Below are 55,164 nucleotides of genomic sequence, written 5' to 3'. Positions count from 1 at the left end.
CTTTTTTTTGTATTTACTAAGAATTGCTTTTCAGTGTAAGATATGGCCTATTTTAGAGAAGAAGACAAGTGCTGCTGGAAAAAAAGTATATTTACTCGTTAATGGATGAAATATTCTATATATTTCTATTAAGTATAAATTATTGATTGTATAATTGTATGGTTTCTTTTCAAAAAATATTTATTTTTACTTCTTAGAACTTTATTTTATTTATTTTATTTTATATGCTGTGCTGAGAATTGATCCCAGTGCCTCATACATGCTAGGCAAGTGCTCTACCATGGAGCCACAACCCAAGCCCCTCTATAGTTTTTTCATTTAGTTTTTCTTTAGAATGATTGTCTAGTAGTGAGAGAGGTGTGTTAAAGTCACCCAGTATTATTGTGTTATGGTCTATTTTACTATTGAAATTGAGAAGGATTTGTTTGATACATGCAGACGTCCATTGTTTGGGACACAAATGTTTATAATTGTTTTGTCCTCCTCATACATACTTCCCTTAAGAAGTATGAAATATCCTTCTTGGTCTCTTCCAATTAAACTTGGCTTAAAGTCTACTTTATCTGAGATGAGCATGGAAACCCCAGCTTGTTTACACAATTAATGTGACGTTCTTTCCCATCCTTTCACCCTCAGCCTGTGGATGTCTTTCCCCATGAAATGAATCTGCCAGTCTGCATATTCTGATTGATGAGTTCAGGCTGTTAATATTCAAGTTTATTATTGAGATATGATCTGGGTTCCCATTCATTTTGACTTATATCTGCTTATTAATGTGACTTAGTTTCTAGTTTGGTTGACAGTGTATTTAGTGTAGATCCTCCCTTTCCTGTTTTGTTTTTAATTCATCCTCATGAAATATTTTGTTGAGAATGTTGTGTGGTGTGGGCATTCTAGTTGTAAATTATTTAGTTTTTGTTTATCATGGGGAACATATATGTGGCAGGGCTCTGAATGACACTCGTTGATGTACATCTCCCAGCAAGGTGCCTTATGGCCCTCAGGACCCTCGAAGTGGAAGCTGCTGTCTGTGTTCACACACATGCCTGCGTGCTCACAAGGATTGCTGTTGGCATCAAGACACAAGCACCTGTGACCAGGACCCACGCACCAGCCAGAATTTCCACACATGCAGACAGCAGAGGAGCATCTGCTACTTACACCAGCCCCAGATCTTTGGTAAGCTTGCTTTCTGCTTTTTAATTTGTTCAAATATATTCTTCATTTGTTCTGATCAGTTACACGTGACAGTGGAATGCGCTTTGACACATCCCAAATCAGTGAAGTGTAATTTCTCCTTCATCTGGTTGTCCATGAAGCAGATTTACAGAACTCATGTAATCATGTGGGCCCATGCATTAGTAATGGCCAAATCATTCTACCATTGTTTCTTTTTCTTTTTTTGTAAATATTTATTTTTTTGGTTATAGTTGGACACAATATCTTTATTTATTTATTTATGTGTGGTGCTGAGCATCGAACCCAGGGCTTCGCACATGTGAGGCGAGTGCTCTACCACTGTGCCCCAACCCCAGCCCCTCTACCATCATTTCTAACCCCATAGTGTCTTTTATTCAATTTTTTTAAAGCTGTGTTTTTCTTTCTTTGTGTTCAGGTATTGAACTTTTAATTAATCATTCACATATACTGTTGTAAGTTCAAAGTTCTTTGTATTACAAAAAAGAGCAGAGGGCACCTGCAACTGGGTTTTCTTTTTATTTTAGGTACTCATTTTTAAAGTTAAATTGTTTTTAATATGCCTTTGAGAAATAATTCTATGGACAATAACCTTATTCAGATCTAGAATGGATCCCCTTAGCAAATCCCTATATCTTTATCATAACTAGTTTTGGATGTGTGGTGAGAAAGCTGTTAATTTGTTTTTAGTAACAGAAAATTCTACATTTGAAAATTAAAACTGACAGAAGCACTGATTACAAACCCTAGAGTGCAATGTGGATTATAGGTGGGAAACAAACTGTTCTCAAGACAGTTTTCTTTACTTCACATCTGCAGAGTTATGTGCAGGACTCTGTATGTGGCACTTGTGGACTCATTGAAGTGGACACTAACTAGAAGGCTTTAGATGACACTGTAAAGGGACTTCATTGTAATAACTGTGGTATGCAACCACTTTTATGCATTCATTGAGTGTAACCTGCCTCAGTGCTTGGGCCTCACTGGAAACTGAACACAGAGATGGGTCGAACATAATCTTAGCTTATACAGAACTATCAGTCTTGTAAATAGCAAGTGAAAGAATTGATAGTGGACTCATTGGTGAGTGTAGCCAGTGCTTTATCAAAAAAATGTTGGTAGTCAGGTTGATCCCCCTACTAGTTGTTTCCAACAGGTCCCAGCATAATGATGGATGACTTCTCAGACCAACACCTGCTCTCCAGTTTGGCTCATAGAAATCCATATTCTCAAGATCTGAAGATGATTTTGATGACATCAATAGATACTGAGTATGTTCTGGCCAGCTGGAGAAAGAGGCAGGGTAAGTAAGACACATAAGTTCTTCCTTGCGAAGATTATTGTGATGTTTTCTCTAGACCTCAGCATTTTCTGTTCACTTCAAAAGAAACTAATATTGTCATTCCTCAAAGTTCAACTCTTGTTTTTACTCAAACTTCATTTCAAATGCAGGTAAATAATTGAAGTAATTTTCAGGTTTGCAGTCCAAAGGGAGGAAGGTAGGGCTAAAAGCCTGGCTTTCTGACATTCAAGTGGATGAGAGTCGATGACTCTTGTGTTCATAGAAGCAGAATAACCTAACTCCCCTGCTTTGCTCCTCAGTTTACCCTGTGATGTGTATAAAATGTAAAATCTCCATGTATGTAGAGAACTTACATTATAAGTGAGTTAGAGCAAATGAATGCATTTGCTGAGCTTGGACAGGTAAAGCACTGGGCTCATTTCCCTGCAGCATGCTAGGAAGGGTATCCAATCCTTACTGAAAAGAGCTTAATGTATCTGCTTCAGATTCAGCCATGGTTCTCAGTAGGTGAGAACATTGATTGCAGACACCAGTAGCCTGACCTAGTGAAGGGAAGATTGCCATGAAGAGCAGAGTCAGCACTGGACATTATCTGCTTTGGACTTAGTAAGAGGGATCTGGAAAATTTCTTCCAAAGAGCGTCCCACAGTTGAGGGTTCACAAAGACTTAGCATGGCTCCCCTCCATGTTTCTATTCTCCTTTCCATGTTCCTATTGCCTGAGCCAATTGGAACTTTTGTAATAAGTAAGGAATTCCTTCAGAGTCCTGTACACCAACAGATGTCCCAGTGAGAGAAAAGAAGCCACAATAAAAATGGAGTATAACAAAATAATATTGAGAGAGTGCAGAAAACAATTTCAAACACTCATGGTTTACTCTTTGTTCTGTATTTTTAGTGGATTTTGAAATAATGGCATATTCAGAGAAGAACATTATGGCTCTGTTACATTGACAGTTTTGCACTGTTCCCTTGAGGAAAAACCTTATGATCCACTTTATTATTAAGGAAATAATGAGGTGACCACTGGGTAGTCCTGTAGATAATTTTAACTTGTTGGGAAACCATTTTTACTTCAAGGATTCTCAACATATACCTATAGGAGTAATGTGAAATATGGTGTTTGGAGAAGGGAACAAAGAAAAGTTGGTAACATTGGCATGAGGGTACACAAGTACTGAGACTGCTCAATGAGTGGTGGTCTACGTCTGTACTGACTTTCTGAAGAAACCAGTGGATCAGCCATCATGAGCCAATTGGAAGGCAGAGGCTCCCACATTCCATGACATCTCCAACCTTCTAATTCTGTTAGACTGTTACCTAGCGCACTCAGCCCTACCTCCTCATTTCTGTCTTGAGTCCACGCTATAGACTCAGGTGTGTGAATCCTTGTTTGAAAGGTGAAGGAGTTTCAAGTGTTGTGGACTGCTGAGTACTTGTTTCTCAACAGTAAGTGAATCATGAGAGCTGCTGTCTTCCCTTAGTCCTGATGAATTCTACTTGGGTTATTTTATTATTTTTTTAAATATTTGGGTCAGAAGCACTCAAACACTTAGCCACATATGCAGCCCTTTTTTGTATTTTATTAAGAGACAGGGTCTCACTGAGTGGCTTAGCACCTTGCTATTGCTCAAGCTGACTTCTAACTCTAGATCCTTCTGTCTCACCGTCTGAGCCTCTGAGATTATAGGCGTTTGCCACTGTAGCCAGCTCTTGGATTCTCTTGTTTTTAACCCATAACATGTTTGGGTTTTCTTTGCAGGTCCTGGCTGTACATTTATTGTACAAACATGGCAGTATTCTTCAGCCCTTCCCCTGATGGAGGGGATGAAATGAACCTTGATGGAGAGCCTCAGATGAAACTTAAAGAAATCATACGGGGACTACAAGCTGAATTACAAGAACACAAACTGAATTTCCGAGATCTGGAAGAAAAATTCATCTTATGTCAATCTACTGTGTATACCCTTGCCAACCAGTTCCAGAAATATCGTAAGTTGCAGATAGGTTTATGGTCACTAAAGTGAGGTATGATTGTCTGTTTCCCCTCTGAGAAAAAGATTGTCTCCAAATTTTTTTCTCCTCTTTTCTTTCATCAAAAGGAAATCCATCATTTCCAGAAGTAAAGATATTGTTATTTTGCCTTCAGTTTACTAACAATGGAATAATGAAACACAAAGACTACAGCCACTTTTAGTTTACAGGGAAGTGTAGGGTGGGCATAGGTTAATTCCCAGTTACTGATTTCTACTGGAGACATGAAAATGCCTTTTCATCCTCAAGAATAGCTCAAACCTTTTTTAACAGTATTCTCTTGTACCATATCAGATCCACAGACATATAACAGCCGTGTTGGTAAAGGTCTGGGACTAATGACTCTCCATTCAGTTCAGGCTTCCCCTGTGTTTGTAGTGAGTGATGTAGAAACTACTCATTGACTGACTGGATGTTTCTGAATTTGATTTCAGGGAGTGGTGCAGAGGAGGAGAGTGGAAAAGAACAGGACTTGCTGGCTCCCAGGTAACAATGAGTGTTAAGAGCCTGGAAGAGGATGGGTTAAATATGAGGAGGGTCCCCAGATGAGCAAACCAAGAGATACAAAGTGTCCACACTATTCACATGCAAAGGCAAACACAAGCTGCTGGTATGACTGCATTCCTCAATCACAGAAAAAGTCCATCTTTTAAGGAGGTGTTTTTCTTTTCTCTGTGGTTCCTGTCTGTATCCAACTAGAAGTAATCAAACTAACTGAATGTTTTTTTGTTTGTTTGTTTGTTTGTTTACCTCACAGAATCTACATCTCCTGTCTTGTATGGGTCCATTGAGTATGAGATATAAATCTGGTTTCTTTCTGGTTGATAAGACTTTTTGGCAGGAATGTCATAGCCTTGGGTGGGGGGAATACACATACACACACACACACACATATAAAAATGCATGCACACACACACACACACACACATAAAGTCCATTTTCTGTGTATGCTGTGGCTCTTGGTTGTATCACACAGGGAGATTGGAGTCTCTGTCCTCAGCTCTTTTCTAGTCAGTAGATTGAGCCCCTCTTCCTATCTCCTGTTATGAAGACATGTGCACCCTTCCCATATCCTAGGAGGATCATTTTCTTTCTCTTTGAAAGGAGTACCCTCTTGCCCTTCTGTGACCACTCCCTTAGGCCTCTATTTAGACCAACTGGGACTCATATTTACTACTCTCATTTAATCGTACTCTTTATCCCTCCAGTCTGAGACAAGCCCCACAGGAGGAGAAAGAAATCCTGCAGGACGTATTGAATGAGGGCTGTAACACTTGCCCCAGTCACTCTGAATCATCAGATATCCACCAGCCCCCGTGCTTCAGTGCTGATTTCTTGGGTGAGCATGAAGTCTCCCTTTGTCTAGCTGCAGCTCATGACTACCCCATTAAAACACAAATGCACTCCTATTAATTATACTTCTGAGGGTCCAGTGACAAATTCAGGATGGTAAACCTAGAACTAACAAGAGCAGGGAAGTTGTAGAGACTGTAACCTACTCACAGGTACCATTTATGTGTGTGCATATCAGGGCTCTGCATGACCTTATTCTTACAACCTAGGACAACTGATCTCTCCTACAGTGTTCTTGCTCATGTTTGATCCTTTGATTACAAGCACAAGCCTATAATCCCAGCTGCTCAGGAGGTTGAGGCAGGAGGATCTTGGGTTTAAAGCCAACTCAGAGGGCATGGGATGTGGCTCAAGTGATAGGACAGTCACCTAGCATGCATGAGGCACTGGGTTCAACACTCGGCACCATAAAAAAAAAATAAAGATATTGTGTGTCCACCTAAAAATAAAAAAAAAAAATTAAAAAATTTAAAAAGCCAGCCTCAGGAAAAAGCAAGGCAGTAAACAACTCAGACCTTATCACTAAATAAAATACAAAATAGGCCTGGGGATGTAGTGCAGTGGTCATGTGCCCCTAAGTTCAATTGCAGTAACAAAAAAAAAAAAAAAAAAGAGAACATTGAAATGGTTAATCTTGCTTACATTAAAATGCTAGTATCAGGTGGTGGAAATGTTGGTTTATGCCAGAAAAGTTCTGAAAGAGGAATTTCCTTCTAGTACACTGCCAAAGTTAACTTTGAGATCCTTAAAAATAATCCCTAGTATTGAGAAAAATGAGGCTCAGGTATTTTAATCCTCTTCCTAGAGAATGAAACTGGTTCTGTTTGAGAATTGTGAGGGGGCCCAGAGCCACTAAGTCTTGGAATGAGCTTTGTGGAAGGAAGGAAGCTGCAGTTAGTGAAATCCAGAAGAACCTGGAAGAGTATCCAGGGCTCAGGAGACCAAAATGCATTTTGACTTTGTCCAGTTACATGAAGAGCATTCCATAATAATGATCCACCCAGTCAGAGACGTTGTGCATGATGGATCAGCATAGCATCTCAGACTATTTCTTTAAACTCAACATGTGAGTTCTTCCAGGTTAAGTCCTTTAGTTGCTCCCTGAATTATATATACATAAATTATGTCTTCTTCTGAGGGAGGTGTCTGTACTGGAATGAGTAAAGTGGAGTTATTTAATGACTTCTACATTTCTGAATATGTTTACAGAACACCATGACAATGAGGACAGTGATAAAGAAGAGTCACTTTATTTCAGGTAACAATGAATGACCAGGGGCTAGAAAAAAATGGGTAAAATAAAAGGGGTGCAGGAATCCTAAAAGTACAGAGCATAAGGTCAAATGTAGTCAAAGTTTCTTAAAGGCACAGTAGGAGTGCTGATTGCAGTGAAGTTGTTGATTCTATCCAAGATGATGGAACCCATTAGCAAAGTTCTCTGTCTTCTTTATGGTATTGTAAGAGTGAGTCTGCTCAAGAAGAACTGAGCAGCCTTGGGCACTTCTAGATCTTAAATAAATCATGTGTTCCCTTTGTAAAGGTCAAACTCAGGATGAGATCCAAAAATCATTTCTGTACTGTTAGCCTGAGCTCATCAACAGGTATTCCATAGCAAGAAAAGTAGATAGAACAAAAATGATATCATGTCATAATATGGATGTGCAAAGAAGGCAAAATGTCTCTGAGACTCTTCAATTCAGGAGACTATTGATCAGACACTTGTGTCTAAAATTCACCATGCTTTATGCACAAGGTTGGCCCCTGCTATGCTTCTCATTGTGTGATCCTTCTGTGACTGTACCTTATAGGCAGAGCTGTGCCCTCTTCCTCTTGAGCTTGTTATCTTGTTATCAGTACACTGAGCAATGGTGGCCCTTGGTCTCTCTCTCATACCATGGCACCTAAACTATGTCCTTGAGATGAATATGGTTTTTTGAATCATTTTTGAAGGGAGGCACCTGTTTGGGACTCCACCCTTCAGCTTTGAATCGGGACCAGCTGGGAGACTGTAATTTCTAAACCACCATGATTTCATCTTTTGTTCTTCCCTGCCTCAGCTGTCCCAGCAGTCTCAACAGTGAACTGGAGGAAGAGGAAGAGAATGACCTCCAGCTGGATGAAAAATATTTTGGGGACTCTGGTCATCCTGATTCATGTGACACACAAGAACTTGTCAGAAGCTCTGTGTTCCCATCACATGAGCCTAAAGTCAGCTCTACTGTGGATGGAACCAGTGAGTACTTTTATCCTAATTCAGATGAATGCAACTTGTCTCTGGTAAATCACAAATTCTCTGCACTCAACTCCACTATCTAGGCTGAGACATATGCCTGCAGAGCCAGGAGACCCAGTTTGTTTCTCAACAGGTGTAGAGGTCAGGTGGATCTGAAGCTTTGTTATTTTTCTTGCCAGGTCAGTTTATTTTTAATCCTGGTCTGCACTGTGCCAGCCATAGTTGCGAGTAGACTGGAGTTAGGAGGAGGGGATTAGAAGCACCTCACAGACATCACTACAACTTGTTCCAGGAGGGATTGGTCAGACCTCAGTCTTTAAAGGGGGTTAAATCATTCCTTCTGCAGTGTCCTTGGAAATTGCATTTATTTTCTAATGATTTCCTCTCTTCTTTTCATGAGATAGAATACTCAAAAATCATATGGAAGTCTCTTATGGTTCTTGAGTGTTGACTCAGTTTCTCAGCTTCCTCTGAGAAGGCTATCCTTCAATCAGTCATTCCTGTTTCTGTTCCACCATACATTGCTGTAGGTTTCAACCCAAAGGAGCACAAATGATTCTTTCCTCCAGAGATTACATGTTGAATCATCTGTTCCGTCTGAGAGTTATGTTCTCATGTAAATTGTCAATGGCCAGTGTACATGATGGGGAACTGGCCCAGTTATTCAGACAGCAGAGAGCATTTCTCTCCACAAGTTCCAGGATTGTCACTCTTGTTGAACAAGAGCCCTGAGTGATAGTAGCTTTATAGAGTATGTAGAGAAAAAAAATATATTCTTCTTTCATCTCTCTCAAGGTAGAGTTCAACTTTTCCTCAGATAAACTTTTGAAATTCTTGAGTCTTTAGTCATTAAATCAGTTTTTAGGAAGAGCAGAAGTCTGTGATGTCTCCCTGTATCCGAATGTTTTATAGTAAAATTAACTGACTAAATTTATTTCCCAACCCTTGCTTTAGTCAGTGCCTTTTCAGGTGTGACCATGTTTTTCTTTTTCCCATTTCCACTGAGGGGCAGTGATGCAAAGGTGTAATCTCAGTGTCACAACATTTCAGAAACAGAAATACAATACATGTGGTGAACTATAACCACTGCCAGGTGATCTCTGTATACAGACTACTCCATTAAATCCTCAAGAGACACTGTCCACAGTTGGTGGTGTCTCTACAGTAGTGCTTCGGACACTGAGATTCAGCATGGTCACTGCCCCCAAATCTCCACTAGTGTGTGGTCGGAACACAGGGCCCATGTCTGCCTGACTCCTCAGCCAACATATTTTTACTGCTGTGCAGCCTGATCTTTCAAAGATGAGGCTGGGTTGGGTGTTCACCCATTCCTAATTCTGTATGTTACAAATGTTTTTGAGACAATTTCAAACAGAAACAGAGACATTGCTTCTCTGGAACAAAGAATTCATAAGGCCTCTCACATGGGTTGTTGAGCTATTAATCAGTATACTTTGTCCCTGGGAAGAGCCAGTGCCTCATCCATTCCCTCCAAATAGAGCTGGACACAGTCACCTTTATACATGAATCTGAAATGAAGAAAAAGAGCATTCTAATTGTACAAATATTCATCCTGTGTGGGTTCTCTGACCCTAATGTGTATATTGTGAACAGGACACAGGTGTAACTACAGTAGTGGTGCTGACCTGTCTACTCAGACCTATCCTCTGTGTACACAGAAAGCCCTGCAGAAACAACATGAATATAACTAAGCTACAACTTGATATTTTGTTGAGGACTTTCCCATCTTGCCCACTAATGGCATGTAACAATACTTTCAGAATTTGATAAATGGCTCCAATAGTTGTAGAGGATCTTCTACTGTGAGCCTTGAAAAATGTCAGCAGGGTTCCTCCCTGCTAAAAGCAGGCAACAGAAAACATGACAAAATTCTAACCCGATTTAAAATATTTATTGCAGATGACCTAGAGGGTAGACCTGGCTCTGTGGTCATTCACAGAAGTGGTAGAGAGAGCGAGTCTACATTGAGCTACAGCCACCTTGATACTAAATTACCCCAAAGCCCTTCAGTCTGAGTTCAAGGTAGTTTAAATGTAATATCCTTGTGGGAAGGTGAGACTTTCCCAAGGGACTTCACAGATTTGGCCACTTTTCATAATAGACACTATATATAGGAGGGGCTGGAGGTTTAGACACAGTGGGAAAAAATATTGTACACAATGATTGAGGGATCCAGCCTCAAGGAACTGAAAGAAGTAGATTGAAGGGGAGGAGATTTGTTTTTGATATAATGAGACTAAATAGGATTTCATGAAAAGGAATGGGCCAGGATGTCAGGGGTTGGACATATAAAAGGAGTTCTCCTTCCCACCAAAATTATGTAATGATAGAGTGGCTGGTAGTAAGCATGGCATACAAGACCTTTGTGAAGAAACTGTCCACGTTGCCAAGAGTCCATGAAGAGATTCTTGTGTCAGTGGCCATTTTCAATCCTTCCAGGTCTAATCTCCTTTTTTGTCTGTTTCACCATTGCTTTCACAAACAGGTATATTGGTTTAAGATACTTTCTCCTTCAGGTCAAGAGGATCTCTCATGCATGTTACTGAGTGTCTTCAGTGACAGATGATTAATGATGGATGAACTGAGACTTGGGGACACACAGTACATGAGAGGCAGGGAGCAGCATCTGTAGACAAAGACCTGATTGCTAGAAGACAGTGAAGCAGAGTGAGAGTCAGGGAGGAGACAGCCTGACAAGGAAGGATGGTGTATGGGAGTGTTGGGATGTGATGTTGGATAACCCTGTGGGGCCAGGAATGAGGACTTCAAATGCAAGATGGGGAGTTGGAATTATTCAGGGGGATGTAGGAATACAGTTTTCACAAGCAGAGAGGGAACATGGTAAGAGCAGGACAGTGAGTTAGAAGGCTAGTGAGGCTGGGCTCAGTGGTCCCAGCAGGAGGTTCTCTCATGGCCAGGAGTGTGAGGCCAGCATGGGTAACACTGTGCCGCTGTATCTTAACAAAAGTAAACCTGACGGGAGAGTTGATCTTTGGGGGACTTCACAACCAGAGAAGGTAGTGAGGAGGAGAGTGGAAGAATCTAGACACCAGTAATGAGAGTATGATGAGGTGTGTTCTCAGGGTGATGGAGCCAAACAGTCAGATTGAAGAAATTTTGAGAAAACTGAAGCAGATCGTGGTGACAATGAGGAATTTTCAAGGAGAGTGTGTGGAGAACACAGTAGTGGGCAGCAGGCCCTCTTGTACCCAGTTCTTCCTGAGCCTGACCTGGATTGACATGAGGCTGCTGGAAACCTCCAGTCAGTTTAATTTCTGAGGACATCTATTCATTTCCCTAGGGACATAGAACACAATTATATCAGGAGGAATGTCCAATTTGCCTCTGTAGTATGTGGAAAATATAAGGATTATGGACCCGGTCTCTCTTCACAGTTTCATACAATTGATTTACAATAAGGAGCCAGCTCCTCTGCTGCATTGCTTATAGCTGCTAAGAGCCTCCAGGGGGCAACAGACTGTACATGTGTATGGATTGTAGGTGGTACATAGACCACAAGGAATCATAGGCTTCCGAAATGCAGAGAGCGAATGTTATACAACCACTCGACACCCCTTTCCATGGTATCCTATATTCTTTCCATGATCTTTCCTCCTTGGGGAGAAAGATCAATAAATCTTTTTATTTCAATCACGTCATTGAGTCTCAATAGAATGTCCTCTCTACAAACAGTGATGGAATGTAATAATACTGAGAAAATAGCCTTGAACTCATTTTTTTTTTTTCAAAGCCGTCTTAAGTGGATGATGTTTCTTCAGGGACACGCTTTTCTGGACACCTGCCTTTGTTGTTGTTGTTCTTGTTTAGTAACATAGGACAGTAGAATGTATTTTGCAAATTACACATTAGTAGAGTATAACATCCTGTCGATGATCCCGCTCTTTTGGTTTATGATGTGAATTTACCCTAGTTTTGTATTCAAATACAAGGCTAGTTAAGGCTAGTTAGGTCTAGTTAATTCTATTGTCTTTCCTTTTTCTCTCTCCCCTCCCATCCCTTTATTTTCCTTTGTCCAATACAGTAGATTTCTATTCTTCCCTTCCCCAACCTCCCTTGTTTCTGGTTAGCATCTACAAGTCAGAACATATAGCCTTTGGTGTTTGGGATTGGCTTATTTCACTTAGCATGATATCTCCAGTTCCATCCATTTACTGGCAAATGCCATTGTTTTATTTTTCTCAATGGCTGAGTAATATTCCATTCTCTATATACATTACATTTTCTTTATCCATTCATCTGTTGATGATGTCAAATGGTGGTTTCATTCCAAGTTTTCTAAGGAATCTTCATACTGCTTTCCATAGTGGCTGCTCTAATTTTCAGTCCTACCCAAAATGTATGAGAGAACCTTTCTCACTCCATTCCCCACCAACATTTATTGTTACTTGAATTCTTTATAATTGCCATTCTAATTCAAGTGAGATGGAATCTCTGTGTAGTTTTAATTTGCATTTCTCTAATTGCTAGAGATGATAAAGAGTTGTTCGTGTATCTTTTGGCCATTAGTATTTTTTCGGCTGTGAGGTGCATGTTCAGTCCTTTGCCCATTTGTTTATTGGGTTATTTAATTTTTTTTTTCTCTTGGGTTTTTAGTTTTTTGAGTTCTTAATACATCCTGAGGATTGAATACTCTTTTTTTTTTTTTTTTACAGTGTCTTTTGGCTTTATTTAAACTTGATTGAATACTTGTCTGAGGTGCATGTGGTAAAAATCTTTTCTCATTCTGTAGGCTCTCTCTTCACGTTATTAATTGTTTCCTTTAATGTGAAGAAGCATGTTCTCTAGGTCAGACTGAAAGCTGCGATTCTCTGATATAGTGATGTGAGCTGGAGCCTGGGGCCTAGGGTTAGATACACTCTCAGGTCCTGGGCTGGCCTTTACCAAGTGCATATCTTAGGTGCTTTCATCTCTTTCATTGTTTATTAAAATAACTTCCATAGTACCAGTTCAATAAAAATAAAAATTTTTAATGAAAGCTTTGACTCTGTCATCTCAAATCCTCAAATAACTTCTGGAGATTTGATAAATATAATTTCACAAAAGATATTTTCATTTGATATAGAGCAATTTTTCAGTAATAGTATCAATCCTGGGCCCACAAGTCTGTGTCCTGACATATCCAGCTCACTTTTCTCCTTTCCTCATCTCTTTGAATTAATGTGACACCTTCACACAGAAAGTGCACAAATTGGTCTCCCTGATGATTCCACACTGAGTCCATCGTCTCCATTCATCTGTCTCCACAGCCATGTTGCCAGTGTCCTCACAAGGACTCAATTCTGCTCAGATGTGAAGACTGTGTTTCAGTCCCTCCTGCCCCCTTAATCTGGGTTGTGTTCATCTTGATTCTCTGTGTCCCTCAATATCAGCTTCTGGAGCCTGTGGTTCTCATGTCAGGTAGCACACTCATCTGACAGATGTGGGCAACCTTGCACTCATTACAAACCTCTGAGGGTCATGCAAGAGAAGAAACACCTGTCCCTCATGTGGAGCACTCCCTGGCATGGGCTCAGTGTGTGTCACTGGTGTGTAGTTCTTGAAGCACATGTGATAATTTAGGGAGGTTCACCATCTTTTCTTCATGCTGAACTCTCTAGGATGATCCCACAATCTCAGTCAAGACTCAGCCTACAGGCTCAGTTGGATGATAGTGTTCTGGTGTCTCACAGGGAATTTTTGAACATCTGCTTTTCAAACATCTCTCTTTTTTTCTTCAGGTTTCTAAATTATTTATGAGTTCTAGTGGCCAGAATATTGATATTATACAATCCCACATGTAAATGTTCATAATTTTGTGTTCATCAGATGTATCCATTATATGTTAGGCATATACAGTAGTTCTATTAGTAATAATGCCTGTATATAAAATAAGTCAGTCAGAGTAAGATTTAAAATATTCCAAGGATGATTCTTCCCCAGTTCTCTACTTTCATATAGTTTTCTTTCTACTATGATTTTGCTTAACTTTGATAATCTCTATCTGATTAAAAGCTCTGTCTAGATCTCTAGTGTTATTATTGCCTTTTATACTGGGGAGCTATAGGTGTCTATAACTTCCATATTTCTTGAATATTTTCAAGAATTGGAAGCACTCTTGCCTCCTGTCAAGTTTATCATACTGGATATGCCAGAATCATCAACAAAATGTAAGCATCAGTCCCAATGTCTTTATTTTTATGTGGTAGTGAGGATAGAACCCAGGGCCTCATGCATTTGAGGCAAGTGCTCTAACTCCAAGCTACAACCCCAGCCCTGAAAGTATCAGTCTCTATAAGCTACACATCAATACTTAGACTTTCTTGTGCAAGGCTGCTTTCTTGATTAGGTGACTCTTTTGGTTCAATAGTTGTGTCACAGGATAATAGTTCCTGTTTTATTTTCAGAACTGAATTTGGATACTTGCATTGAACTTCAGAACCTTCCCAAGCTTGAGGGTGATGCCCTTGGAGGCTTGGCTGTCAAAACACCTGGATGTGAGCTGCATGTCCTCACTGATACCATGAGTGTCCTGAAAGAGAAGATCATGAAAAGAAAACAACGCTTCTGCAAGTGGAGAATGGCATGCAGATTCCCTGGACTTCAAGCTTCGGGTAGAGTGGTGACAGCTCCTGTGGCTCTGGGATGCACTTTCCCATTTTAGCTTTCTCTATGAGGATGTAGCTCCTTCTGCTGTGTTTTCTCTTCACCATTGGTTCTTTCCAAAACAGATGGAGACTTTCTGGTCTTATGTCTCTATTTTATGGTCTCCCACCCTGAGAGGCCCTTCCATCTCCACCTCCTGTTTGCATTCTGAAGTCTGCTCTGTTCCTACATCTGCTGTCCTGATATTCCCTGTAATTGCCACGGGAAAGCCCAGCTTAATTGGGGGTCCTAATCCCATGAAGAGCATCTTTCAGACACATGCCACCTTCCCTGGAATCACACACTTTTGATCTAACCACCTTCCTTGACTCCGCTGCCTCTTTCTTCTGGCACATGGCTCCTTCTTGGACCCTCCTTGGCAAACAGGACTAAGTCAACCCTGGATTCTTATCTTGTACACACAGAGGAAAATTGTGAAAACTGATGGGAAAGATTATGACAACTGAACTTCATCAGGGCTGTAGGTGGCAGACCCAAACAGGTCTGGAGTCATTTTGTCTTCACCCCTTAGCCCACTCCATTTTCCATGACTCCTTCTTCTGCTCATTCCTGATCTAAATTGCAATAACTCTCAAGATTTCCTGCAGATCTTATTCCTGTCTAGCCAAGGTGACTGATGAACCCACATGGGCTCTGTGTTGAGATGGGTGAAACAGCACTATGTAATGACTCCTGGATGTTTTTGAATTGTTTGCAGAAAACCATGAAAATGATGAAGAAAAAGACCAAAATTCACTGAATTCCAGGTAACAACAAATAATCTGGAGATTGTAAGAAAGGGCAAAATAAGGGGTTAAGGATAACCTGAAAGAATAGACCATGAGGTCAAAAGTAGACACATTTGATGACCAAATGTAAAAAAGACTACTGTTGGCAGTGGTGATGTTGACTAAGCCCAGTGTGATGGAGCCCTTTAGCCAGGTTATCTTTTATCTTCCTGGTGCTGGTACAGTGAGTGTGACTGAGAAGAACTGCACAGTCAGTCTTGGGCATTTCTTCCTTTTAACAAAAATCACTTGTTTATTTTTAAGTTGAATAATCAGAATTAGAGGCATAGTATCTTTCTATACTATGGCCTGATAATCGCAGACAGGTATGTCATAGCAAGAAAAGCAGAAATATGCTGCCTTTCTACCCCTTTCACCCCTCAAAAAAAGTATTATGTCAAAAAAATGGATAGAAAAAGTTCTAGAAGGCACACATTCTTTGGGCACTCTCTCATGTACCAGGCTGTATTTGCTGGGCATCTATATGTAAGTGTCAATATCAGTCCTGCCCTAGGTTCAACTATAGCTTTGCTTCTCATTGTATGATCCTTCTGTAGTTGTACTTTATAGATGAAGTTGAGCCTCCTTTCTCATCAGCTTGTAATCTGGCCAGTACACTGGACACTGGTGTTCTCCCTCTCTCTCTCATACCATGGCACCTGAACTATGTTCATCAGATGAAAATAATTTTATGGATCACTTTTGAAGGGAGGGATCTGTTTGGGGACTCCACCCTTCATCTTTAAATCAGGACCAACTGGGAGGTTGTAGCTTCTAAACCAGCTTGATTTTTTTCTGTTATTCTTCCTTGACTCAGCATTCCCAATGGTGAACTGCAGGAGGAGAAAGAGGATGACCTCCTGCTGGGGAAAACTTATTTTCTACCCTCGGATCATCCTAATTCATCTAACACACAAGAACTTGTCAGAAGCTCTGTCTTCCCATCAGCTGAGCCTAAAGTCAGTTCTGCTGTGGATGAAGCCAGTGAGTACTCCTATCATAATTTAGATGAATCTAACTTGTCTCCCTGAGAAAGCAAAAATTCTCTGCACTCAACTCTACTGTGCTGAGATATATGCATGTAGAGGCAGGAGACCCATTTTGTTTCAGAGTAGGTACAGAGGTCAGGTGGATCTTAACCTTTGCTGTTTTCCTATGGCCTGGTCAGGTTTATTTCATTGTTGCCTTTTCTGTGTCAGCCATATATTTGCATGTAGGTTGCAATTAAGAGGGAGCACATCATGAGCACTTCAGAGACTCTGACTGATTCTGTCTTTAAAGTATGTCCACTGTGCTTGGCATGGGGCTCAGGCCAAAAATCCCAGTGGCTTAGGAGGCTGAGACAGGAGAATGAATTCAAAGCCAGCATCAGCAACAGTGGGGTGCTAAGAAATTCAGTGAAACCCAGTTTGTAAATTAAACACAAAATAGGGCTGGGGATGTGGCTCAGTGGTCAAGTCCCCTGAGTTAAATCTCTGGTGTCCCCCCGCAAAGAAAAATATGATGTTCACCATTTCTATTCATGATCTTTTCTGCCTGTGGATCAAGATCAATAAATTCCTTTTTTTGTCCCATGCCCTGGTGTCTCTGTAGAATGTTCTCTCCAGAAAATGTAACTAAGATTAATCATATTTGGATAATAAACATGAACACATTGTTACTTCAAAGCCCTCTTTGTCAATTGGATTACTTTATTTTAGGAACTTTTGTATGGGCACCACCCACCCAAGAATACCTAGGCACATGTACAAAAGATGACATGTCCATTGGACACATGATTTCTGTCACTGTGCCTGGGTCGCTAGGTTGGGTCAATTTGCAGGGACATAAAAAATGGGTTTTCCAGGAGTGGTTAGCAAAGGAAGAATTGGGATTGTTACTGAACCCTCTTTTCCTTTCAACTTCCTCAGAGAAGGCCCAAGGGCCTTTGAGTGGACATGTGAGCCCATACATATCATAGATGCAAGTTTCCCATGCACAGGTGGAATCAAGAGCCCAAAGGAGCAGTTGTCCATCAGATAAATATAGAGATCCCTCTTGTGTGTATTACCCATTGTTTATACATGTGCTTTATCATATATAATGGGTATACATGAAGTATATCATTATTATGCATACTTTTTAATTCCTTAGGATGAGTTTTCCTTTCTTTAATAATGTGTTTGTTTCTCCTTTGATTTTGCTTGATTTTTATTATCTCTTTCTTCCCCAAAGCACAACCTACCTCCACTCTGATTTTCTAGTGTTTGGCAAATATATCTGGGTGCTATTGGATTTTACAAATCCTGTCTTACTTGCACATACTTACAGAGCATGTCCTCAATGATGGCACAGGTGTCTGCAAACAGAAAATAATTACAAGAAAAATTCTGATGAGCAAGAGGAAACTAGCATGCAGATTCCCTGGCCTTCAGGCTTCAGGTATGTTGGCTCTGGGATGCACTTGACTCCTTTTAACTCTATAAGACTGGAGCTCGTCCTTCTGCAGTGATTTCTCTTCACCTGTGCTTGTCTCCAACAGCAGATGGAGCCTCTGTTGGGTCTTATCTGTATTTCCCATGGCCTTGTAGCCCTGACCTGCCCTTCCATCTACATTTTCTGTTTACATTCTGAACTCTGCTCTGTTCTCACACCTGGTCTCCTAATATTCTTGATAACTGACACAGGGAAGCCCAGTCAGATTAGGGTCCCAACCTTATGAAGAGCATCTTTCAGACACATGCTACCTTCCCTTAAATTCTATACTTTCTAGACTTTTTTGCCTTCTGTACCTGATTTCCTTGACTTCATTACCTCTTTCTGCTGGGAATGAGTCTTTCCTAAGTTACTAGCACATAGATCTCTCTCTGGGGGTTTTCATAGGGAACAAGTCTAACTCAAACCTGGGTTGTTATCTTTTTTAAATATTTTTTTTAGTTGTAGTTGGACATAATGCCTCTGTTTCACTTATTTATTTTTATGTGGTGCTGAAGATCGAACCCAGGGTCTTGTACATGCCAGGCGAGTGCTCTACCACTAAGCCACAAACCCAGCCCCCTGGATTGTTAACTTAAACATGCAAATTAAAGTGTCATTTTTTATTATGTTTTTTATTACTTTTTAGTTATTCATGAGAGTAGAGCCCATTTTGATATCGTATAGAAGCATGGAATATATCTTAATCTAATTAGGACCCCAGGCTTTTGATGTACATAAAGGTGACATTCTCTGCATTGTGTTCCTATATGTACACAGCAAAATTATGTCAGGTCCATTCCTTTTCTTACCATTCATTTCCTTTCCTTACGGTACTCTTTTTCCTTCATTTCCCTTTGTCTAATACCTGGAACTTGTATTCTTCTCCTCTTCCCTCCTTAGTGTAGATTAGCTTCCAAATGTCAAAGAAAACATGTGATATTTGTATTTGGGGAGATTGACTTAATCCACTTAGCATGGTAGTCTCCAGATTCATCCATATATTGGCAAATATCATAAAGTTATTCTTCTTTATGGCTGAGCAATACATGTTTGTGTATATATATATCAAAACCTAGGTTGAATCCATAGCTTAGCTATTGTGAATTGTGCTGCTAAACATATTGATGTGACTATATCACTATAGTGTGCTGAGGATAGCCTCTTCAACAAATGGTGCTGGAAAAACTGGAAATCCATATGTGGTCAAATGAAATTTAGTCCCTCTCTCTTAAAACTGAACTGAAAGCATATCAAAGACCTTTGAAGTAGACCAAAACCCTGCATCTACCAGAAGAACATGTAGGCCCAACACTCTAACATCGAGGCTCAGGAACTGAATTCCTTAAGTACACTCCTAAAGTTCAAGAAATAAAATCAAACATCCGCAAATGGGATGGCAGCAACCTGAAAAGTGTTAAAACTGATGAGTAATCATCCTGGATAAAAAGCTGTATTGCAAGACCAGAAGATGGTGAGATAGTGGAAAGCTGCATTACCTTGACTCATGAGCACAGCAGCAGGAATATATCCACTTACTGAGGTTGATGAAAAAGGAATTTCACAAAATATAATAGTGTACATTCAATTGGACTAGGGAATCAGAAATTTGAGTACAAAAACAAAGAATAAGAATATATAGATGCCAATGCACCTGCCACATGGGTACGGAAAGCAGCAAAGATTCCCCACAAATGGAGGGGAGAACACAGAGAAACACAGATTTAGTACAGAAAAACCTGAGATCAGAAAAGCTGCCTAAACTTGGTTGATCCAGAGGTTGCAGTATTTAAAATCTAATTTAAAATTAGAGAAATGTAAATCAAAAGTACACTGAGAATTCACTCACCCCACTCAGAATGGTAAATATTAAAAATAAAAGCAACAGTAAATGATGGCAAGGATGTGGGGAAAGAGATTCACTTAATACATTGCTGGTGGAATTGCAAATTGGTACAACCATTCTGGAAAGCAGTGTGGAGCTTTTTTACAAAACGTGGAATGGAACCGCTATTTGACCCCATTATCCCACTCCTCACTTTATACCCAAACAACTTAAAATCAGCATACCGCAGTGAAATAGCCACTTCAATATTTAATAGCAGCTCAATTCACAATAGTCAAGCTACAGAACCAACTTAGGTGTCCTACATCAGATGAATAGATAAAGAATTTGGTATACATACAAAATGGAATACTACTCAGCCATAATGAAGAATAAAATTATATCATTCTCCAGTAAATGGATGGAACTGGAGACTATCATGCTTTGTGAAATAAGGCAGTCCTGAAGGCTTCCGAAAAAGATTTTCTCCAAATTTTTTTCTCCTCTTTTCTTTCATCAAAAGGAAATCCATCATTTCCAGAAGTAATATATTGTTATTTTGTCTTCAGTTTACTAACAATGGAATAATGAAAACACAATAATGAATAATGAAACACAAAGACTACAGCCACTTTTAGTTTACAGGGAAGTGTAGGGTGGGCATAGGTTAATTCCCAGTTACTGATTTCTACTGGAGACATGAAAATGCCTTTTCATCCTCAAGAATAGCTCAAACCTTTTTTAACAGTATTCTCTTGTACCATATCAGATCCACAGACATATAACAGCCGTGTTGGTAAAGGTCTGGGACTAATGACTCTCCATTCAGTTCAGGCTTCCCCTGTGTTTGTAGTGAGTGATGTAGAAACTACTCATTGACTGACTGGATGTTTCTGAATTTGATTTCAGGGAGTGGTGCAGAGGAGGAGAGTGGAAAAGAACAGGACTTGCTGGCTCCCAGGTAACAATGAGTGTTAAGAGCCTGGAAGAGGATGGGTTAAATATGAGGAGGGTCCCCAGATGAGCAAACCAAGAGATACAAAGTGTCCACACTATTCACATGCAAAGGCAAACACAAGCTGCTGGTATGACTGCATTCCTCAATCACGGAAAAAGTCCATCTTTTAAGGAGGTGTTTTTCTTTTCTCTGTGGTTCCTGTCTGTATCCAACTAGAAGTAATCAAACTAACTGAATGTTTTGTTTTTTTGTTTGTTTGTTTGTTTGTTTACCTCACAGAATCTACATCTCCTGTCTTGTATGGGTCCATTGAGTATGAGATATAAATCTGGTTTCTTTCTGGTTGATAAGACTTTTTGGCAGGAATGTCATAGCCTTGGGTGGGGGGAATACACATACACACACACACACATATAAAAATGCATGCACACACACACACACACACACACATAAAGTCCATTTTCTGTGTATGCTGTGGCTCTTGGTTGTATCACACAGGGAGATTGGAGTCTCTGTCCTCAGCTCTTTTCTAGTCAGTAGATTGAGCCCCTCTTCCTATCTCCTGTCATGAAGACATGTGCACCCTGCCCACATCCTAGGAGGATCATTTTCTTTCTCTTTGAAAGGAGTACCCTCTTGCCCTTCTGTGACCACTCCCTTAGGCCTCTATTTAGACCAACTGGGACTCATATTTACTACTCTCATTTAATCATACTCTTTATCCCTCCAGTCTGAGACAAGCCCCACAGGAGGAGAAAGAAATCCTGCAGGACGTATTGAATGAGGGCTGTAACACTTGCCCCAGTCACTCTGAATCATCAGATATCCACCAGCCCCCATGCTTCAGTGCTGATTTCTTGGGTGAGCATGAAGTCTCCCTTTGTCTAGCTGCAGCTCATGACTACCCCATTAAAACACAAATGCACTCCTATTAATTATACTTCTGAGGGTCCAGTGACAAATTCAGGATGGTAAACCTAGAACTAACAAGAGCAGGGAAGTTGTAGAGACTGTAACCTACTCACAGGTACCATTTATGTGTGTGCATATCAGGGCTCTGCATGACCTTATTCTTACAACCTAGGACAACTGATCTCTCCTACAGTGTTCTTGCTCATGTTTGATCCTTTGATTACAAGCACAAGCCTATAATCCCAGCTGCTCAGGAGGTTGAGGCAGGAGGATCTTGGGTTTAAAGCCAACTCAGAGGGCATGGGATGTGGCTCAAGTGGTAGGACAGTCACCTAGCATGCATGAGGCACTGGGTTCAACACTCGGCACCATAAAAAAAAAAAAAAAGATATTGTGTGTCCACCTAAAAATAAAAAAAAAAATTAAAAAATTTAAAAAGCCAGCCTCAGGAAAAAGCAAGGCAGTAAACAACTCAGACCTTATCACTAAATAAAATACAAAATAGGCCTGGGGATGTAGTGCAGTGGTCATGTGCCCCTAAGTTCAATCGCAGTAACAAAAAAAAAAAAAGAGAACATTGAAATGGTTAATCTTGCTTACATTAAAATGCTAGTATCAGGTGGTGGAAATGTTGGTTTATACCAGAAAAGTTCTGAAAGAGGAATTTCCTTCTAGTACACTGCCAAAGTTAACTTTGAGATCCTTAAAAATAATCCCTAGTATTGAGAAAAATGAGGCTCAGGTATTTTAATCCTCTTCCTAGAGAATGAAACTGGTTCTGTTTGAGAATTGTGAGGGGGCCCAGAGCCACTAAGTCTTGGAATGAGCTTTGTGGAAGGAAGGAAGCTGCAGTTAGTGAAATCCAGAAGAACCTGGAAGAGTATCCAGGGCTCAGGAGACCAAAATGCATTTTGACTTTGTCCAGTTACATGAAGAGCATTCCATAATAATGATCCACCCAGTCAGAGACATTGTGCATGATGGATCAGCATAGCATCTCAGACTATTTCTTTAAACTCAACATGTGAGTTCTTCCAGGTTAAGTCCTTTAGTTGCTCCCTGAATTATATATACATAAATTATGTCTTCTTCTGAGGGAGGTGTCTGTACTGGAATGAGTAAAGTGGAGTTATTTAATGACTTCTACATTTCTGAATATGTTTACAGAACACCATGACAATGAGGACAGTGATAAAGAAGAGTCACTTTATTTCAGGTAACAATGAATGACCAGGGGCTAGAAAAAAATGGGTAAAATAAAAGGGGTGCAGGAATCCTAAAAGTACAGAGCATAAGGTCAAATGTAGTCAAAGTTTCTTAAAGGCACAGTAGGAGTGCTGATTGCAGTGAAGTTGTTGATTCTATCCAAGATGATGGAACCCATTAGCAAAGTTCTCTGTCTTCTTTATGGTATTGTAAGAGTGTGTCTGCTCAAGAAGAACTGAGCAGCCTTGGGCACTTCTAGATCTTAAATAAATCATGTGTTCCCTTTGTAAAGGTCAAACTCAGGATGAGATCCAAAAATCATTTCTGTACTGTTTTCCTGAGCTCATCAACAGGTATTCCATAGCAAGAAAAGTAGATAGAACAAAAATGATATCATGTCATAATATGGATGTGCAAAGAAGGCAAAATGTCTCTGAGACTCTTCAATTCAGGAGACTATTGATCAGACACTTGTGTCTAAAATTCACCATGCTTTATGCACAAGGTTGGCCCCTGCTATGCTTCTCATTGTGTGATCCTTCTGTGACTGGACCTTATAGGCAGAGCTGTGCCCTCTTCCTCTTGAGCTTGTTATCTTGTTATCAGTACACTGAGCAATGGTGGCCCTTGGTCTCTCTCTCATACCATGGCACCTAAACTATGTCCTTGAGATGAAAATGGTTTTTTGAATCATTTTTGAAGGGAGGCACCTGTTTGGGACTCCACCCTTCAGCTTTGAATCGGGACCAGCTGGGAGACTGTAATTTCTAAACCACCATGATTTCATCTTTTGTTCTTCCCTGCCTCAGCTGTCCCAGCAGTCTCAACAGTGAACTGGAGGAAGAGGAAGAGAATGACCTCCAGCTGGATGAAAAATATTTTGGGGACTCTGGTCATCCTGATTCATGTGACACACAAGATCTTGTCAGAAGCTCTGTGTTCCCATCACATGAGCCTAAAGTCAGCTCTACTGTGGATGGAACCAGTGAGTACTTTTATCCTAATTCAGATGAATGCAACTTGTCTCTGGTAAATCACAAATTCTCTGCACTCAACTCCACTATCTAGGCTGAGACATATGCTTGCAGAGCCAGGAGACCCAGTTTGTTTCTCAACAGGTGTAGAGGTCAGGTGGATCTGAAGCTTTGTTATTTTTCTTGCCAGGTCAGTTTATTTTTAATCCTGGTCTGCACTGTGCCAGCCATAGTTGCGAGTAGACTGGAGTTAGGAGGAGGGGATTAGAAGCACCTCACAGACATCACTACAACTTGTTCCAGGAGGGATTGGTCAGACCTCAGTCTTTAAAGGGGGTTAAATCATTCCTTCTGCAGTGTCCTTGGAAATTGCATTTATTTTCTAATGATTTCCTCTCTTCTTTTCATGAGATAGAATACTCAAAAATCATATGGAAGTCTCTTATGGTTCTTGAGTGTTGACTCAGTTTCTCAGCTTCCTCTGAGAAGGCTATCCTTCAATCAGTCATTCCTGTTTCTGTTCCACCATACATTGCTGTAGGTTTCAACCCAAAGGAGCACAAATGATTCTTTCCTCCAGAGATTACATGTTGAATCATCTGTTCCGTCTGAGAGTTATGTTCTCATGTAAATTGTCAATGGCCAGTGTACATGATGGGGAACTGGCCCAGTTATTCAGACAGCAGAGAGCATTTCTCTCCACAAGTTCCAGGATTGTCACTCTTGTTGAACAAGAGCCCTGAGTGATAGTAGCTTTATAGAGTATGTAGAGAAAAAAAATATATTCTTCTTTCCTCTCTCTCAAGGTAGAGTTCAACTTTTCCTCAGATAAACTTTTGAAATTCTTGAGTCTTTAGTCATTAAATCAGTTTTTAGGAAGAGCAGAAGTCTGTGATGTCTCCCTGTATCCGAATGTTTTATAGTAAAATTAACTGACTAAATTTATTTCCCAACCCTTGCTTTAGTCAGTGCCTTTTCAGGTGTGACCATGTTTTTCTTTTTCCCATTTCCACTGAGGGGCAGTGATGCAAAGGTGTAATCTCAGTGTCACAACATTTCAGAAACAGAAATACAATACATGTGGTGAACTATAACCACTGCCAGGTGATCTCTGTATACAGACTACTCCATTAAATCCTCAAGAGACACTGTCCACAGTTGGTGGTGTCTCTACAGTAGTGCTTCGGACACTGAGATTCAGCATGGTCACTGCCCCCAAATCTCCACTAGTGTGTGGTCGGAACACAGGGCCCATGTCTGCCTGACTCCTCAGCCAACATATTTTTACTGCTGTGCAGCCTGATCTTTCAAAGATGAGGCTGGGTTGGGTGTTCACCCATTCCTAATTCTGTATGTTACAAATGTTTTTGAGACAATTTCAAACAGAAACAGAGACATTGCTTCTCTGGAACAAAGAATTCATAAGGCCTCTCACATGGGTTGTTGAGCTATTAATCAGTATACTTTGTCCCTGGGAAGAGCCAGTGCCTCATCCATTCCCTCCAAATAGAGCTGGACACAGTCACCTTTATACATGAATCTGAAATGAAGAAAAAGAGCATTCTAATTGTACAAATATTCATCCTGTGTGGGTTCTCTGACCCTAATGTGTATATTGTGAACAGGACACAGGTGTAACTACAGTAGTGGTGCTGACCTGTCTACTCAGACCTATCCTCTGTGTACACAGAAAGCCCTGCAGAAACAACATGAATATAACTAAGCTACAACTTGATATTTTGTTGAGGACTTTCCCATCTTGCCCACTAATGGCATGTAACAATACTTTCAGAATTTGATAAATGGCTCCAATAGTTGTAGAGGATCTTCTACTGTGAGCCTTGAAAAATGTCAGCAGGGTTCCTCCCTGCTAAAAGCAGGCAACAGAAAACATGACAAAATTCTAACCCGATTTAAAATATTTATTGCAGATGACCTAGAGGGTAGACCTGGCTCTGTGGTCATTCACAGAAGTGGTAGAGAGAGCGAGTCTACATTGAGCTACAGCCACCTTGATACTAAATTACCCCAAAGCCCTTCAGTCTGAGTTCAAGGTAGTTTAAATGTAATATCCTTGTGGGAAGGTGAGACTTTCCCAAGGGACTTCACAGATTTGGCCACTTTTCATAATAGACACTATATATAGGAGGGGCTGGAGGTTTAGACACAGTGGGAAAAAATATTGTACACAATGATTGAGGGATCCAGCCTCAAGGAACTGAAAGAAGTAGATTGAAGGGGAGGAGATTTGTTTTTGATATAATGAGACTAAATAGGATTTCATGAAAAGGAATGGGCCAGGATGTCAGGGGTTGGACATATAAAAGGAGTTCTCCTTCCCACCAAAATTATGTAATGATAGAGTGGCTGGTAGTAAGCATGGCATACAAGACCTTTGTGAAGAAACTGTCCACGTTGCCAAGAGTCCATGAAGAGATTCTTGTGTCAGTGGCCATTTTCAATCCTTCCAGGTCTAATCTCCTTTTTTGTCTGTTTCACCATTGCTTTCACAAACAGGTATATTGGTTTAAGATACTTTCTCCTTCAGGTCAAGAGGATCTCTCATGCATGTTACTGAGTGTCTTCAGTGACAGATGATTAATGATGGATGAACTGAGACTTGGGGACACACAGTACATGAGAGGCAGGGAGCAGCATCTGTAGACAAAGACCTGATTGCTAGAAGACAGTGAAGCAGAGTGAGAGTCAGGGAGGAGACAGCCTGACAAGGAAGGATGGTGTATGGGAGTGTTGGGATGTGATGTTGGATAACCCTGTGGGGCCAGGAATGAGGACTTCAAATGCAAGATGGGGAGTTGGAATTATTCAGGGGGATGTAGGAATACAGTTTTCACAAGCAGAGAGGGAACATGGTAAGAGCAGGACAGTGAATTAGAAGGCTAGTGAGGCTGGGCTCAGTGGTCCCAGCAGGAGGTTCTCTCATGGCCAGGAGTGTGAGGCCAGCATGGGTAACACTGTGCCGCTGTATCTTAACAAAAGTAAACCTGACGGGAGAGTTGATCTTTGGGGGACTTCACAACCAGAGAAGGTAGTGAGGAGGAGAGTGGAAGAATCTAGACACCAGTAATGAGAGTATGATGAGGTGTGTTCTCAGGGTGATGGAGCCAAACAGTCAGATTGAAGAAATTTTGAGAAAACTGAAGCAGATCGTGGTGACAATGAGGAATTTTCAAGGAGAGTGTGTGGAGAACACAGTAGTGGGCAGCAGGCCCTCTTGTACCCAGTTCTTCCTGAGCCTGACCTGGATTGACATGAGGCTGCTGGAAACCTCCAGTCAGTTTAATTTCTGAGGACATCTATTCATTTCCCTAGGGACATAGAACACAATTATATCAGGAGGAATGTCCAATTTGCCTCTGTAGTATGTGGAAAATATAAGGATTATGGACCCGGTCTCTCTTCACAGTTTCATACAATTGATTTACAATAAGGAGCCAGCTCCTCTGCTGCATTGCTTATAGCTGCTAAGAGCCTCCAGGGGGCAACAGACTGTACATGTGTATGGATTGTAGGTGGTACATAGACCACAAGGAATCATAGGCTTCCGAAATGCAGAGAGGGAATGTTATACAACCACTCGACACCCCTTTCCATGGTATCCTATATTATTATTAAAAATAAATAAAGTAAAAGTATTAAACAAAAATAGCTCTGCCAAAAGAAAAATACTGTATTCCTAAATATATATATATATATTGTAATTCCCACCACTTCAAGTTGGGATGTTAATATATTAGCCTACATAGTTGTCTCCTACTATCTAATTCTTGAACTAATTTTCTATTTCAGTTTGTTTTTTATTATTGGTACCACTGTTAAATACAAAACACCCGACAATAAGTAATGCTGCAGAGCTCTAGTAACAAAAAGCATGATATTGTCACAAAAATAGACCCAAAGACCAATAGGTCAGAATAGAAGACAGAGAGAAATCCACATACTTAGAGCCCTGTGGTACTTAACAAAGGTGCAAAAATATACATTGGAGAAATGAGCCTTTTTATTAATAAATGGTTCTGGGACAACTGGATAACTATGTAGAAAAATAACACTAAAACCCTATTTCTCACCCTGCACAAAACTCAAATGAAAATGAATCAAACACTTAGGAATTAGACCAGAAAACTTACAACTGTTAGAAAAGAACATAGGGCCAACATTCTACATATTATTGCTGGCACCAGCTTCCTCAAAAGTACATGAACTGAAACTATGAATAAATAAGTGGGACGTCATCAAACTACAAAACTTCTTCCCAGCAAAGGAAAGAAAGAAGAGTGTGAAGAGAGAGCCTACAGAATGGGAAAAATATCTTGGTCAGCTACTCATCTGATTAGGGATTAATACCCCAAATATATAAATAACTCAAAGCACTTCATACAAAAATATCCCAAATAACCCAATCAATAAATGGGCCATAGAAAAAATGAAATAGAAACTTCTTAACAAAAAAATTACAAATAGCCAAATAGATGAGAAAAGGTTCAACATCACTAGCAATTAGGGAAAGCAAATGAAAGCAATACTAAAATTTTATCTCACTCCAGAATTGCAATGTTCAAGAATATACATTAAAAAATGCAGGCAACGTTGTGGGGAAAATGTACACTTGTATAGTGTTAAGGGGACTGCAGAGTAGTACAAGTCCAGAAACCACTATAGAGATTCATCAAAAAACTAGAGATGTAAACATCCTATGAGGATCTGCCCACTCCTTGGTATTTTGCCAAAACTTCTAAAATCAGCATACTACAGTGACAGCTACCTCAATGTTTATAGCAGCACATTTCACAATAGCTAAATTATGGAATCACCTTAATAGATAAATAAATTTTATAATTCTGACACATATATATGATATGTGTGTAAACACACACACACACACACACACACACACTGGGGTTCTTCAAAGGCATAAAAGAAAATGAAGTAATGACATTTACAGGTAAATGGATAGCAATGAGAATATCATGCTACGTGAAATAAGCCAAACACAAAAACTCAAAACTTGAATGTTTACTCTCATGCAGAAACTAGAGTAAAACAAAGGAAATGGGGAGGGCAGGATAGGATATCATACAGATAAAGGAAAGAGCAGTAATGGAGAAGATTGAGAGGCAGAGTGCAGAGATGGGTAAGGGGAGGCAATGCAGATGATTGTTTTTTGTTGTTGTTATAGATGAACACAATATATTTATATATATATTTTTAACCTGGTGCTTAGGTTGATCAAAGGGACTCAGGCATTTGAGGCAAGTGTTCTCGACTAAGCCACAACCCCAGCCCCAGAATGAATTCTTAAAAAGTTGTTACGTGGACATATAAATATACCACAGGGGACGCCACCTTTATGCATAGGTAGAAAGAAGCAATCAAATATAAATTAATAGATGAGCAAAAAGAAGTTTAGTAGAGTAGATGAAAAAGATTTGGGAAATGTTAGGGGGAATGGGAGAAAAAAGAGAGGGAAGGGGGCAATCATGAACTGAAGTCAAATTGCATGTGTGTATGATTTTGTCTGAATGAACCCACTACTATGTATAACTACACAGTTCTAATCTTAAAAAAGAAATATAGGTAAGAAAATCATTATGAAATCATTATGTTTTCCAATGTCATTTATAGTAGGACAGGTTTTAACTACATTTTTATATTTTACATGATCCAACTGGCAAAGAGGGGCACTGAGACATTAATAGACAAGCTGGGTTTACAGGGCTTAGAGACCTAATCAGGTGCTTGGCTTTTTAGTTGCTCTTCCTTCCACCTCACTAGGCTCCGTCTCAGTATCACAGACCTTCCACACTCTCTAGAACTGCTTCCTTTTCTTCACCTAGGGGGACCTCAGTATGTGGCACAATGCTCCTGTCCCTAAGGAAACCAGGGCTGTGGAAATGTGCTGGGTGGCAGGCACATTTATTCCACGTGGTAGACATCCACTTGTGCCCCAGTCTCTTGCCTGCCTCTTCAGATAAGCATGTTCACCAGATTTCTCTGGCTCTCTTCAATATCCAGCCTCTATCTTGCCTCCCTAGTTTTAATTTGAGTGTTAACAGAGGTCCCACTCCCCAGCCTCTTGACACAACATTCCACTCTGTGTCTTCTGTTTTGTCTTTTGGGGACACCAATTGATTCATGCTCTCCAATCACCTCCATGGCCATATCCTCAATCACTTCTGCTCAGGTTTCTCTAAGTCTGAGCCTTGACATTCTCATGCCAAATATTCTTGGGTCATGTTAATCCTTATTTTCTCTGTTGTGCTGAATACACATTTTTATTTTCTCTGTTGTGCTGAATACACATTTTTCAGATAATGACCTCAAGTGTCAGGTGAAAGTGGACTATTTCATGGACTTTTTATTGTGGCCTGTAAGTAAGAGATATCTGTAAACTGCTAAGCACAGTACCCAGCTGGCAGGAAGTGCTCAGCATACATTAGGTTGCTGCCTTGCCCTTTTGGAGCTGCCATGGTGGGTGTGGTGTTGAGTCTCCTCTTCACTTCCTCCTGACAGGGCTTCCCTGTCACTGTTTTCCCATGTACCAGCTGAGATGCAGCAGCATGGCTCAGTCCCTGCTCTTCCTATTGTTCCCAGCCCCAGAGGCCTGAACTGGAACCTGGCTCTGACCCACTCTCCTCTTAGCAGGAACTCCTTTTATTGATAGTTTACATTTTGATGAACTTTTGTAATACAGAGAATTTGAACCCAAGTTCTTCTATGTGTGCCAGACCTGCCGTACTCTATAGAGTGGTTTCTTTTTCTTCATTCTACCACTGAACTGCACCCTAGCCCTTGATAAATATTTTAACATATACATATTTCACATATATGCATATGTATATATATTTTATATATGTATGTGATTTTGTGCATATTGAAGTTTCACTACAAAGCATTGTACTAGAAAGCACATAGAAAATTATACATAAAGGTGGTTTATGAAACTGTACCTAACAAGTTTTTACTGGAAGTTACATTCATGTGGAATATCCATCCATCAAACATTTTTTTCCTAAATAATAGAAACATATCAATCTGTTAACTTTTGCTTTTCTATGTGACATATATACGCTAATAATATGAGAAGGAAGTCCTGGCACCTTAGATCTTGTGTGGTGAAGGCTAGACTGTGCATGATATGGGATGCAGGCTGTTTGTGATGTCCTTGACACTGGTTGTTTTAACTCCCTAGATTCAGGTATTTCCTCTGTATTTGGGGTGTTGGCATAGATTTCTAACTCTGGTCCTCCACAGCTCTTCTTTCTCTTCTCCTGGCTCAGATACTGTCATTGTCACCAGGACAAATGGTATAAATATGACAACTAAAGGGCTTGGACACAATGAAGGAAAATTATTAATGCAAATAGCTGTTGGTCCTCTGTGTGTCATGGGAATTTAGAAAATTTTCTGTGTGCGACATCCTTTTTCCTGACAGAGAAAACATCGTCCATGTTCCTTGACTCCTCTGTGGCTGCCTTTCTTCTCATTCTTCTTCTTGCCACAGTTGTCCTATTGCTCTCTTTTGGTCATTGCCCTGTACACATTCTTATTCACTTGTCTGTGCCTTTCTATCCAGAAAACTTTCATGTTTATAATATTGTCCTGAATAGCCCACTTGTCAATGAAAACAAAATTTGTCTTCTGGAAAGTTTATCATTATGTAATGATGTAAGAAAGATTATAAAAATAAAGAAACCAAAAGGTGTCTATGGGCTTGAGCCACCCTGCATTTCTGAAGGCTGCCTTTCTTGAACCTGGGCTCTCTCACTGTCTCTGCACTGGTGGGAACTGAGGATATTATCATGAATAACAGCAGATCCTTATTATTGTGGTTTTCTTTTTCAGAGCTGGATTCAAATGATCCTTCAGGAATGAAGAACTCTCTGAAGCTAGAGGGTGATTCTATGGATGGCTCCTTCGCCAACAAGCATGGCTGCCACATCATAGGCCACATCGATGACTATACTGCTCTCAGAGAGCAGATTGGGGAGGGGAAACAGCTGGTTGAAAAGATCCAGTCTCTCCTGAGGCCCACATGCAACTTCCTGGGCCTTGAAGCTCAGAGCTCAGAGGTAGTCACACCTGTATCTCCTGGGTTCACCCTTTCTTTGTGCCCTTTGTCCTTAATTCTAGTTTCTTCTCCTCTATTTACTTTTGTGGCCTGTATCTCCCAATGACAGAGAAAGCATCTTCCAATTATTCTAGCCAAGCCCTTGCTTCCCTATCTCCTGATTCATTCTATGTTCTACTCTGTGGTACGGGAAGCCAAGTAGATATTCTCCCTCAGAGCCACAGAGATGTCTGTGCAGTGTTGCCACCATCCTCAGTAAAGTATTTGTTAAGAGTTGATGCCCTTATGATGTTGAAATCAGCACTGTCTCATGGTTCATTATCTGTTACAGTCATGCTGGCCCATGTGGATTAAAATCAGTCAGATGGACAGATAGTGAGGGATTTGCATCCTTATATGTGGAAAGAGTAAGAACCTGGCAATGGGAGGGAGGCAATCTGCAAATGCTTCTCTGTTCAGAGACAACAAGGGCCAATGGCTGTGCTGTCTGAGCCACCAGAGACCCATGGATGTATAGACAGAGCCTTGCATCCAGGTAACCCCCACTTCAGGGCAAGACACAGACCCCTATTTATAAACCAACTAAGGGGCCACAGGCCCAATGTGAGGAGTCACCTCTTGTGCCTCAATTCACTGGTGCAGAGGGGTCTTTTATTGCATGCGAGGAAGGTAAAAGGTCTGTAGAGGACATGACATGGGAATGAGCTTTGACAGCCTTATATAGGGTGTCCAGGTGAGGAGTCATTCCAGGTAAAAGGAGCCACACTTAAGTCCTGGGACCTCAAAGGGATGAGCTAGGGTTTTCCAGGTTCAAGCAGCCCCTGCTTTGTGCCTCATCAACAAAGGAAGCTTGAGTCTTGTGCAGGGCTGCAATGTCATGAGCCCTGAGATGTCTCAACTTCAGTGATGTCCATGGCTCCCTCCCACCTTTCCACAGGCACCAAGCAGCAAATGTTTCCATGAGCTAAGAAGCAGTGCTCATGCCCTGCAGCACATCCTAGATGAGTCAGCCTCGCTCCTGACCAAGTTCTGGAGAGCAGCTTTACCAAGCTTCCACGGCCCTGGGCTGCCTGGCAAAGTGGTAAGAGGCCAGTGTTGTCTTCTGGTATAAGCTTTGTTCTTCTGCCCCATGAGATTCTGTATTCTGAGTTCCAGGGCTTTCTGAGGGTCAGGAGCTACATAGGTTGTGCTGGATCTTAATATAGCATCCTGGAGGGAGACCCCTGGTGGATGTTTTCATTGAAGCTCTGATTACCTTACTTTGTCCTCACACCCCAAACTCCAAGATAATAATTCAAAGAGAAGAAAAGGAAATGGAGAAGCACAGACATAGATGCCCTGGTAATCTATAAATATCTGCTTCCAATAAATCTGAAGTTTGAGCTGAAATTCAGGGGCCTTTGAAGCTTCTCCATTCCTCAGGGCTTCTTGGTCAAAAGATCAAAGGAAGTCACTGTGATCCTGCAGCTTCTTTCAGTCATGCTCCTAGAATCCCAACACACCTTTTATCTCTGTTCCAGTCTGGGGAAAAGGTAGAGCCCCTAAAGAATTGTCCTGCCTTGGGTGGGCTAGTATCTGGATCCGCTCCCTAGTTTTTATTTCCATATTAATGTAACTTGTATGTCTGGGGAAAAACTATGCTAATTACAAGGAAGCACTTTACCATCTTCAGATTCGTACAGACATTTTGAAATGTGAACACTGTCATCAGGTAGCCCTGTGTCCCAGACATAGTATCTCTGAAATTCCAAGTCCTGCATGGATGGGAGAAGAAGGGTGAGACAAAACTTCTGCAAGGACTGATTTGGAGGTCTTGTTCACAGTTGGGAGTTGCTGTGGGTCTGGAGTCAGGGTCTCCTTGATCCTTGATTGGGGGCTTTCAGGTTCTCAACATTCCTACCTGTGGTCTTTTTTCCAACTGTTCTGAACTGAGGGATTGAGAAGCTATAATGAAGGAAACTCAGTCTGCAAGTGCTGAGAAGATTATAGAGTTCTAATTCTGATGGGCAGGAACCACAAAGAACTGGATATGTTTGGTGTCCAAACTGTTGTCTGAGAGCTTGTCCTTCTTCCCCAGGATGAGTCAATGGAGAGGGAGCTCCTGGATCTGCGAGCCCAAGTATCCAAACAGGAGAAGCTCCTTGAGAGCACAGCTGAGCGTCTGAAGACTGCCAACCAGCAGAAGGAGAACATGGAGCAGTTCATTGTCAGCCAGCGTAGGTGCCCCTGAGCTGTGGAGCAGCAGAGGAAAGGGCTGGTCTTGCAGATGTCCCACTTGTGCTGCAGATAAACAGTGACCACAGAGGCACTGGAATGTTGGGAGGGGAGAGTCTGATGCACTGGGTCCAACCCTCCTGTGACATGAGCAATTGTGGTTGCAGAGGGAGCAGGGACAAAGGGGTCAGCAATAGGCCATGATTGAGGGGTGAGAAGAAAATGCTCTAGAAAATGCATGCCCAGCAAGTAGAGCCTAGCTGGAAATTCCTTCTTTGTGGGGCTCTTTTCTTCTTTCAGTGACCAGGACACATGATGTTTTGAAGAAGGCAAGGACTAACTTGGAGCTAAAGCAACGATTGCGTCTTACACAGTCACAGAGCCTGCTTCAAATACATCACCATCTGACATCAGATCTGTAAGTGACCCTGACCTCCTTTACCTTCTAGGAGATATCTGGTCCACCGCACAGGTCTTAGCTCCTGGATAGCCTCCTCTTAAGACTCCATACCTTCACCCTCCTGCCCGCTCAGCTTTCTACCCTGTTATTATTCTCCTCTCGTCACCATCTCTCCCCTTTAGCCCAATTTTCTCTCCTTGATGTCAGTGAAGCAAGGAGTCAGAGAAATGCAGTTCAGTTGGTCCTTGAGGGAAGAAACTTTCAAAGTCTCCCTGTGAATCAGTTGTCTACCAAGAGATCTCGAGGCCATATGTGCATTCTGGACTTTCCTGAACTACTTTATGAAAAACCAAATAAGGCATAACCTTATAAATTGACTTTAGTGCACAAAATTAGGTTAAGAACAGCATTTTATTTTAACACCTCATTTTCTTTCAAAAACATGAAGGAAGATCCACTTGGTCTCCTGGATATAAAAGAAAAAACTGATAATGAAAAAAAGACACTTTAAGGGAAATTATATATATATATATATATATATATATATATATATATATATATATATCAGATATTCTCTACATTTATTTAAATGCTGTGCTAATAATTCCCTAGAAATCCTATTAAGAGAAACTTGATGTGTAACTGATTGTTTTAAATATGAGACATTAAACCTTTCAACTTATATGGTAAACATCAGAGCCGTTGAGCCTTCTAGGAATGTTCCTAAGTTGTACCCTGAGAGCCTTGACACACAGAGTGTGATCAAGCATGGGATGTATATCAACTAGCTCTTGCTTTCTAATTCCCTTTGGATCTTCTCTGAGGATTGCTTTCTTTCCTGAGTCTCTTATCACAACACTTAGAGGATTGGCTCTGTACAGCCTCCTCCTATCGCTGCCAAGTTAACCCACAGCCTCCAGTTCCTGCTGGCTCCCTCCAGTGTGCAGCCCACCCTCTCCTTGTTCATGATTTCTGGTCTCTAACTCCAGGCTTAATGTTAACTGGTTGTATGCCTTTGGCTGGCCCCTTTGCCTCTGTGAGCTACTACCCTTCATCTGTTAAAGGTGGACCTAGACTTAGATAATCTCTGAGGTCCCTGCCAATTTGACTTCTCCTTAAGAAAAATGAGACACACACTTAACAGGGGAACTTGCCTCAATATGTCCCCTTAAGTACAGGCTGTTTCTACATGTGTATGTTTCATGCTCCATCCTTATTTTCCTAGAATATGACAAAGGCCTTTATTTTTCTTCAGACCATATAACATGTAGTATGAACTGGGTAATAAAAGGACAGTAGTAGGATCTGACCATATGATATGCAGTAGGGCTATGGCTGGGGCACCAGGGATTTGGGTGCACAGGGAAGCTTATCCTCTAAGCTGGAACCTGGAATCTCCTCCAGACCCAGTGCATCCCCTTGACTCATTCTTTTTACCACCTCCCACCATGTTTATACCTTCCTGCATGCTTTGCCCTAATTCCAGTGTCTGGGCATCATAAGTGGGGTCTAACAGTTCCATCTGAACAGGATTCTTTTGTTTACTTGCAGGTGAAATCCTTAAGGGTCCTTCTGTGTGCTCCAGCATTGAGACTCTTGCCTTCCAGGAGCCACAAAAGAAGCAAAGCCACCACAGGTCCCTTAAACACGAGGAAGCCTAGGCCTAACCCCCTCACCACATCTGAACAACTGTCTATCTGCTAAGGAGCACCTGGGCCCTATTCCTTCAAATCTGGTGCAGGTCTGAAGAGGTGATCAGAAATGTCTCCTACTAGGGTAGTCAGAAAGGCAGAATGACTTCCTGGCAGTGATGGAATACCAGTAGTCAAAGACCACCAGGCTTCTCACTAGACAAAGTGCACCTAAGAGTGCATGCTAAACCTCGAGACACTGCTTCTGAACAGCCTCACTGACACAGCACCTGCCACAACACAGTTCTCACCTCAGCAGCTCTCCTCAGAAAATCAGCTCTGGGGAAATTGTTGCCTCCTACACAAGGGTCATGTGGTTCCAATGTAGAGCTCCTTGGCAGTTCTAGAAGCACCCTAGTGAGCAGCAGGGCCCTGCTGGACAGTGTCAGTGAGACTCAGCTAGCACCTTTCACAGATCCACACCTGACCATGTAGCTCCTCTAGGCCAAGCCAGGCTGGAGTTTGCACTGCACCATCAGGTCTCACCTCTTTGAGTCCATGTGAGGAAGGAAACTGATGACTTGCTAAGAGGCCCTCTCATTTATAGCCTAGCACAATCTGCTTCCTTTATTCACTCATTCTCCAAATTTTACTGCCCCCACTCCTCCACATTAAATATGCTGTGCCATTTTGCTAATCTAACTTCCCTCAGGGGAATATGAGACTGATGTCCACACCAAGTCTATGCAAAGTCTTGCATATGGCAGCCTCTACTTGTTTCTTAGTGGTGTGGGCCAGGCCCCAATTGTACTGAAGCCTCCTTTGTGTCTTCAGAGTGCTCCTAGTATGCGTAAATGTAAGATAGAGGTTTATTTATGTTGCTGTAGCTATACGTTGAAGGCCAACATCACTGATGGCAGGCAGGGTGAAACTGTAACGGTCTTTCAGTGGCTTTTTTTTCTTTTAAAGCAAAGTTTGTATAAATAGTTTTTTTTTTGTCTTTGTTTCCCATTTCTATATTAGTCCCTAGAACAAGTGTTAAGAATAGAAAATAAAATAAGTCATACCCCAAAAAACAAAGACTGAATGTTTTCTCTGGTAAGGAGATGCTGATCTATAAAGCAGGGTGGTGGGGAATGAAGGAACCTTGGATTGGACAGAGGGGAGGGAGGTAAAGGGAGGGGTGTGGAGGTGTGGAGGATTGTGGAATGAGAGGGACTTTAATACCCTATATACATTTGTGACTACACTACTAGTGTTGACTCTGCACCATGTTCAGCCAGAGGAAGTGCTCCATTTGTGTACAGTACTATCATATATTATTAATTAGAATAAATTTAAAAATTAATATTAAAAAATGATAAAAATATTTAAAAGAATAGAAAATAAAACTGTCGTGAAGAAATTTATTGGCTAATTCTGAGGTCTAAGTTTTAAAAAGTGACAATTTTTCCTCCTTGCCATTTTTCAAGAATTTCTAAGATAAGTGATTCTTAAACTTTTGATGTGCCTTTACAAATTCACAGGGAAGGACATATTTTGCTGTTTGTTCTGCAGCATTAAAACTCAGGAGTCAGGATGGCAGTGGAGAATTGGTTTCTTTCCATCCTGGGTTTGAGCAAGATAGAGCAGAACATTTTCTTTGACCTGTCTTCATCTTTGGTGACTGAGAGGTATGGAAAGCTTTTATAAAAACAGGTCACAGTGGGGGAAAAAGGCAGGAAATACCCAAGAGTGTATTTAGCTAGACTGTGTTAATCAGGAACCTGTCTCAGTACATGTTCCCCTTTGCAGTGCCCATCAGGGCCAGACAATCCATCAGCCTCCATCACCAGTATAAAGAAGATCAAAATTAAAAAGAATTTGAAGATTTTCATTTTCAAAAGGGGGTCTGTTTTACACTCAGCTGTGGGGATTGTGGGAGCGACTCCCTGGGCTGTAGTATCAAGTGCTTTAGTGGATGTGGGACTCTAATCGAGGATCTGCCTCTTTATGTAAATATCCCAGGTAATACTGATGCAGACACAGTTTAACACACTGATGATTCTGATACAGGTGGGCCACAGATGACAGTTTAACACACATTGTGCATGTCATTGAGTCACAACAATAAATTTACTTAAGAACCTTAATTGATAATCATCATTTTATAAATTTTGGAATAAAAATCTTAATCCTTCAGAAAATTCTTGTGTCCTTTCTCCTTTCAGAATTAAAATAAAGCTATTAGTCTACATTTTATAAAAATAGTTAAAAATAAACACAAACAATGACAGAAGAAAAACTGTAATCATTATCAACAAAACCACCACCATTACCAGCAGCAATAACAAAATACCCTTCAATAGACCTCCCTGTGTAGAGACATGGCCACTCCCTATGGGGAGATGTGAAGTCAACCTGTGCTTTACACTCAGGAGTTTTAAGTATTTTCATGAGTGATTTTGACTTTGAAATACAGAGGTATTTGCTGGCAGATTTAAATGAATGGTTGGAAACTGCTGAGACCCATTACTTGAATCTAAAAATAATGTAATCAATGGTAAGGACGTGCCTGTATAGTTTCACAGGGAAGGGAATATTTTGCTGGTTAAAAGATACTATTATGTATTTTAAGCGCTACAATAGGTAGCACTTTTCTGACCCTGAGTTTATTGCAGCAAGCCTGCAAATTTCCTTCTTTTACTTCTGAACTTCAAGGGCTGGTATCCTTGATAAAATAATCAATGGTCACAGGACAACTCAAATATTTCTTCTTAGTAAGTCAGCTTACTATGAAGCAACTTTACGATGACAACAGCAACATATTACCTCTTGTAAGTCTGAGACTGGTGGATACAGTCCCCAGCTACTTTTGGAGAAAACTTTTGAAAACTATTGTATTTCCCCATTTATGATTATAAGAAATAATTCAAAATATCTGTTTGAATTAATAATTTTTTAAAAGGCAACAGCAAAAGCTGGAGTTGTAGCTCAGTGGTAGAGCATTTGCCTGGCAAGTGTGAGACACTGGGTTTGATCCTAGCACCACATAAAAACAAAGGCATTGAGTCCATATACAACTGAAATAAATAAATAAAAGGTGACAGCAAAATATCCTTGAGGCAGATTCTCCAGTATTTAATTTTTTATAAGTATATTCTATCCCTGTTGTGGCAGAAACACAGCTCATTCTGTAAGAAATAAAAAAAAAGGAGGGGAGGCTGGTGCAGTTCATATAGTTCAGTTCATAGAGTGCTAACCTTTGCAAGCACAAGACCTTGGATTCAATCCCCAGCACCGGGAAATTAAAAAAGGAAAGGAAAGGGGAAAACCTCAGTCATATATGACTACCACTGTCTTCCAAGATTTTTCTAATTCAAATAAAATCCATGGAGAATTCTTTGAGGAAAATAGAGTGAAAGTCCATAAAGGGAGACAGAAAAGAAAATAGGACAGGTACCTATTGTAGCACCTTAAATACAAAATACTATGTCTTGACCTGCTGTCTTAAGACCTTCAAAATTTACAGAGAATTCATCATAGGGTTAGGGTTAGGGTTATGAAATAATACTTGCCACAGTCTGGCTAGGCACAAAATAACCGAGCCGCCACACAGCCTTGTAGGTTCAAAACAGGAACTCCTTTATTCTCCTCACTCCTGTGAATGCCAAGAACGCAGCCTTCTCCCAGGACACACCACACACCAACCAGAAATCTCTCCTCCAGAAATCCCTTCTCCAGCACTTCCCCAACCAACCAGAACTCACCAGGAATCCCTGCAAGAACTCCAAAGTTGCAGGCCAAGTTGGACAGCTGGGGTCTAATATACAATTGAATACACAGCTTAACATAACCATCATCATCTCAATGGCTTGCTGGCATCACCTCTCAACCACTCCCTTCTGGCAAAAATGCCATGTGTCATCCTGACTCAGCTGTGGCCCTCAACAAATACTCTATTTTTAATGGTGAAGTAGAAGAACCTGGAGAAGGAGGAGGAGGAGGAGGGGAAGGAGAAGGAGAGGAAAGAAAAGGGAAGAGAAAGAGGAGGAGAGAAAAAGATAAAGAATGAAGAAGATGTGCTGTGTCTTTGGAAATCTGCTAGGGGCTCCATTGCCTTCCAAATGCCTCCAGGATTCTAATAAATATAGTCATCTCCCCCCTCAATACAATGGCAGCCCTTTCAGAACTAAGTCCAACCACCCCATGAAATTACAATTTTCTGCCCTGAAATTACAATTCTGCATTTTTCTCCATCGCTGTCTCCTTCACCAACAAGTCTTCTAATCTAGTTCTGAAATCAGAAAAGAGGAAAACAAAAAACTCATGCTTCATACTGTTTTAGAAAATTAATTTGGAGACACCTCCAGCACTGTGGTTTCCTATTGAAATAAAACAAACCACAACTCAAAACAGAAAAAGGAAACTCAAGATTAATCACTAGACACCAACAATTAACTTGCAAATAAGAGCTTTGTAGTTGAAACAATCAAATATTTTGTCTTTTTTCATTAGCACCTTAAAATTTATTTCCCTTACCCATTGAGTGGTGCCCTGATCTCCTGCCAACTGAGCTATTAACTTATGTTAGTTATTAAGTTCATGAAGTGCTTACCTTGCAAGCACAAGGCCCTGGATTCAATCCCCAGCTCAAACAACTATTTAAAATTTTAATGTGACTAACTCTTTCTTTGATTCTCATCTTCCTATTTCTTATGTTAGCCAGCATCTTTTTTTCCTGAATTTTCATTTCTTAAAATCTGTGCCGTGAAGAAAAGAAACAAATGGCCCTGAAATACTACCAGGATGGACAAAGAAGGATATGCCCAGAAAACCCACATGTGGTGCTTTGAGAAATAGCCCTGAATCTGCATAACGCACATGCACATTTTGTTCATGGAATATGGCACAACTGTCATGCACTGTTCTATAGCCTTTGTCTTGCAAGTTTCACATTGTTATAACACTTGAACTAGATTTCCTCCCCTTGGTGTATAATCAGGGAGAAAGGTTAAGAATCCAACCAAATAAGCAGGGAAGATTCACCAACTTTGCATTTTTAAGTCAGTAGATAATTTTATGGTTATTCATGGGGCACAAAATAATAATTTAGTACATTTATACATTGTGCAATGACTAAAATCAGGGATGTTAGCATTTCCATTCCCTAATAAACTCAACAAATTTTTAAAATACTAATTATGTTTACTGAACAGAAAATTATGTTATAATTAATAATAGGTATCTATGAAATTCCCACATACTAGAAAGACAAATAATATCCTTTTAAATAATACAAATGAAAGAAAAAAATCACAAAAGTAAGTGGAAAATTCTTCAAACTTAATGACAATGATAGGAATATATTCTAAAATTTGCAGCCAAAGTGGTACTGACAGGAAAATATATAACTTCATGTCGACATCAGAGAAGACAGTTTAAAACCAATGATCTTAATTTCTATCTTAAGAATCTAGAGAAAGACAAGCAAATAAAATCCAAAGTAAATAGGACAAAGAAATAATAAAGAGCAGATATCAACCCAATGGAAAACAGATAAACTACAGAAAAAAATCAAATTTTTGAAAAGATTAATAAAACTGATAATTACCAAGCAAGAATAATTGAGAAAAATGACAGAAAATAAAAATTATCTTTAGGTGGTATCCATAGATTCTACAAACATTAAAAGTGAGATAATCATGGACTATAATGAACAACATTATATCCAGAAATACAATAACTTAGGTGAAGTGGACAAATCTCTTGAAAAATAGATTTCTCAAGACAGCAAGATTATCCCTCTATGAAAAAAATTTCATTTATAATTTGAAAAAAATTTTTCAATATTTTGGTTTTTTTAGTTGCAGTTGGACACAATAGCTTTATTTTATTTATTTATTTTTATGTGGTGCTGAGGATCAACCCCAGCACCTTACACATGCTAGGCAAGCACTCTGCTGCTGAGCCACAACCCCATCCCATAATTTGAAAATTTGACACAAATAAAATTCTAATTCTCAGAGATTTCACAGATTGAATTCTTTCATTTATTTAAAGAAAAAGTGATTCAAATATTCACAAGTTAAGGGCTGGGGTTGTGGCTCAGCAGTAGAGCACTTGCCTAGCACGTGCGAGGTCCTGGGTTCGATCCTCAGCACTACATAAAGACAAATAAACAAAATTAAGGTATTGTGTACCACTAGAAAACAAATATATTTTTTTAAAAATTCACAAGTTAGAAAATAAAAGGAGAAAAAAATCTCTCAACTAATTTCTTAGGTAGACCTAACCCTGATACCAAAACCAAATGGAACATATCTGATACCAAAAGATCTGATAACAACAATAAAAAAAATATGCACAACTATTTCTCATAAACATTTGTGCAAAAATAAGTCCTCTACAAAAGCAAGCCAGACATATATAACAGGAACAATACAACCCAAATAAGTTTAGTTTGGGAATGTAAAATTTGCTCAATATTTGAAAATTAAAGAATATAATTTACTTCATTAACAGAACAAGGAATGAAAAATAGATATACAATAAGTTCAAAAAAGTATTTGACAAAATCGAAACTCATTCCTAATTTTTTTTTTTTAAACTAGGAATAGGAGGAAATTTTTCTTACCTGACACAATGTGTCTATGAAGAACAAACAACTGATACATTTAGTAGTGAAATGCTGAATGTTTCCAACCTAACTTCAGGTACAAGGTGAGGATTTCTCTCCATGTTGACTTACTCCAATGCTGGACATCTTAGTCCGCAAAATAAGGAAAACTAAGGACAAGCTGAGAGGAATAAGTGTGGAAATGAAAATAAGAAACTACTTTCATTTGAAAAAAAATCCTAAAAAATCTTCTTCAAATTGTTTTTATTATTTTGTGATATTGACAGGGTCATAGGATTAAAAGTTAATGAACAAACACCCAAACGTGGTGACAAAGGAAGAGACCCTGCACAGAGAAGAATTGGAAGACTTTAATGTTACCAAATAAGTTATTCTTCTCTTTACATCTGCTAAGTTTCTAGTATTAGTTTAAAAACTTCTCCCCAAGGACAATGTTATACAAATACTTTTTAAAAATTATCTTGAAATTAGTGTTTAAGTTATTATTATTATTATTATTATTATTATTATTATTATTATTACTTATTTATTTTGGGCTTACATTCATTTAGATTTTTTTGTCTGATGTGTCTGTGCTCCAGCATGATTTTCTTCCAGAAGAGATTTTTTTAAAAGTTATCCTTTCCTCGACTGATTTGATATATCATTAGCTTATTTGTTTATATGCCAATATAATCATATTTTTCAAGTTCAAGAAATAAAATGTTTTATTCAGCTTTGTGTCACTGTGACCAAAATATCTAGCAAGAACACCTTAGAGGAAGGAAAGTGCCTGTGCAGCTAAATATAAATGGAATAGTTTGTCATACATTCTTTACTATCTGACTCCTTTTGCGCACCATAATATTTCTGAGATTCTTTTATGTTATTACTCGTATCAGTAGTTTATGTTTTTATTGCAGAGTTTTATTCCATTTCAAGGATTATGATAACTTGTTTTATCCAGGCACTTGTTCATGGACATTTTGATTGCTTCCATTTGGGAACTACTCTGAGCATAGCAATTCTGAAGTTCATGGGAACATGTACTTTTCTAGTTTTATGCATTTATGTCTGGTGATAGCATTGACAGGTCACATGATTAGTATATGCTCATCTTCATAAGCAGCCACCAAACTGTTTTTCAAAGTGATAGTAACATGTATCCCTCTCAACAACAGAGGATGGAGCTGCAGTTGTTCTAAATCCCTGCCAACACTTGGCATTGTCATTTGAATTTTAGACATTATGATGGATGTGAGTTGGTCTTCATTTTTGTTTTCCTGATGACTCATGCTCTTGAGCAAATTTTCAGGTGTTCATTGATGTTTACATTCCTTTCTTTGTGTAGTATCTGTTGAAATATTTGATCCTTCTTTAAGTTGCTTGTCTTACTATTGCCAAATTTGAAGATTTCCAATGACCATAAATCTTGTCAGATACCTGAATACTGTTAATCTAATAATAATAAAATTTATTTTATTATTATTAATATTATAAATATTATATGTGGCTTATCTTATCATTTTCTTTTTCTTGATGGAAAATTTCAAACAGCAGAAATTTAAGATTCAAATAATGTTTAATTTAACTCTTTTTTACATTAATAATTTGTCCTCTTTATCTCAAATATAAGAAATCATTGCCAATATAAAAATTCAAGGCCAGAAATTTTTTTCATCTTAGTTTTCTTCTCCGAGGTTAGAGTAGCTTTTATTTCTAATGCAAAAACAATGAATTAGCACACTGAGAGACCAAGCTGAAGTCTGTCTCTAAATAGAGCACAAGGGGTAACGGCATCTATAACAAGAAGATAAAGAAGTATAAAAGGGAAGCTAAGGTAAATGAGTCCCAATCTGACTTCTAGAACAAAAAAAAAAAGACACATTGGGCGAGCACAGATAAGAAAAAATAACATAAACATAAGAAAAATGTCCTGGCTTGTCTTCAGATACAAAGACATACAAAGCATTAAAGAAAAGTTTAAATCACACATACATATGTGTACACACACACATACACACATGACCTACCAATTTCATTCCTAGCTATATTTCCAAATTCACTGAAAACAGATATTCAAACATTTGAACATGAATATCAATGGCATCGCCATTTCCACCAGGAAATATATGAAAATGCAAATTTCCTTCAAAAAAGATAAACAAATGTGTCTATGTATTTATATGTATCCATGTCTGAGTAAGCACATGTACATATAGATATATTCATATAAACAAATATATATCTCTATATAGCATCTATATATATGTATGAATATTATTATTCTGCCATAAAAATGAAGTACTGAAACAGGCAACCATGTAGACAAAATCTCAAAAATATTAAGAAAAGTAAACAAAATGAAATTTTACCTGTGCTATAACTACATTTATATTATATATCCAAAACTGGAAATCATACAGTTAAAAAGGAGAGAGTTGGTTGCCAGGGGCTTGGAAGGCATGTAAGTGAGTGGTTGATTAACAGATTACATAATTTATTTTCAGTAATTAAAATGTTTAAAAGAAGGTAATTTTGGTAATTAAACCACAACATTGTAAATGTCACTACTTAACTTATTTTTTGATGGACACTCTTATGAGAATTCAACCTCAATAACACCAATAAGAAAAAAAATCTTGAAAACACTGAAGTCTATACAATTATAGCTAGAGTGACAGAAATCAACTATGGAATTGGACAAAACTTCCTCATCCTTGTATTTGAACACATGACCAGAGTAACTGCATTATGTAGAACCACAAAAATAGAATCCTAATACAATAAGTCATACTCCATGTATGTGTAATATGCTAAGATATATTCTGTCATCACGCATATCTAAAAAGGACAAATAAAATAAAATAAAGAAACTATGAAGTTATAGTCTCCCACATGTACTCTGCATCACCAAACTAAAGCATGAATGGTTGCACTGGATACCAGAATTCAAGAGCCTTCTCTGTGTCAGGCAGTCTTGTTGATTCATTATTTACTTTGTCCTTATCTTTCCAGTATCTTGAGTCCTGACTGGAAGACTTCTGGTCTTACAGATGAGTACACTTAGTTTGAGGAATGACTGATTGTTCCAAGGTCAACATCTATGTAGACTAAGGCTCTGACAGTCAATTTGTGTGATTTACAATCTACTGTATCATGTATTACAATACAAAGTCAGTATTATTGTTGTTTTTTTGTTTTGTTTTGGTTTGGTTTGGTTCATCTTTTTTCCCCTGGTAGGAAGAGGAAGTAAAAGGTATAAATTACAATAGGGGACCAAAAATAATCTGGATGATTCTTGAAGGAAATTTGGATTTTCATGTATTTCCTAGTGGAAATGGTGATGCCATTGATATTCATGTTCAGTGATTATGGTCACTGTTACACTGGTAAATAGGTATGTCCAATCATGACAAAGTGTGAATTATATATGTATAGTTTATTGTATTTTAGTATTACCCTAATAAAATTGTTTTAAATTTGAGTGAAAGAAATAAACATGTTTCTAAAAAAAAGTATCTTTGGAAAGCATAGGAAAAGATGGCTGAATATTATATGTCATTAAGGAATTACAAATTAAACACACCTATAAAAATTTACAAAATTTCAAATCTGACAATATCAAGAGCTGGCAAAGATGGGGAACAAGAAGAACTCTCATACGTTGCTGTTGGGATAACAAAATTGGATAGCCACTCTGGAAGACAGTTTGGGTAGCTTCTTAAAAATCACAATATACAATTAATATGGCCCACTAATTATATTTCTCAGTATTAATTCAATGGAACTGAAAACTATGTCCACAAAAAACCCACATACAAATGTCTACAGCCTCTACATTCATGATTGCCAAGAACAGGAAGCAGGTAAGAGAGACTTCAGTAGTTATTTACCTGTTATTAATGTAAACACTATGATACATCCATACACTGGAGGGTCATTCAAAATTAAAAAAAAATAAAATTTACTATCAAACATGAAAACACATGGAGGCATCATAAATACATATTACCAGAAAGAATATATTGTCTGGAATGCCATATTTATGGGATTCCAAATTTATGACTTTCTGGAAAAGTTAAAACTTAAAAATGTTAAACATTGCCAAGAAATCAGGGGGCATAGAAGATGCTAAAGAGGTAAAGAACAAGGACTTCTGGCGTGGTGAATCTACTCTGTAAGATGCCATCATGGTGAAAATTGACATTGTTCTTTGTCAATGCTTAAAAAAATGTAAAATTAGTGTTTTGATAAATAATTAAACTATTTATTGTCATTAATAATTATTTAATATCATCACTATTGGCAAAATATTTTGCTTTTGTGCTTACATCAAATGTTTCTCAGTAATATACAAAGAAAAAATAGTGGAAACTCTGAATAAGGGAAGGCATATGGGAACATGGTACTAGGTGCTTCATTTTCCTGTAAATCTATAACTCTCCTTAAAATAAAGTCTGTTCATTAAAACAATGAGAGAAGGCTTGGTGATTTTCCTAGCCTCAAACATGCCCTGCCTTAGGACTGGCCCTCAACAATATAATTTGTACTGAGAATAAATATTTCCAACAACCTTGTTTTCTTTCTTCCTTTTCTTTCTTTCTTTCTTTCTTTCTTTCTTTCTTTCTTTCTTTCTTTCTTTCTTTCTTTCTCTCTTCCCTTTCTTTCTTTCTTTCTTTCTTTCTTTCTTTCTTTCTCTCTTTTTGTATATTTTTCTGTGAAGTGTTGCTGGTCTTTTCCTACAAGAAAGTCAAGAAAATCTACGTTTACAATTTTCATTATCTTTTTAGAGAACAGTGAATATAAGAAGACCTTAGAGAAAAAACTAGTACCTTACATTCAAAAGATGCTTATACATCAATAAAAAATGATTATTTATCACTCTGCTCCATAGGTAGTAATTCTTTAAATACTAAGGAAAATATGTTCTAAACTTATTTTACTACACATGAGAAAATTATCTGAGATTTTTTTAAGTCCACCTCACTTTCAATATGCTACCTATAAAACGAGAGTACTTTCTTTTTCTACTCAATAAATATCTGGTTGAAATAAATAAAGATACTCCAAGTAAAAAGGTGTGCTGATACACATTAAAGGGCAGATAAATTATGGGTGATATTACTGAGAAACACAGTCCTATTGATCAGATAAATAGTAGGCATTTGGTGATACTGAGAGCTCCATATTTTTTCTCCATTTTTTTTATAACTTAATCCTTTCCATGTAGATCTTGCATTGCTGGGCAATGGTAGTTCCTAACTAACACTAAACTACCAGAAACAGATAACAGGGTCTGTGAGTCATTTCCATCCAGATCAAGTTCCATTATGCTCACAACAATATTAAGTAGAGTTGGACATGATCAGGGCCAGTCAGGACCTTCCCTTACATTTCTCAGCCAAGTGTAACAGAAAAAGCTTCTCATTTTGGTTTCCCAAGGCCTCAAACATACCAGGAAAGTGTTCTACCACTGAGCCACTCCAGCCCCAGAAACATTATTCTTAAGGGAGAAAAATTTAAAGCATTCCCTCTAAAATTCAAAAAAAGTAAAAGGATGCCCTTTTTTTGCCACTTCTATTCAAACATCCTCCTTGAAACTCTATCCAAAACAATTAGAAGAAAGAATTAAAGATAAATGAATAGAAAAAGAGGAACTCAGACTATCACTATTTGCTAATGATATGCTTCTATATTTAGAAAATCCAAAAAAATTCACCTGAAAACTTTCTTGACTAATAAATAAATTCAGCAAAATAGCACAATATGAAATAAACACCCATAAACCAAATGCATTTCTATACTTAATCCATGAATCCACTGTAAAAAAAAATTAGGAAAACCACTCCATTAACAATGGCCTCAAAAAAGAAAAAGAAAGAATAAAATAAAATACTTGGGATCAATCTAAAAAAAAAGAGGTAAAATACCTCTACAATGAAAACTACAGAACACTAAAGATAGAAATTGAAGATCTTAGAAGAGTAAAGATGTTCCATGCTCTTGGATAGGCAGAATGATCTTGGACAAAATGGCAAATCTAACAAAATAGTTATACAGATTCAATGCAATTCTTTTTAAACTCCCAATGACATTCCTAATAAAACTAGAAAAAGCAATTATGAAATTCATTTGAAAAATAGAAGAGACACAATAGTCAAAGCAATTCTCAACAAAATGAGTGAATCAGTAGGCATCACAATACTAGACCTTAAACTATAATACAGAGAAATAGTTAAACAAAAGTACCCAAAGACATGTAGACCATGTTATTATGTTATTTCATTTTATACCCTTTCACACTTCTTGAATAAGCATTATCTTATAAATGAAGCTACATCACAAGCTAATAAATTTATACATATTTATTTGCTATCAAGTTAAAATGATTATTTCTCCATGAATTATGCTGTAATTGATAATAATTAAGAAGAAGCTTAATTTAATCTACCTCCCCATCCCTCGTACAAATTTCTCTCTAGCACTTCTGACACCTTCATCTATCATACTGTGATGTGATGTGATCCAATCTGAAACATTAGTGTAAAACACTGGATGGTATCTTCCAGAATGGTTCTATAAAACTCTGCACTGGGCTGGGGATGTGGCTCAAGCAGTAGCGTGCTCGCCTGGCATGCGTGCAGCCCGGGTTCGATCCTCAGCACCACATACAAACAAAGATGTTGTGTTCGCTGAGAACTAAAAAATAAATATTAAAAAATTCTCTCTCTCTCTCTCAAAAAAAAACAAAACAAAACAAAAAAACTCTGCACTAACATTTGCTCAGCCTAACAATTTCTTAAGATAATGAGATATTTATTCTTCATTTTTTTGTTTCACCCAAACTTGAAAAGCATCTGTAATGATTAAAATAAATATAAAGTGAATATCTAAATTACTTTTCATAAAACAAAGAAAAAGTGATAGCAGTTATCACATTTCCTAAGGTCATTAGTAACTTTAGAATTTTTAAATATGACTTTTACATATTTTTCAGGTTTGTATTCCTGTTTTAATAACAAAAGCATAAATACTTGCTAAATAAGCTTAAAAATAGTCTACATTACAACAGTGTTTTTGTAGGCCTAGGTGGACAAATGAAAAAACTGGGCTTAAAGAGGAGATTCCATATGTTTCAAGTTAGGGGAGGAAAAAAAAGTTTATGCCACAATTACTTTCATAATTTCAATTAATATCTATTTAGCAATTGTCTTAGAAATATCTCTTTTGAAAAACAAAAAAAAGCTTCTTCATACACTTACAAAAAATTCTTCATAAATCTTTACATAAGTGCAGCCACTTGGCAGCATAAATATATTTTACCCCAAGCTTATATCATTTCATGATTCTTTTTGAAATTGTCATCCTTGACACATTTATATTCAGAATATTGTCTTTAGATTACATATAAATAGTTTTAAAATATATACCAAATATTCTTTTTAACCACATAAATTTCCAAATGAAGAAAACCTGTCTAGCATTATACAAATATCTTGAATGTGAGATAAGCAAGTACACCTTGAAATAATGCTTAACTAATCACAAAGTGACGATTCTGTAATAGATTGCTACTATTAGTCAAAAGTAAATAAAACTGTCATGATAAGATAAAAAAAACAAAGATAAATAAGCAGTGATCACTGTTTTGTCATTAGAGAAAGTAATATCCAAAACAGCTCAATAAAAAAGGAGGGAAAGCCCACAGCTGTACAAGTAAAGAAGAGGCCTGGTCAAATCAGTACTAGAAGCTAGACACAATTCAGGGATAAGAGTGACACCTAAACATCTATCGAAGAATGGAACAATGGGCTGCAAAGAGAAGGCAAGTGTTTTTAGGTTCTGGGTATGACACATACTGAAGAATAATATCACATGGGCAATGGCTGAAAAATAACCAAGCTATTCTCAAAACAGCTCTTTATTAAAGACTGAGTTAGGAATATTAAGTGAGGATATTCTTTTCAAATCATTGGTAGTCTTAATTAGGTCACTTAATATGCAAATTGTCCCAGCAAGTATAATCAATTGTGTCTGAAACTTTAATGTTTAGAGCAACTTAAATTCTAAGGACACAGAGAAGCCCAGGAAAATGTCATGCAAACATGGAGACAGAAGATGGCGATCTACATGTCAAAGAGTGCACCTCAAAGAAATTCATTCCAGAAATTACCTTGATATACAAATTCTAGAATTAGGACAAATAAATTTCTGTGTTACCCCATCTGTGCATTGTCTTACAACAGCCCTGTGAATCTAATGCAGCCCATTTGGACACACATATATTGTCTCTGCCCCCTGGCTGAATGATATACAATTGGATCACATCACCTTTCAACAGCATTGAAAGGCTGACCTGCTGCAAGAAAAGGCATTTCTTACTATAATATTCTTAAGGTATGCAAAAACACAGCTCCTGACCTGATGGGGATATAGAGATTTATGGTATGGCACAGTAATACAAAATATATACTATTTTACCTCCTTCATTAGTGTAACTCTCACTTCTCTTTGTGTCAAATCTTTCCTGGTGAAAATGTTTGTATACAAGTTTTGAAAAGAACTAGGAGGCCAATGGAGTTGACTGGTACATGGGCTACCTGGGGCAGGTAGCTAAAACAAAAACAGTAACATCACAAAAGAAATATTCAGTGCCCAACAAATACTGACAATGATGTGAAAATGATTTTTCTGTTATTTCTACATGTATGTAATCTGAATATCACACCTATGATGTTGTCAGGAGAAATAATACAGTCCAGATTATTTTGGAAAGGGCATGTAGGTCATTCAAGTGGTAAAGTTCTAAAAGTTTAGAGAAGTCCCCATCTTGGGTATTTGTTCTGGCATATTCTGGCCATCTCTGGGTTTTTCCTGTGGAGACAATTCTCCAGAAGGCTCAGCTAACCTCAGACCACAGATATCATTGTGGGTTTTGTGATGTACTTGCTCTTTCCACAGGAGACAGAATTAAAATGTAGCTTTTTGATGGTCTACAAGAAGCTCTGCAAAGAGTTTGTCTTACATGTAGGACAACAATTAACACTTACCATCATGGCTGTTTCCACAGGAGTCTCTTCCACTGAAAATTTTTACACACAGATTAAAAATAGATGAATATATGCATAGGCCTCCATACATTGGATTACATAATAAGGTCTTTGGATAATTATTTCAGTAGAAAAACTAGAATCCAATATTTAAATATCCACCCTACCACACATGTCCTGATAACCTAATTCTGCCATTTCAGGTGCCCACAATTACTGCCCTCCCCTCCCCCCAACACACAGAGAAGGGGAAGGTCTAAAGACTTTCCAGCTGTGATCCAAGTTAAGAACTTGCCTGGATTGCTCTTCTCTGGACTGCTCTCTTTTACCTGTAAATACCTCCTGATAAATAGTCATAGATCCTGGTGTGAAGGCTGAGACAACATGTAAATATTCTCAGGACATTTTTGTGCCTAGAACCCTGGAAGGTTTGCATACATCACAAAAACATATTTTTATCTTGTGCATCTTCATTTAAATGAGCTGAACAATGCTCCCTCTCCGGAATGTGTGTACCTGGTTACCAGAGTTCTAAGTTCTGTTTGGTTCTAATGCTGAGAAATTGAGGTTAATTCTTCAAAGTTTCATTACCTTGGCTACTTCCTATAATAAGACAACCACAAAACATTCTTTAGAGTGCTGAATGTTTATCTCTTTATCTGTGTACAAATACACAAATGGATGTGGTCTTTTAGTCTTTTGGGAAGTTGTTAATACATCTTGTAAAAGGACTATAAGGCCAGTGGAGTTGACTGCACAGGGGCTACCTGTGGCAGAGAGCTGAAACAAAAACAGTAGTAACAGAAAAGAAATATTAAGTCCCCAATAAACCCTGACAATGATATGTGCACACTTTGGTGAAGGCTTCCAGCAGGCTTGGCAGGTGCCCTAGAGTACACTTGCACCTGGATGGCAACATTAGAGCCTGATTTTTTTTTTTTTTTGAGTTTAATATGGAGGCAGAATAAGAATATCAGAACAGAAGAGACATCATAGAACACAGACACGTGTACAACCCAGCTGTCCCTGGGCTCCCTTGCTCTCTGGTGCGGCATTTTTTGAGAGAAATACCTGTGGTCACCACATGATGGCAGTTTGCACAGACCAAAGCAAACCTGAGCATTCTGTCTGGCTCCCACCACTCACCTGGATCTTGGGACCTGGGTGCTCACCTGCCTTTCTACAAAAGTCAAAAATACTCTGCCCAGAGGTGCATCCATAATTGCAGCTGGACACTCTGAACTTTACAAAACAAAACAAAACAAAAACCCCAGCATTACTAACTGCCCACCTCTGGCTGCTTGCTTTGATGCAAACAGAGCAGATCTGATTCAAAACAGAGTTCTGTATCTTGCTCCCCAAATATCAGGGGTGCAAAAAAATCACATATTACAGACAAGACTTATTGTCAAGAGAGGGTCAAGGGTCTCTCTCTTCAAGGAAAAAAGAATATTTGGCTTTCATTGTGAATCCAGGAAAACTAATTCCAGATTTTTCTAATTCTATGAATAACTCCATATACATGCCAATGAATAAATACATAACCAGGCACCTTGCTCCTCTCTGCCCTAGTTAAATGTGGGCTGCCTTGTGATTCCCTGCTCCCTTGGATCCCTTCACCTGCATATCAATGCTCCTCTTTGAAGCATCCTGAACTTCTACCTAATTATTTTGACCCTTGGCAGACTCCACTTGGGGAGAGATTCAGAAATTTCTGGAATAAACCTAAAGACATTTCATCATCACGCTATGATGCTATCAATTTCTTTCTATGTTCCTATTCACTATTTTTAAATTTATTTTATTTTAGTTGTTCTTCTTAATTAAATATGACATACAATTTATTTTGGTAAAATTATACAAGCATAGGAATTACTATTTATGATTCATAATTATTTGGGGCTGGGTCTATAGCTCATCAGTAAAGTGCTTGCCTCACACATGTGAAGAACTGTGTTCGATCCTCAGTACCACAAAAAAATCAATAAAATAAATAAAGATATTGTGTTCATTTAAAAAATGATTGATAATTATTCTAATTATACTATGCTTAAGTAAAGAAATGCATTTGGTTTATGGGTGTTTATTTTATATTGTGCTATTTTCCTAAATTTATTTATTAGTCAAGAAAGTTTTCAGGTGAAATTTTTTGGATATTCTAAATATAGAAGCATGTCATTAGCAAATAGTGATGGTTTCAGTTCCTCTTTTTCTCTTCATTTATCTTTAATTCTTTCTTCTAATTGTTTTGGATAGAGTTTCAAGGAAGATGTTGAATAGAAGTGGCAAAAAAGGGTATCCTTTTACTTTTTTTTTGAATTTTAGAGGGAATGCTTTAATTTTTCTCTTTGGATTCTTAACCATAAATTCTTGCAGATTTTAGAGTTATAAACAAATATCTTTAGCTCTCTGGTTTTCAGAATCTGGTATGTGGAGAGAGTCACAGAAATTCCCTTCTTCAAAGTAATGTTGGTTTCTGTTATGGACATTATTTCATGACTGATTTTCTCCTGCAGATAGCAGAGAGTTCAATAAAGAATGTGACATACTGTCTCCACTTAAGTCAGGCAGGGATGCAGGTTAATTTCTTTGTGAAAAGGAAAGCATGTGGGGGTCAGCAGAGTGGGCCCACTTTATAGAATTATTCCCTGAAAACCTCAGGGTCCCACCACTCACATCTGTCCTCTATCATTTAGCAAGAAGTAGTTTAGCCCAAGTCATAGTATGACTGATCCTTGGTCCCAAAGACTGGGCCCCAGAAAAACATGTTTCACCAGAGAACTGGATAGAAATATGGATTTTCAGGCTTCATCCCAGCCTTACTATATGAGACTCAGAGTGGCTCACAAATCTTAATTTTCATAATCCATTTAGTTGCACGCTTGGGGCTGAGAATCTATGCCCTGATTTGGTTTCTCCTCCAAGAACAAGGTGTTTTTTTTTTGTTTGTTTGTTTTTTTACTACTCTATAAAAAAATATTATGGTCTCAATAAGTTACACCTCAGTAATCTGCATCTAAAATTGTCTAGTTCTAGCCCTGTTGTACAGACCCTGAGATCCAAGGGGCTGTATGGAACTCAACTGCTCAGATCTTCAGGGAATCCTGTTGCAATATCCCCCATTTAGACCCTCAACAACACCACCCACAGCTAATAGACAAATCCCTGTAAATGTTTTGATCTTTACTTCTCTTCCAGAGAAAAAAGCAATACCCAACCTGTTGTTTAAGAAGATTAAAGGGGGCTGAAGTTTTGGCTCAGTGGAAAAGTGTTTTCC

The 55,164-nt window shown here is 38.8% G+C and overlaps 1 protein-coding gene across 1 annotated transcript; it reads left to right on the top strand.

Annotated features, from left to right (window-relative positions):
• The first annotated feature begins 17,931 nt into the window (after nucleotides 1–17,931).
• Nucleotides 17,932–36,495, top strand: LOC308656594 (myomegalin-like). Its single transcript, XM_081307838.1, has 6 exons — nucleotides 17,932–17,991; nucleotides 31,766–31,992; nucleotides 32,929–33,072; nucleotides 34,069–34,207; nucleotides 34,506–34,623; nucleotides 36,157–36,495. The coding sequence occupies exons 1-6, from the start codon at nucleotides 17,943–17,945 to the stop codon at nucleotides 36,158–36,160; spliced, it is 681 nt and encodes a 226-aa protein (XP_081163964.1). The 5' UTR covers nucleotides 17,932–17,942; the 3' UTR covers nucleotides 36,161–36,495.
• Nucleotides 36,496–55,164: the final 18,669 nt, after the last annotated feature.

The sequence above is a fragment of the Spermophilus citellus genome, assembly GCF_964194105.1.
Source record: "Spermophilus citellus genome assembly, chromosome: 9".
Taxonomy (NCBI): Eukaryota; Metazoa; Chordata; class Mammalia; order Rodentia; family Sciuridae; genus Spermophilus; species Spermophilus citellus.
The sequence above is the reverse complement of the archived record's forward strand: the minus strand, read 5'-3'. Positions and strand labels throughout refer to the sequence as shown.

Excerpts from the sequence above, each read along its gene's own strand:
- LOC308656594 (XM_081307838.1), top strand. The coding sequence starts at position 17,943 with ATGAGCAAGAGGAAACTAGCATGCAGATTCCCTGGCCTTCAGGCTTCA. Across the intron at positions 17,992-31,765 it reads CCCTGGCCTTCAGGCTTCAG|AGCTGGATTCAAATGATCCT; the intron begins GTATGTTGGCTC and ends TTTCTTTTTCAG. Across the intron at positions 34,208-34,505 it reads GCAGTTCATTGTCAGCCAGC|TGACCAGGACACATGATGTT; the intron begins GTAGGTGCCCCT and ends TTCTTCTTTCAG.